The sequence below is a fragment of the Rhopilema esculentum genome, chromosome 4, assembly GCF_057945365.1.
Source record: "Rhopilema esculentum isolate cy_ngs chromosome 4, ASM5794536v1, whole genome shotgun sequence".
Classification (NCBI taxonomy): Eukaryota; Metazoa; Cnidaria; class Scyphozoa; order Rhizostomeae; family Rhizostomatidae; genus Rhopilema; species Rhopilema esculentum.
Window position 1 is genome coordinate 14,014,080 of NC_142818.1, and position 60,081 is coordinate 14,074,160.

The window sequence follows — 60,081 nt, forward strand, 5'->3', positions numbered from 1 at the left end:
AGCATGGTAAAGCAGAAACATATCATACTAGTATTTGAAAAAAGCGCGGTAAAGCAGAAAGAAATCATAGTAGTATTTGAAAATAGCACGGAAAAGCTGAAACATATGATACTAATATTTGAAAATATCTTGGTAAAGCGGAAAAATATCATACTAGTATTTGAAAATAACAGAAAAAAGCGGAAACATATAAAACTAGCATTTAAAAATAGGTCGGTAAAGCGGAAACATATCATACTAGAATTTGAAAATAGCATGATAAAGCATAAAGAAATCATAGTAGTATTTGAAAACAGCACGGGAAAGCTGAAATATTTTATACAAGTCTATGAAAAAAGCGCGGTGAAGCGGAACCATATCATAGTAATATTTGAAAATAGCACGGAAAAGCTGAAACATATCATACTGCTATTTGAAAATAGCAGGGTAAAGCTTAAACATATCATACTAGTATTTAAAAATAGCATGGTAAAGCAGAAACATATCATACTAGTATTAGAAAAAAGCGCGGTAAAGCAGAAAGAAATCATAGTAGTATTTGAAAATAGCACGGAAAAGCTGAAACATATGATACTAATATTTGAAAATATCTTGGTAAAGCGGAAAAATATCATACTAGTATTTGAAAATAACAGAAAAAAGCGGAAACATAAAAAACTAGCATTAAAAATAGGTCGGTAAAGCGGAAACATATCATACTAGAATTTGAAAATAGCATGATAAAGCATAAAGAAATCATAGTAGTATTTGAAAACAGCACGGGAAAGCTGAAACATATCATACTGCTATTTGAAAATAGCACGGTAAAGCGGAAACATATCATACTAGTATTTAAAAATAGCATGGTAAAGCAGAAACATATCATACTAGTATTTGAAAAAAGCGCGGTAAAGAAGAAAGAATTCATAGTAGTATTTGAAAATAGCACGGAAAAGCTGAAACATATGATACTAATATTTGAAAATATCTTGGTAAAGCGAAAAAATATCATACTAGTATTTGAAAATAACAGAAAAAAGCGGAAACATATAAAACTAGCATTTAAAAATAGGTCGGTAAAGCGGAAACATATCATACTAGAATTTGAAAATAGCATGATAAAGCATAAAGAAATCATAGTAGTATTTGAAAACAGCACGGTAAAGCAGAAACATTTTATACAAGTCTATGAAAATAGCATGGTAAAGTGGAAACATATCATACTAGAGTTTGAAAATAGCACGGTAAAGTGGAAACATATCAAACTAGTATTTGAAAATAGCACGGTAAAGCGGAACCATATCAAAGAAATATTTGAAAATAGCACAGTTAAGCGGAAACATATCATACTAGTATTTAAAAATAGCACGGTAAAGCGGAAACATATCATACTAGTATTTGAAAATAGCGTGGTAAAGCAGAAAGAAATCATAGTAGTATTTGAAAAAAGCACGGAAAAGCTGAAACATATTATACTAATATTTGAAAATAGCTTGGTAAAGAGGAAAAATATGATACTTGTATTTGAAAATAGCAGAAAAAAGCGGAAACATATAAAACTAGCATTTAAAAATAGGTCGGTAAAGCGGAAACATATCATACTAGTATTTGAAAAAAGCACGGTGAAGCGGAACCATATCATAGTAATATTTGAAAATAGCACGGAAAAGCTGAAACATATCATACTGCTATTTGAAAATAGCACGGTAAAGTGGAAACATATCATACTAGTATTTGAAAATAGCACGGTAAAGTGGAAACATATTAAACTAGTATTTGAAAATAACATGGTAAAGCAGAAAGAAATCATAGTAGTATTTGAAAATAAGACGGAAAAGTGGAAACATATCATACTGCTATTTGAAAATAGCAGGGTAAAGCGGAAACATATCATACTAGTATTTAAAAATAGCATGGTAAAGCAGAAACATATCATACTAGTATTTGAAAAAAGCGCGGTAAAGCAGAAAGAAATCATAGTAGTATTTGAAAATAGCACGGAAAAGCTGAAACATATGATACTAATATTTGAAAATATCTTGGTAAAGCGGAAAAATATCATACTAGTATTTGAAAATAACAGAAAAAAGCGGAAACATATAAAACTAGCATTTAAAAATAGGTCGGTAAAGCGGAAACATATCATACTAGAATTTGAAAATAGCATGATAAAGCATAAAGAAATCATAGTAGTATTTGAAAACAGCACGGGAAAGCTGAAATATTTTATACAAGTCTATGAAAAAAGCGCGGTGAAGCGGAACCATATCATAGTAATATTTGAAAATAGCACGGAAAAGCTGAAACATATCATACTGCTATTTGAAAATAGCAGGGTAAAGCTTAAACATATCATACCAGTATTTAAAAATAGCATGGTAAAGCAGAAACATATCATACTAGTATTAGAAAAAAGCGCGGTAAAGCAGAAAGAAATCATAGTAGTATTTGAAAATAGCACGGAAAAGCTGAAACATATGATACTAATATTTGAAAATATCTTGGTAAAGCGGAAAAATATCATACTAGTATTTGAAAATAACAGAAAAAAGCGGAAACATAAAAAACTAGCATTAAAAATAGGTCGGTAAAGCGGAAACATATCATACTAGAATTTGAAAATAGCATGATAAAGCATAAAGAAATCATAGTAGTATTTGAAAACAGCACGGGAAAGCTGAAACATATCATACTGCTATTTGAAAATAGCACGGTAAAGCGGAAACATATCATACTAGTATTTAAAAATAGCATGGTAAAGCAGAAACATATCATACTAGTATTTGAAAAAAGCGCGGTAAAGAAGAAAGAATTCATAGTAGTATTTGAAAATAGCACGGAAAAGCTGAAACATATGATACTAATATTTGAAAATATCTTGGTAAAGCGAAAAAATATCATACTAGTATTTGAAAATAACAGAAAAAAGCGGAAACATATAAAACTAGCATTTAAAAATAGGTCGGTAAAGCGGAAACATATCATACTAGAATTTGAAAATAGCATGATAAAGCATAAAGAAATCATAGTAGTATTTGAAAACAGCACGGTAAAGCAGAAACATTTTATACAAGTCTATGAAAATAGCATGGTAAAGTGGAAACATATCATACTAGAGTTTGAAAATAGCACGGTAAAGTGGAAACATATCAAACTAGTATTTGAAAATAGCACGGTAAAGCGGAACCATATCAAAGAAATATTTGAAAATAACACAGTTAAGCGGAAACATATCATACTAGTATTTAAAAATAGCACGGTAAAGCGGAAACATATCATACTAGTATTTAAAAATAGCATGGTAAAGCAGAAACATATCATACTAGTATTTGAAAAAAGCGCGGTAAAGCAGAAAGAAATCATAGTAGTATTTGAAAATAGCACGGAAAAGCTGAAACATATGATACTAATATTTGAAAATATCTTGGTAAAGCGGAAAAATATCATACTAGTATTTGAAAATAACAGAAAAAAGCGGAAACATATAAAACTAGCATTTAAAAATAGGTCGGTAAAGCGGAAACATATCATACTAGAATTTGAAAATAGCATGATAAAGCATAAAGAAATCATAGTAGTATTTGAAAACAGCACGGGAAAGCTGAAATATTTTATACAAGTCTATGAAAAAAGCGCGGTGAAGCGGAACCATATCATAGTAATATTTGAAAATAGCACGGAAAAGCTGAAACATATCATACTGCTATTTGAAAATAGCAGGGTAAAGCTTAAACATATCATACCAGTATTTAAAAATAGCATGGTAAAGCAGAAACATATCATACTAGTATTAGAAAAAAGCGCGGTAAAGCAGAAAGAAATCATAGTAGTATTTGAAAATAGCACGGAAAAGCTGAAACATATGATACTAATATTTGAAAATATCTTGGTAAAGCGGAAAAATATCATACTAGTATTTGAAAATAACAGAAAAAAGCGGAAACATAAAAAACTAGCATTAAAAATAGGTCGGTAAAGCGGAAACATATCATACTAGAATTTGAAAATAGCATGATAAAGCATAAAGAAATCATAGTAGTATTTGAAAACAGCACGGGAAAGCTGAAACATATCATACTGCTATTTGAAAATAGCACGGTAAAGCGGAAACATATCATACTAGTATTTAAAAATAGCATGGTAAAGCAGAAACATATCATACTAGTATTTGAAAAAAGCGCGGTAAAGAAGAAAGAATTCATAGTAGTATTTGAAAATAGCACGGAAAAGCTGAAACATATGATACTAATATTTGAAAATATCTTGGTAAAGCGAAAAAATATCATACTAGTATTTGAAAATAACAGAAAAAAGCGGAAACATATAAAACTAGCATTTAAAAATAGGTCGGTAAAGCGGAAACATATCATACTAGAATTTGAAAATAGCATGATAAAGCATAAAGAAATCATAGTAGTATTTGAAAACAGCACGGTAAAGCAGAAACATTTTATACAAGTCTATGAAAATAGCATGGTAAAGTGGAAACATATCATACTAGAGTTTGAAAATAGCACGGTAAAGTGGAAACATATCAAACTAGTATTTGAAAATAGCACGGTAAAGCGGAACCATATCAAAGAAATATTTGAAAATAACACAGTTAAGCGGAAACATATCATACTAGTATTTAAAAATAGCACGGTAAAGCGGAAACATATCATACTAGTATTTGAAAATAGCGTGGTAAAGCAGAAAGAAATCATAGTAGTATTTGAAAAAAGCACGGAAAAGCTGAAACATATTATACTAATATTTGAAAATAGCTTGGTAAAGAGGAAAAATATGATACTTGTATTTGAAAATAGCAGAAAAAAGCGGAAACATATAAAACTAGCATTTAAAAATAGGTCGGTAAAGCGGAAACATATCATACTAGTATTTGAAAAAAGCGCGGTGAAGCGGAACCATATCAAAGTAATATTTGAAAAAAGCACGGGAAAGCTGAAACATATCATACTGCTATTTGAAAATAGCACGGTAAAGCGGTAACATATCATACTAGTATTTAAAAATAGCATGGTAAAGCAGAAACAAATCATACTAGTATTTGAAAAAAGCGCGGTAAAGCAGAAAGAAATCATAGTAGTATTTGAAAATAACACGGAAAAGCTGAAACATATGATACTAATATTTGAAAATATCTTGGTAAAGCGGAAAAATATGATGCTAGTATTTAAAAATAGCATGGTAAAGCAGAAAATTATCATACTAGCATTTGAAAAAAGAGCGGTAAAGAAGAAAGAAATCATATTAGTATTTGAAAATAGCACGGAAAAGCTGAAACATATCATACTGCTATTTTGAAAATAGCACGGTAAAGCGGAAACATATCATACTAGTATTTAAAAATAGCATGGTAAGCAGAAACATATCATACTTTTATTTGAAAAAAGCGCGGTAAAGCAGAAAGAAATCATAGTAGTATTTGAAAATAGCACGGAAAAGCTGAAACATATGATACTAATATTTGAAAATATCTTGGTAAAGCGGAAAAATATCATACTAGTATTTGAAAATAGCAGAAAAAAGCGGAAACATATAAAACTAGCATTTAAAAATAGGTCGGTAAAGCGGAAACATATCATACTAGAATTTGAAAATAGCATGATAAAGCATAAAGAAATCATAGTAGTATTTGAAAACAGCACGGGAAAGCTGAAATATTTTATACAAGTCTATGAAAAAAGCGCGGTGAAGCGGAACCATATCATAGTAATATTTGAAAATAGCACGGAAAAGCTGAAACATATCATACTAGTATTTGAAAATAGCAGGGTAAAGCTTAAACATATCATACTAGTATTTAAAAATAGCATGGTAAAGCAGAAACATATCATACTAGTATTAGAAAAAAGCGCGGTAAAGCAGAAAGAAATCATAGTAGTATTTGAAAATAGCACGGAAAAGCTGAAACATATGATACTAATATTTGAAAATATCTTGGTAAAGCGGAAAAATATCATACTAGTATTTGAAAATAACAGAAAAAAGCGGAAACATAAAAAACTAGCATTAAAAATAGGTCGGTAAAGCGGAAACATATCATACTAGAATTTGAAAATAGCATGATAAAGCATAAAGAAATCATAGTAGTATTTGAAAACAGCACGGGAAAGCTGAAACATATCATACTGCTATTTGAAAATAGCACGGTAAAGCGGAAACATATCATACTAGTATTTAAAAATAGCATGGTAAAGCAGAAACATATCATACTAGTATTTGAAAAAAGAGCGGTAAAGAAGAAAGAAATCATATTAGTATTTGAAAATAGCACGGAAAAGCTGAAACATATCATACTGCTATTTTGAAAATAGCACGGTAAAGCGGAAACATATCATACTAGTATTTAAAAATAGCATGGTAAGCAGAAACATATCATACTTTTATTTGAAAAAAGCGCGGTAAAGCAGAAAGAAATCATAGTAGTATTTGAAAATAGCACGGAAAAGCTGAAACATATGATACTAATATTTGAAAATATCTTGGTAAAGCGGAAAAATATCATACTAGTATTTGAAAATAGCAGAAAAAAGCGGAAACATATAAAACTAGCATTTAAAAATAGGTCGGTAAAGCGGAAACATATCATACTAGAATTTGAAAATAGCATGATAAAGCATAAAGAAATCATAGTAGTATTTGAAAACAGCACGGGAAAGCTGAAATATTTTATACAAGTCTATGAAAAAAGCGCGGTGAAGCGGAACCATATCATAGTAATATTTGAAAATAGCACGGAAAAGCTGAAACATATCATACTAGTATTTGAAAATAGCAGGGTAAAGCTTAAACATATCATACTAGTATTTAAAAATAGCATGGTAAAGCAGAAACATATCATACTAGTATTAGAAAAAAGCGCGGTAAAGCAGAAAGAAATCATAGTAGTATTTGAAAATAGCACGGAAAAGCTGAAACATATGATACTAATATTTGAAAATATCTTGGTAAAGCGGAAAAATATCATACTAGTATTTGAAAATAACAGAAAAAAGCGGAAACATAAAAAACTAGCATTAAAAATAGGTCGGTAAAGCGGAAACATATCATACTAGAATTTGAAAATAGCATGATAAAGCATAAAGAAATCATAGTAGTATTTGAAAACAGCACGGGAAAGCTGAAACATATCATACTGCTATTTGAAAATAGCACGGTAAAGCGGAAACATATCATACTAGTATTTAAAAATAGCATGGTAAAGCAGAAACATATCATACTAGTATTTGAAAAAAGAGCGGTAAAGAAGAAAGAAATCATATTAGTATTTGAAAATAGCACGGAAAAGCTGAAACATATCATACTGCTATTTTGAAAATAGCACGGTAAAGCGGAAACATATCATACTAGTATTTAAAAATAGCATGGTAAGCAGAAACATATCATACTTTTATTTGAAAAAAGCGCGGTAAAGCAGAAAGAAATCATAGTAGTATTTGAAAATAGCACGGAAAAGCTGAAACATATGATACTAATATTTGAAAATATCTTGGTAAAGCGGAAAAATATCATACTAGTATTTGAAAATAGCAGAAAAAAGCGGAAACATATAAAACTAGCATTTAAAAATAGGTCGGTAAAGCGGAAACATATCATACTAGAATTTGAAAATAGCATGATAAAGCATAAAGAAATCATAGTAGTATTTGAAAACAGCACGGGAAAGCTGAAATATTTTATACAAGTCTATGAAAAAAGCGCGGTGAAGCGGAACCATATCATAGTAATATTTGAAAATAGCACGGAAAAGCTGAAACATATCATACTAGTATTTGAAAATAGCAGGGTAAAGCTTAAACATATCATACTAGTATTTAAAAATAGCATGGTAAAGCAGAAACAGATCATACTAGTATTAGAAAAAAGCGCGGTAAAGCAGAAAGAAATCATAGTAGTATTTGAAAATAGCACGGAAAAGCTGAAACATATGATACTAATATTTGAAAATATCTTGGTAAAGCGGAAAAATATCATACTAGTATTTGAAAATAACAGAAAAAAGCGGAAACATAAAAAACTAGCATTAAAAATAGGTCGGTAAAGCGGAAACATATCATACTAGAATTTGAAAATAGCATGATAAAGCATAAAGAAATCATAGTAGTATTTGAAAACAGCACGGGAAAGCTGAAACATATCATACTGCTATTTGAAAATAGCACGGTAAAGCGGAAACATATCATACTAGTATTTAAAAATAGCATGGTAAAGCAGAAACATATCATACTAGTATTTGAAAAAAGCGCGGTAAAGAAGAAAGAAATCATAGTAGTATTTGAAAATAGCACGGAAAAGCTGAAACATATGATACTAATATTTGAAAATATCTTGGTAAAGCGAAAAAATATCATACTAGTATTTGAAAATAACAGAAAAAAGCGGAAACATATAAAACTAGCATTTAAAAATAGGTCGGTAAAGCGGAAACATATCATACTAGAATTTGAAAATAGCATGATAAAGCATAAAGAAATCATAGTAGTATTTGAAAACAGCACGGTAAAGCAGAAACATTTTATACAAGTCTATGAAAATAGCATGGTAAAGTGGAAACATCTACTATAACTAATATCATACTAGAGTTTGAAAATAGCACGGTAAAGTGGAAACATATCAAACTAGTATTTGAAAATAGCACGGTAAAGCGGAAACATATCATAGAAATATTTGAAAATAGCACAGTTAAGCGGAGACATATCATACTAGTATTTAAAAATAGCACGGTAAAGCGGAAACATATCATACTAGTATTTGAAAATAGCGCGGTAAAGCAGAAAGAAATCATAGTAGTATTTGAAAAAAGCACGGAAAAGCTGAAACATATTATACTAATATTTGAAAATAGCTTGGTAAAGAGGAAAAATATGATACTAGTATTTGAAAATAGCAGAAAAAAGCGGAAACATATAAAACTAGCATTTAAAAATAGGTCGGTAAAGCGGAAACATATCATACTAGTATTTGAAAAAAGCGCGGTGAAGCGGAACCATATCATAGTAATATTTGAAAAAAGCAAGGGAAAGCTGAAATATTACATACTGCTATTTGAAAATAGCACGGTAAAGCGGAAACATATCATACTAGTATTTAAAAATAGCATGGTAAAGCAGAAACATATCATACTAGTATTTGAAAAAAGCGCGGTAAAGCAGAAAGAAATCATAGTAGTATTTTAAAATAGCACGGAAAAGCTGAAACATATGATACTAATATTTGAAAATATCTTGGTAAAGCGGACAAATATCATACTAGTATTTGAAAATAACAGAAAAAAGCGGAAACATATAAATCTAGCATTTAAAAATAGGTCGGTAAAGCGGAAACATATCATACTAGAATTTGAAAATAGCATGATAAAGCATAAAGAAATCATAGTAGTATTTGAAAATAGCACGGAAAAGCTGAAACATATGATACTAATATTTGAAAATATCTTGGTAAAGCGGAAAAATATCATACTAGTATTTGAAAATAACAGAAAAAAGCGGAAACATATAATACTACGATTTAAAAATAGCTCGGTAAAACGGAAACATATGATAGTAGTATTTGAAAATAGCGCGGTAAAGCAGAAAAAAATCATAGTAGTATTTGAAAATAGCACGGAAAAGCTGAAACATATGATACTAATATTTGAAAATATCTTGGTAAAGCGGAAAAATATCATACTAGTATTTGAAAATAACAGAAAAAAGCGGAAACATATAATACTACGATTTAAAAATAGCTCGGTAAAACGGAAACATATGATAGTAGTATTTGAAAATAGCACGGTAAAGCAGAAACAGATGATAGTAGTATTTGAAAATAGCACGGTAAAGTGGAAACATATTGAACTAGTATTTGAAAATAGCACGGTAAAGCGGAAACATATCATACTAGTATTTGAAAATACCAAAATAGATTTTGATCTGTTCAGGATATGGATCAATTCAGGATTTGGAACAGTTAAAATCTAGGGTAACAAAAAGTAACTGGCTATCAGCAGGCATTCGAAATGTTGATGTTAAAGGTGCAGCTTTCTAGATCAGACATCACAAGGGGAACATTTCTTGATGACATAATCTCAAAAGTGTCCTTTTTGGGACTATTTCTGAACACAAACTATTCAGAAGGTGACAGAGAGTAAAAAGAGACAATGCGATTAAAAACAAAAAATTTATATCCATTTATTACGTGATAAACTAAAATGCACTTCTTTCCTAGACATTCTTGTCACAGCTCCACCATATATACCAGCCTAGTTCTGTGTTACAAAAGATATCACAAAGCAGCCATTTTCGTTCACAAGATCTTTTTATCTTCGCTTAAACCTAATAATAGAAAAGAACCAGGCAATCAGTTTCTGATCTTGACCGTGATAGACTAACAAAGGAATGATCTGCAACAACTGGCGATTCACTAAAGTGACGTTTAATCACAGTTGCAGTGACAAGATTTCAAATCTGCAGAGAAAAGGACTCACTTCTTTTTTGATTTGAACTGTCCACTCTTCTTCTTCGCTTTAACAGCAGACCTGTGAACAATAGAAGACCGGCATGTTATTTCTGCATTTAAATAAAAGACTTGTCGATTGCCACACCAACAATAACGGCGTGCTGAAGCACAGGCCTTAAAAACAGAAACTTGAAAATGGGTTCCTTGAAAAATTCATAATGTACAAAAGTTCTTCACAAATTAAAAAAGGCTCAAGCACTGACTTTGCAAGATTTTGCATATCTTTCAAAAAAAGGCAAATTAATAAATTTTAATTTCTATCAAAGTGAAAGGTGATGACCAAGACCTTGCGAAGATATAAAAAAGAGAAGAAGAAATAAGAAAAAAAATCTAAGCTCAAGGTTAATTTAAAATTTTTCTATTTCAAGCTATAAAGGTATCCACTTTAACAAGTAAGTATATTGCACTGAAATTGTCTGCAAAATGTATATCGCAAAAAATTCTCATAATTTGAAAAAGCTCGATAATAGAAAACAGTGCCAATGAAAACGTTTTCATGGAAATGCTCTACGATGACACTGTTCTAAAAAAGTGGTCAATCTTTTTTTTAAATATATATTGCTATAAAAAATGGTTTGACTTGCTCAGTACAAAAGATGTGATGTGTAAGCTCAGGAATGGACTGCATCAACACACTGAGAAGGGTTGATTACCAAAAAAGATCATCAAAGTTCAATTTCACAATAAAAGGTTAACAAAAATGCTTTATTTGGGATTTACAGGTGAAAAGCAAATTCTTTTTGAAAATTATTTAAGTTGAAGTGCCAAAATCAAGTTGAGATCTGCGAACGATGTGTGTTTGTGGAACTTTTGAATGCAATACCTTAATCTGGTAAAGAAATTTTCTTTGAAAGAAAAAAAATTTATGACTTGGAAAAAAGCAAACACTTCACATAACACTGAAAGCTAAAAACTGACATTTTCAAATTTTGTACAGCCAAAATTTTATTTGAAAAAAGTCTATTGCAGCACACGTAACGCCCACTTGTTAACAGGAATATCAGAAGAGTAACTATTCTTTCTATAAAACCTCTCACTAATAGTCCAGCTGTTATCGACCACAATTGTGCACTTAAATGATTAAAGCATGAAACTTTCCAGAATAGCTAATGAGTTACTCAGTAATCATATCTGATATAGTGCCAGTCGGTATTGTGCTCGAGATCCGAGAACTGCGCATGTCTGTATGGAAACGAGGCTAAGAATAAAGTACTCCCTAATCACTTTATCAAATCACCCTAATCCCTAATCATTTTTGTTTGAAAAACTTTCTGCGATATGTGCAATATGCAAGGAAGCAATCTAATACATATCCGAGAACTGCGCATGTCAGCGCGAAAACGAGGCTTACAGTGAAGTACGCCTTTATCACTGATATTTTTGTTGGAAAAACTTTCTGTGATATATCCAGTATGCAATTGTGCTATGGATCCAATAGCAACGCATTTCTCTATGAAAACGAGGCTAAGATTTAAGTACCCCTAGTCACCTTATATTTAGATATCTTTATTTGATAATCTTTCTGCGAAATGTGTATGTAAGCAAGCTACTTTTTATATGGGTATTGCTTATCTTGTTTACAATTCTAACTATAAAGTAACGAACTTTGAAGGTAACTAGCATACATAATAGACAAACTACTGTTGGCAGTTGCCCCCACAATTGCAGAGTCCCGTACATGCCAGATTAGCTCTTGTACATTTGCAGCGACCCCTGCATGGCCCCTTACATTTGCAGTGGATTAGTTCATAGCATGTATCCTTTGCCTGAGGGAGTTCTGTCCAATATGGTGTCCACATAACGCCCTGTCGCTGCCATCCCCATTCTGATGGACTTGGAATTATAGGCTGTTTCAGAAGCGTTTGACCCCAAACAAAACTTCCTTGATGTACCGCTCTTTTAACGTGCTCGTGGAGGGCTGCTTGCGTAGGAGGGATGCAATCAATACTCCTTGATTTTTTTGAGAAGTGCTCCTGACGCGCCTCATCGACTCTGTTAAGGCTACTGGTACGATCATATAACAGAACCACAAATCTCTCAAGCAGTGGCATGAGTCTGCTGAGGGCTTCTGTTGTTGGCGCAGCTTTTAGGGTCATCAGGACAGGCGTTAACTGAGGAAAGATCTTCCATATTTCCCAAGCTGTTTTTTCCCACGTCCTCCAAAAAATGATACAGTATCGCACCCTGTTAAAGCATGGAAAACTGGTAAAGCTGATGCCTTATCAGTGCCTAAAGATTTTGCAACTATATGTGCAGGGATATACCGCATATTCTTGCCAGAGCCAAAAGTAACCCAGACCTCATCAGCTTGAATAAAACCAGCAACTGAAACGGCTAACACAACAACATCTGTGTCATTACTTTTGATGAGTATCCGGCGGTGTCCGCTTAAAGTTGCATCACGCGCATGAACAATTAACCGTGTATCTGCCTCTTCATGGCTGCAGGGCACAAGGTAATCTACATCTCTTTGAGTACTAGAGAGCCATAAATCATCGTCGCCGTAAAGCCTGGTTTCCACTGGGCGATTATCGCGATAAAGGCGACAACTTCAACAGACTTTTCGCTTTTATCGCGACAATCGTCATAATCGGCCAGTGGAAACATGAAATCTTTAAAAACAATCGTGCTTATCGCGCCACGATTAACGCGACAGAATATCAAAATTTTTTGATATTCTGTCGCGTTAATCGTGCTTATCGCCAAAATTGACGTCATTGGAATCAATTTCGAAAGGCATACCTCGATCACCATGACAACGTTAACGTCAAGGAAAGAGTCTTGGCATGCCTGGGAAGTTTCTAGGGGTGAATCATTTTTTGGCAATAAATTATTTGAAACACCCTTCTTATAAAAACTTATAAACCAAGTAGCGTAGCTTGACAAAATGGATCCCGATTGTGTTCAACGAGACGAACAGCTAGCAGAAGCTGTACCCATGTCTTTACAACAAAATAAAAATCGACTGCAAATGCAAGAATGTCTTTCCAAAGCCTGGAGAAAGGTGGCAGAATATAAGAAGACCTTTTTCTCGCAAAGAGATGCTTTCTTGTAAGGGGCGCCATGTTGATTGTACAAACAAATTTTTTCGCGCTAATCGTTCTATTCGTGCAATGGAAACTGTCATTACATTGATAAATTCAATCGCGATTTTCGCGTTTGTCGTCCTTATCGTGATAATCGTGGCGCGATAATCACGATTAAATCATGTTTCCACTGGACGATTGTCGCGATAAAAGCGAAAAGTCATTTGAATTTGTCGCTTTTATCGCGATAATCGCCCAGTGGAAACCAGGCTTAAGTGGTGTAGATCTCCTTACCGTCGGGAATCGTCAATGAAACCAACTGAAACATATAAAATAAATTATTGTCAGAAACTAAAAGCATATGTCAGCATCATCAACATTATTAAGAAAAGTATTGTTCAGAATTGCAAAGAATTGCTAACCTTGTTTGCAAGAAACTTAAACAGCTCGTCTTTGTTTTCATCTACTTTAAGAAAGCCTTTCCAATCTGTCGGGATTCTTGTTGAGGCCATCACTTTCCGACGTTGCCCAGAACCTCCCTTGTCTCGCAGTGATTTCTTCAACGAGTCCACTTTGTAAACATCCCATACTAGATCAATTCGCGAGGAATTTTGCAGTATTCTCAGAATGTAAGAGGCGAATATGGCTGTGAAATATTCATCGAATGAGCGCACAGTTTTAGGCTGTAGCATCTGGACAATGACAGCACCATCAATAATGACTGCATCAACAGATGGTTTGGTCGTAGTCGGAACTTGTGCTGATAGGCTTGTTAAGCAGTTAATGAGGTCTGCTTTTTGGCCTTCTCTGAGCTGGCCAAATTGGGAAAGTGAAGGGGGCCATGCAGTGGCGTAGCGTGACTTTTTCAACTGGGTATTCTCTACTTAACAAAAGGGTGGGGCAGGGTGTGGCTCAATGGGGCTTGATGAAAATAAGGGGATAATAGGAAGATTAAAAGGACTAGCTATTGAAATTTTATCTAATTTTCTTTTTGGTTCATTTGCAAGTACTGCCCTGTCAGGGCATTACTATGATGAAAACGATACTTTGCTAAAGAACCCAACGCAAATATACTCTTCAAACTCATACATTGCATCAAATTACCACTAACCATTTCATCAAAAGTAATTCAAATCAAAACATATCATTGAATGTCAGTAACATTTTACTGGTCGAAACAAGTCCCAATAGTTGTTGTTGAATCGTCAAAAATTTGCACTGATGTAAAGAGGAAGTAACTGTAAACACCTACTCTTGATACCTTAATACAAAAGGGCTTTCGAAAGTTTCGAAATTATTCACATAGAGCATAACACGAGTTATAAATGGTTTGTGGTATGCAGTAAAGACTTTTTTCTTCATGACCTAATAGTGATATTTTCGATACAAATTAATGGTTGAAAGAATCCAAGGTAATGAGATGAGACTGCACAATAATGCAACTGAATGCGCTCGAATAATGCAAACAAAAAAGGCCAACAATATAACTGAATGCACCAGGCAACTATAAGGATATTATCCAAGATAATCTGCATTTACTTTAATTCTATCACATAATGCAAACAGGAGCATCCCTGATTGACAAGCAATAACAAAATTGGTATTTCTAAAGGGCACAGATCTGAGTCAGTGTAGTATTATGCAGAAGCCTACCTTTCCTTTCCACTTTGCTGTTGGTAGATTAAGATTAGGGGTCAAATGAGAGAATGATTATGAAACAGTAATACGGACATTGCAATAGTTTTTGAAATAAGTCATATTTACTGTTTTTCATGAAGCTCCATCACTCCAACGGCTCCGACGTCCATTAACTGTTTATATCGATCTCAAAACGAGACTATTTTGAACTAACTTTGAGGCTGTACGCTGCATATTTCTCAGCGTACAGGAACATTGTTTTAGCTGATTAACGGTAAATATTATTCATGGAAAGGAGCATTTTGATTGGTTAAAGTACCGTCTAGGGTATTCACTGCGTATTCATGACCGATCTCTATTCAACATGAAGTAGCTCAATCTTCAAAATTAGCTTCAAAGATCTCCCAGCTTCTCTATGCTTCGCAGCGTTATCGTTTCCATCAATTTCGTGATATTTTGTACTTATACAAAATGTAGAATATCGAAGGTAACGAATTCAACCAGAATCAATAGCCCAAAAACATTTTTTACTTATTACAATTATACGTCGTATTAATATTTTTTCTGAGAAATCTCAGGGTATTCACTGAATACCTTGAATACCCGGACGCTACGCCACTGGGGCCATGGCTGATTCTCATATTTGAAGAAATCTTCTAGATTTCCGTCGCGGAATTGGCATGCTATATTAAGACGTGAAAACAAAGAGCAGTCTTGTTGAAGAACATGTAGCTTAGCTTTATCTGCGGGTACTTTCTTTTTCTCTGGCGTATCAAAGATTGATAGGCACATCTTCTTTATGGGATGGCTGACAGGTTTGCTTTTTTCAACAAATCGCTCCTTCAAAAACAGATTGAAATGTTCTTCACCAATACGTTTAGCATTGCGAACTGTCTCGATCACTTCATTAGACTTGACATCTTTGGTATGAATCGCCAGCAAATATTCTCCTTCCTCTTCAAACGGATTCAGCAAATGTGTCATGTCGTGACCACTACATCAATAAGTAGGGCATCCTAGCTCGCTCGAAAGAATAACCTTTTATTTGCTGAATCGTTCCCAAGAATAAATTTTGATTTACAAGAGAAACATGCTGACATCATTTTCTTGTTTTCGTGCTGACATGCGCAGTTCTCGGATATGTATTAGATTGCTTCCTTGCATATTGCACATATCGCAGAAAGTTTTTCAAACAAAAATGATTAGGGATTAGGGTGATTTGATAAAGTGATTAGGGAGTACTTTATTCTAAGCCTCGTTTCCATACAGACATGCGCAGTTCTCGGATCTCGAGCACAATACCGACTGGCACTATATCAGATATGATTACTGAGTAACTCATTAGCTATTCTGGAAAGTTTCATGCTTTAATCATTTAAGTGCACAATTCTGGGTGTTTTTGGTTGTTAACAGCTGGACTATAAAGTCAAATCATGATATGTAAGGAGAGAAAATGGCAAAGGAATTCCGTACCGGGTTCGGAACTCCTTAAGTGATTTTAAACTTGAATCTGTCAACTCTTTTTCGAAACCCTGCTTTTTTGCTCTTTCTTCGGTCTTTTTCTTTTTGTGGTTTGCTGCAAAATGAAACAGTTTTCAACTGTTGTGACAATGGAAAATTAAAAGCTTTCCAAATTACAAAAAGAGACAAAATAAGAAAAAAGAACTAATTTGAAACTAGCGATTAGATAATGGAACTAGGAATAAACTAGGGATGGACTAGGCATATGGTTACATCGGTCAACGTCAAGGTTATAAATACAAAGGTTAAACTTTCGTGATCGATGAGTCTACACCTCGCGATTCCTACGCGTGGAATTACAGGGAAAATAGAATTGATCTTCAAAAATGAAAGCCAAAAGGTACAGACCTTCTTTCAAAACAGCCATTAATGGTCCCAACTTTCCTCATTTTAACACTATGTAAAATTACTGAAATACATCTTAACTGTGATGTTTCTCTATTTCAACGAAGCATCAGGCTTTTTTCGAGCTTTTTGAAAGAGAAAAAAAATAACATCTAATTCTGTTCTGTCAGCAGAACATTTCTTCTACTTGCCAAAACCGTCATCCAAGCCAGACTCGTTAGGTTTGTACGGTTTTTGCATCTCTTAATGAAAGTTTGTTCAAGTCTGTTAATCGAATTACAGACCAACAGGTTTATGGTCCGGGACCCCTAAAACTGAGCCAATCTCACCTTCACCTTCTTCTTTAAAAACTAAACCCCATCATTCAAATTTCGATTATTTTAGCAGCATTCTGTGTTGAAAGCTGTCACTGTGTTGAAATCTTTTTGATGAAATGTTTTTAAGACTGAATATTTCTGGATATTATAGGAAAATTAATATGTATTTTTCGAAGATTCTGATTTATCAAACTAATTAGATTTCAACTTAAGATTGTCCTAAAGTTTCAGAGTGTTTGAAATTTGACTACATAAAAATTTTATTACTTCCACGGAACAGGTAATAAAGGCCAGTAAAAAAATTCTCGCAGATATGAAAAGGTTCCTTGACTTGATTAAAGACTTAGATGACAGCAAGTTAAGACAAAAAGAAACTGCCACGACATGCTCTTGAAACAAAGTGCTAAAAAATAAAGGCAATCGCATATACTTACGTCTTTCGCTTAAGGTGACAGGGTTGTTTTCTATGCAGGCGCGAAGTCTTTTCGATTTATTGCTTCTCTTTGTTGCTCTTTTCAAATATTCTTGTTCCTTTAGAGATTGAATTTCCTTTGCCGACAGCTTCTATTTAATGTTCAAAATAACAGTGGCATTAGAAACAAAGACTAATGTGAATGACATTGTTTGTGGAACTTAAAAACGCAGGACGTTGGTAAGTAAGAAGTTATTGACAAGCGTGCAGTAAGCAATAAAATCCAAATGACATTCAAACTAGTCAATTCTAACTAATAAGCAAGTCCTGCTTGAGACATCAAAACTTGTAAACGAAGTCACACAAAAATGTCCTTTAAAATATAGTCAATTCTCCATTGGAATATTCCAGCAAGTCACAAAGAGCAAGATGAAATCAATAGAATGCCCAAAGGTAAAGATTGTGAAGAAATGGAATAGAATAATTTTTCTAACCTTTTCTTTTGGAACCTTTTCCTTAGAACCAGATGCTGGACCTGGAATGGATTTATGAGTAATTATGCATTAATTTTTGCATCACGTTCTTATTTACCTAACTGGAAATAAATCAAATTGGAAATAAATGCATTAAGTAAATCAAACTTAATCAGAAATAAGAAAGAAATCAGTAAATCAGAAATAAACTACAACAATAGTGAAAGATCTCGTAGTTTTGCAGTAAGAGGATGCGATACAGTAAAACCCCGCAAACAAGAACCTGCTTTTCTGAAAAACAGACTGACTAGGTTCTTATAAATGTGGTACTTATGATATTTTCAGGGTGTGGTTCTTATCGCAAGGACATTAACAACTATAATGCACAAGATAAAAGTAGCTAGATTTCAGGATGACCTGGCTGAATTTCAAATGTTAGAGGATATGGTATTTTGTTGGTGACAAACCAATTTCAATCAAACATGAAAAAAATGAAAATAAAATAATTTCTTTATCCCTGACATTCTTTGAGGTGTCCAGTTATCAAAAATGGTAAGTTTATTACATTGATATGGTAAAATGTTTTAGAAATACTTGGCTCCCATTTTCAGAAACTTGTATGCTTTTCAAAAACAAATTAAACATTTGCTTTGCTATGTTCTCTATGATCTCAATCACAAAAATGTCTATATACTTAAAAAGAGTGCCAAGGAATGGGTTTATTTGAATGCCTTATGTCACAAATTTCAATTTTCAGTCTTTCTTCAGTGCCTTTTGAAAATAGACTTTTCTCTATTTTCTGCGAGTCATTTTGCAATGCTTCAAAAATGTCAAAAATGTTTCCAATGAATCTGTAATCCATGGGGAGTTCCACCCCCTTTCCGCCACTCTTGTTGAATCTGCAGCCAATACATTCTGCCTCAATTTCACCATGCTTTTCAAGAAATTTGTAAAAAGAGATGAAAGTTCTTCAGGAACATGCCCCACAATTGCGTCGTCCTTGGTCTTGATTGCAACTGCATTATCATCATACTCATTTTCATCTTGAATTTCACAGAACATAATGTCTCCAATGCCTACTTTTATTTCATTCATGTAGGCATCATAACCTCGCATTATAGATTCACAAAACAACTCAATCTGTTTTGCCATTCTAGTTCTCGATATTTCCTGTGGCTGTGATTCTAGCATGGATTATTCTAGGCTCTACCATTCAAAACCTCTTTTCCACGAAATGGCCTCGAGTTGAAAATATAATGGCGGGAAAGGATGCTTCGTTCCCAGGATTGTGGAAGGAAAACCACGAGGGAAACGGAGTACTCGGACAGGATTTGTTTTCAAAACTGTTAATGGTGCAACGGATACTTTTTAAATTTGGCATTACAAAGAAAATACGCGTTGTTCCTGGTCGCCTAGATGTATGTCAGGTCCAGTGTGTAGTATGCAAATGCAAATTCACATCTCAGCAATATCTTGACATACATGTTCATTGGAAACATCAGGAATCTTTCTGTTTCCAAAGAGGCTGTTAACAGACCGCACATGTCAAACACTCAACCAGTGTATCTGGTAGGCACTGAGCACAATGATTGTCAGCCTTTTCAAGCTAGTCAAATCCAAACACCAAAGGGGGACATTTGGATAGACTCCTCGGAGAGGAAATCCTACACTCTCGATTTCAAATGGAAAACTATTGAACTTCTAGACCAAATGACGCAAAATCAAATGAAGAATAAGTGGCAGAAAGTTTTAATCTTTATGGGAATTCCAAATAAGTGCTTGGTTGTAAAATGGAACAAGAAGCGTTTGAAGATCAAGGATGAGATAAATACAAACAAGCTCAAGAATGGGAAGGGAAATATAGTACCAGCAAGGCAAAGGAGAAAAAAAACATCTGATAACATTGACCAAAGAGAAGAATTTCCACTTGCAGCAAAGTTAGTTGAATCAGAGTTTAAAAGAAGAAGACAACATGGTATTAGAGTTTCAAAATTATGGTTATGCAAGAGAATGAAGTGCAAGGTTGAACAGTTCTATGGTGTAACAGAGCTTCTTCTTTAAAAGCAAATAAGAATTGGTTCCAAAGATTTAAGAAAAGGCACGAATTTCCTTGCGTAACAGAATCAACAAGAAAAATATTTCATCAGAGGATTGCAGAGAAACCATTTAGATGCTTCATAGAAGTCTAAGGAAATCTCTTAAGACAAGCAGACAGCGCAATACAAATGCACGCAATGATAAAAAATGGGGCCACTGGTTCCCTGAGAACAGGAGTAATGTGGATCAAGTTTCACTCCCTTTTATTATAAATCAAGGAAAGACCTATGATGGTAAAAGCACCAAGCAGGTATGGGTTAGTCAACCAACAAGTGACCTAGACAAAAGACAAGCTACTTTGCAGTTGTACCTTATACATTAAAGGATAAGGCAAGCAATCAGTAAAACCAGCCATCGTGTTTAGAGGTAAAGGCAATGTAGCTATGGATTAGAAATCACTGTATAACAATAGAATTGATGTCTACTTTCAACAAAATGCTTGAATGGATAGTAAAACAAAAAGAAAATTGACAGAAAGAACACTAAAACCAGGAATCGCTGATAAAGAAAATGAGAATGTATTATTTGCAGGTAATGTCTCATTTCAAACTGAGAAAGTTTTCCATGAAACTTGCAGAGAAACATGTAATACAATTGTTTATTTGCTTCCAGATTCGCAGACAAGACAAGGTCCAACCAATTGATGCAGGCATAGGAAGGATGTTCAAAAAGAAAATAGAGAATGAAATGGATAAATGGCTTGATGATGAAGAAAATATAGAGAAATGGTATGAAAAGATAAGTGCCAGGCAGAGACACGTACAGGCAGAGACAAAATGGGCAGGAGAGGCCTGGGAAGAGCTTCTAGAGTATGAAGATATATTTCAGAAATCATTTGAGAGAACTTGATGCTTATTGACAGTTGATGGCTCTGAAGATCAATTCTTCAGAGGTCAATTCAGATCCACCAGGACTTGAAAACTATACTTTCTGAGTTTGAGAATTTCATGTTTTATTCAATATGTACAATATCATAAGAACATGGAAAGAAATCAGTCTGTTTTTGGTTCTTATCTTTAGTTCTCTTTTTCCACAAAAGCAGTCCGTAAGTTCTTATTTTCCAATGTTCTTGTTTGCGGGGTATCACTGTACTACAAATGACGAAATGAACTTAGAAAAAACAGTACCCAGCACTTTGCAACCCTACATCCTGCTTGTTTAGGAGAGATGACTGTCAAAGCTTTTAAGAAAATTCTAACGCACTAAAAAGATTCTTATATGCAAATCAAAGCTAACCTTCTGTTTTAATAAACGAAATAATAGAGCATGATATAAACTCACCTCTTTTGATCCAAGATTTTGGGGGACGGCTCATAATTTCTTCATGGTGAATAATCATGTTCTTTGCTTTGTTTGCTTCCATCTCTGACATACGTAGCTGTGAAGTACAGGTGTATTTAGAATGATGTGCATGAGGTAAATGGCACTCAAGAAACTCACAAGCTTCTACGTATTAAGGTCTCAAGCGACACAAAAGAGTAATGAGATTGTACGAAATGCTAATACATAAGTTTGATGTACATGTTCCATGTTCACTTGGAACAGCATCAAAACATGAGACATATGAAATCAACAAAACTTTGGTAAAGATAGAAATCACAATCTTTTAAAAATGGATCATTTTTCTTGAAAATTGTTGTTTGTGGAAAAGCAAAGAAGCAGCGTGAAGAATAAATGAAAAGGTAATTCGATAAAAAACCTCTTTTTCTTCTGCCTCATCCTTTAAGATATCAGCTACATCTTTTTGAACATCCTGTATCTTTTTCTTGAATGACTCAATGATATCTAAAAGAATTGAAATTTAACCGAATCGTTAATGAACAATGAAAACTGGGAAATGCATAATCCTGAAAACAACTAACTGCTAGAAAACACGCGGATTTACTAACTTTAACTTCTTGATACTGTTTAGTATGACAAGGATTTAAGGCAGGATGAAATGCAAATTCAAAATTTTGTTTTGCAAATTCTTAAACGTCTCTATTAATTGCAGCAACACAACAAGTAATTTATGGACTATAAACGAAGTAGAATTTAGAATGAACGAGCCTGGTGGAATGATTCGGTGCTTGACAGCCACCGCGGAATTCTTTATTGCAAACTTGAGATTCTTCCTTTCTTTCTCCCCAACTAATGTTATTGACCTGATGGAAAATCAAAATCTAAAAAGTAATCTTAATTCTAAAAGGCAGGAAAGTAAGAAGCGTGACACTGCCTTACAAAAACGTAAATACTTACTAAAAGTGCTTTTAAGGTCCAGATATCACAAGTTTTTTTTTGAAACCACCGTGAAACTTTTCGCTGATTTCGATGAATTAAAGTATTTCCAAAGATAGAATGTGAATATACTGTTAAAAGGCTCGGAAAGTCTCAAAACACAGAATAGAGGCTAAACAAAGCATGCCTCCAGTGACGTCAGGATGTATCGCAGATGTTGCTCGAGGTGTATGAAAATAAAATAGGCCTACTGAACCAACACGTTAACAGTCCATCCAGCTTGCGTTGGGATGGAGAAAAAGCGAGTGTTGTATATTAGGCAAAAACAAAGATTATGACGAGGAATGTTTAGACCTAACACAAACAGGAAATAATAGCGTTTATTTCAACATGTTTTGAACCAGAGTTAGAAAGCTGCCGCCATATTAAGCTGTCTGCTGCGGTGACTTGATTTGGCCTAGCCACACAGAAACGATAATGATCATGCTTAGAGCTCACAGATGGCGGAAAGTGAACTGGATTTCATGAGTGAACTCTCTCTATATATATAATTAAGCTAGCTTCGTTGTTCACTTGATATTGTTACCAAACGAGAACTCAATTCGTTGAAATTGTTGTCAACTCCACCTCTACAGCCGTTTGTGTGGATCAAACCATTTGACTCAAATTACGTTACAGATTCTTTGCTTCGTTCACAGCTTAGGCCAAACTTTGAACAGCAATGGCAATAAAATGAGAGACGATATAGCAATTCCGAAAAATCTTAAAAAATTAAGCGTTTTCTGACCTTCCAAATTTTCCAGCTCGCGCCGTTCTGCCAACGCGATGAATGTAGCTTTTAAACGATGTGGGCATATTAAAACTTATTACCTGGAAAATATAAGGTAAACAGATTCACGTTAAAAAGGGAATGGCCCTTAATTTATGTAAAATACTATGGGTGAGATCTTTTAAAGAAAGATTTGCTGTACGGGCGGTCACAGAAAAATAGCATTAAAATAAGGAACGAATTTGTGATGATAGTGGCAGCAAGTAACTATCAACTTACAGTCTTCACACCAGGGATATCCAGTCCTCTTGCAGCAAGATCTGTTGCAACTAATACATCAACCTTAGAATCTTTGAAATTCTCCAATGCCTCTAGGCGCTAAAAAAGGGCATCTTTTGAAATGTGATTCATGATAACGAATACATGAGTATAGAAATGATTTACTTGCAAATGCTAAAAAGAAGAGGCAAATATCCCAATATGATGCCTTCTTTCAAATTTAACTCGAGCGGACAATCTTACTATTTATTAGTTTAATAAGCTCAAAGCACAAACCTGAAGTTGATTAAGATCTCCATGTAACTCTCCGACTTTCAATCCGAACATACCAAGAATAATTCTTAAATTATGGGCCAATTTCTTTGTCTGACAAAACACGAGGCAGTGTTCATTGAACGTACGACAGCAAAGTGCTACAACAGAAGCAAACTCAACGGATGAACACATTCAGAAAAGCAGCCGTCTTTAGCTAAATGACGGCTCGTAAATGGCAATTTCAGCAAAAGCATTATTGATAGACTGTGAATTGATAATGCTTCACGAAAAATGTGAACTGTATGATAATGTCCTAATGTATTCCTATTAATTAATTTTCTAGAATTAAAAATTGAACAACGAAATACCAGTTGCGATAGCCAAACGATCCCCTTCTCTTGTTGGACGTATCCGGACAAACTCTTGCTGTAAACAGGAAGCAACATCCGTGTTTTGGTCGACAAAGACGCGAACTGGGCGGTTAAGCGATAAAGACACCAGTTCTTCAACCTGGAGAATCAAGGGAGAGCAATCACGAATGTGAGGTTTCTTTCAGGCTCATGATGTTCAGAGCAAAAGCCAGTAGAATTACAACAACTTTTAAGAATTCAGACTTCAGCATACCTGGTCAGTCATTGTTGCAGAAAACAACATAGTTTGTCTTCCTTTCTGACACTGTTTGATTATCTCTTTCATTTGATCCTCAAAGTGTTCTTCCAGCATTCTATTCAAAAATAAATTTGTAAATTTTTCAAATACATTTTTGACACGCAAAACAAACACAACACACAAGGGAAATTTCTTGCATTACATATTACATATGTTATATTTTTAAGTATATTCACACCTGTCTGTTTCAATTTTGAAGCCCAATTATATTGATTAAACGTGGCAATACAATTATTTTTTGTTTCATCACATCATGACGCAATTTTAGGCACGTGAGACAAAAAAAGAGAAACTGGCAAATACCTGTCTGCTTCATCAACAACAAGAATCTCAATATTTTGCAAACCAAACGAAGGTGTGTTTTGCAAATGATCTACAAGTCGTCCTGGCGTGGCAACAATAATATCTGGATTTCTTCTAAGCTCCGCTTCCTGGTCCTTCATCTTCATACCGCCTTGACAGAAGAAGTCGAATAATCAAATTGCAGTGTTACAGCAAGATAGGATTAAATGATCTAATAAAGCTGTGTGCCTCACGAATCTTCCGTTCATTGGTCTTAGTTATGGTCGTAAGGTAACAGGAACAGTAAAAATCTAAAAGCAATTGAGATGTGAATCACAACGAACAAAATAAGGCACAAAGATAATTCGCTGCGATAGTTGACAAATGGTTCACTAGATGAAGGCAGTGAAATAGAAGACAGCAGGTTGTTTATATGGGCCTTCTTTATGAAATAAATTCGTTATGTTCTGTATTTTAACAGATGGCACACCCAAGATTCATGGTTTGTACCACTGACAGTCGAAAAGCCCGGTCACCTCTTGGCTATAATTTACGCCCCATACTCTTAGAAGAGGTGGATAAAAATATGCTAGCTCGGTGGTATTGAGGTAGGCAAGGGTTGATCATTCGTGGTTAATCATTTGCCACATTGCAACGCACACATACAGCGAATCACCACGAATTGTTTCAGCAACAGCGAATAAGTAACTATACAAACCTGATGCTAAGCAAATTTGCACATCTAAATACTTCGCTATTGACTTGCAAACTGTATATACCTAGAATTGATACTTTCTTTTAATCAAGGAAAAAAAGTCATATTTACATTTCTGCCTCTAAACTTCATAGAATACCAAATTCACAGTGAGGCTCACAAAGGTTTTACTTTTGACTTTAAAACTGGTTTCTTAGACGTGTTTTGATTTCAATTTGATCAAATGAAATAGAAAATTTCTTGGCAATAATATCCATACCTGCACTGCCAGTTCTCTGGTTGGTAGAAGAATTAAAACTCTGGAAGTTGGAACCTGTTTTGGTCTGAAAAGAAGTCTTTCGAGGATTGGGAGAATGTAGGAAGCTGTCTTGCCTAGGAATAGAAAAACAAATAGGCAAACAAAAGCATTTTTGATTTTGTCTGGCTTATTATACAAGGGAAACATGCATATATAGGAATCATATGCATGTTCAGAATTAAAGACATTCTTTTCTGGTAGAAGAAGTTGAATTTTTCTAAGTTATTGTATAAAATAAAGAGGAATTACCAGTTCCAGTCGCTGCACAGGCACAAATGTCTTTCCCAAGCAGAGCAACCGGAATAGTAGAGCACTGAATTGGTGTAGGGCGCTGGAAGCCAAGCTCATTAACAGCCTAAAATATAAAATAACACGTTTATCATCAAGAGGCTTTTCAAAATAAATATTTATATAAAATACAAATCTGCATAAAAAAGACGAATTGCTCCTGAGATTGCTTGATTTAAGCTTGTCAGTAAAAGGCCAAGTAAGTTGGAAAGTAGAGCATAAATGATGCTTAAAACGGCTCATCTTTAATAAAAGCCACATCAAGTTATTCGCGGTAATTAGATAGATAAGATAGATAAACTTTATTTACAGAGGATAAACCTGGTTAGCCTAACAACTAATCTTCTCCAGGGACCTCAAGGCTAAAAAGGAGTCACTCCAGAGTGAAAGTGGTTACAAAGAATTACGTACCCGTAGCAAAGGTCTTGACAGATTAAGCTTGGAAAAATTGGCTTGTAACACCTGTGGTTCTGGGTGTTCAAAAAAATTGCTCTCATCCATTATCTTGTCTGGCTGCAATTTAATTTTGATATTGGTTTTCAAGTAAGATAAACATAGCCCATTCTCCTTCAGCAATGAAAAAGTATCACAAAATTTAAAACTGGTAAAATAAGTTCAGACCTAAATCTGCAAATCTTATATCTTTGTCGCAATTAGTTAAATCGCATTTTTTCGTAAAACTGGCACTAGCAAAGTCAAATTGTATTCAATTTTTTTGCGGTACAGAATTTGAAAATGGCTTTGAAAAAAGCAAACATTTTACGACATACTAAAAGCTTTTTCGTCTGACACTCCTCAGAGCATAAAACGTCAGAATAAGGTTCCGAAAGAACACGACATGTTTCGGATAATTGGCAGAGCCCGGTCGTCCTTTCATCTAGCAGTTTTGGAGTCGATCTGCATAAAAACGAAAAAGCAGTCATTGTGTACACAGAAGGAGTTCGTTTTCTCTCTTGGACACCATTGGTAAATTTTCTTTAGGCTCGCGGCACTGATTGGCCAACTATACCTTATTCTGACGTGTTATGCTCTGAGGAGTGTCAGACGAAAAAGCTTTTAGTATGTCGTAAAATGTTTGCTTTTTCAAAGCCATTTTCAAATTGTATTATAAAAATTATGAGAGTGGATTAAGTCTAAAGACATCAACGCAAGTCAAGAAATTAAATACACTTCAACGTTGAAAGATACACATACATTGTTAAATACCGAAATTAGATATACATACAAATCAAATACACATACATCGTCAGACGAGCACTCATCTTCGCTGCTCGTTTGCTCATTCTCTCTTGCAGCCAATAAATATTCCAAATCTATAATATGATTTACGTGTTCAATAAGATAATATACCAAACAATGCTGCAAGTTATGGTAGAAGACTGTCCTGGATAAATTACTTAAGCAGAGTTCTATAGTAGGTAAATCATTGATGAAAATTATTCTGAAAAGAGCGCTACAAGAACAAATTGAAAATTCAGGGAAGTGCAAAGATTCTATGAAAAAAGTCAACGATTGACAAAGATAGCAATACAAGACTTACCATTCGATTGAGACTGGATTGATTCATCCTTGCCATGTACTGTTTCAGATTCTGCCTCTACAACCTTAAAAAAGATAAAAAGGAGAAAAAGTTTTAACTGGAGAGGAATATGCTGTCAATCGCACGCTACTGAATATATCAATAATCATTAACATAAAATTATGTTTCAAAGCAAGCATAAAAATCATGACACTTGTTAATTATGTAATGACCTTACATGCATGGATATTTCAAGTTTGAGACGATGGCTTTCTCTTCAATCGCAATGTAGAAAGAAATCAAAAGTAGCAGATACTAGTTGATATTACTCACATTCACAATACTGAAATCGTTTTCTATATATAAAAATTGTAGAAAATTGGGAAGTATGTTTCACATTAACATATATTCAAAATGGCTAAAATTATCATATTTAAATGGCGAGAAGAGAAAGGAAGAACAAACCTGTTTATTATTCCGTTTCATTTCTATTCTATCTTCAAGACTGAATGTCGATTTCTAAAAAAGGAAAGAATCCGAAATGAAATGATATGACTAAAAATTTTGGAGTTTTCGTTGAAGTTACCTTTAAGCAGAGAATGTTAACAATGTTTGAAAACTAGGTTTTGTTGCATGCCTTTAATGAATTCAAACCAAAATACAAATACAAGTTAACCAAATAAAAAGAAAAAATTCTTGGATTATCAACAAAATGGAACAACATTATCAATAATGCAATACCTGACCCCTCGCTGACTTCTGTACATGTTTGTCAATTTTCCAGTGGTTATCATCATGAAGAGAATCCGATTCAAAAACAAAATCATCACAGAACATTCCAGTATTTTTCAACTTCAACTTCTTTTTCTTTTTACTTGTGACCTGTGGAAGTTGTTTGAAAATGGATAGAAACTTAAAGGTAAACAGAAATTAATACAATGAAGTTGCAAATTGAAATGATAAAACATTTGTCTATCGATTTAGAAGAAAATACCGCCATGTCTCCAATAGTTGTTGGCAGTAGTTATGAAGGACTTGTTACACAAACATTTCTGCTTCACATGCAATTAATGATTTACTACTATAGACTCTAGGACACTGGGCCTTAAGCTGTCATGGTTTATGTCAGTGTCCTGTCGATCAATTTGCTACTTTACAGAGCGCAATACGTTGGAATTATGCACAATTTATTAGTCATTATTTGTTAGTTGCTAGTATTGGATAAAATTCATACATCTACATGGAACGAACTTTTGCATTGAATTGGAAATCCATAATGCTAATAAGATTTATCAATCAAAATGAAAATTAACGGGTGGATTATCTGGCAAAACATGTAACACAGTACTGCCTGATGCATGGCGAAGCTGGTACTGCATCGCTGGTTGTATGAGCTTCCGGTTGAAGGCCCCTTCAATCAAGTACCGAGACCAGGGCGAGACACTAGCTCGGTTGCCACCAGGGTTACCAAGGACCGCGCCTTCTGTTGGACATCGCGGCAGAGGTGAAAAGTAGTTAGAGGTGAAAGGTGAAAAGATCTGTGCCAGGAGTAACATCACCATTGACACTTGGAATATAAGAACATTGAACGATGCAGGAAAACGTGAAGAACTGGAACACGAGTTGACAAGTTACCGCTGGAATATCATAGGGTTCTACTAATCACGATTACTAAAAGCTAGAATAAAAAGTGCGCAGAAAGGTCCACGACTGTGTTGGAGCGGCCAAGAGGGCACTCATAAGAAAGGTGTTGGGTTCATTGTGCACAAGGACACTGTGAACTGTCCGCTGAAAAAAAATTAAAAAAATTAATAAGTGTTCGCTGATTGGGTCTTTCCACCTATTTTTAAAGAAGCTCAGCTACTTCTTGTAGCAAGAACAAGAAAAGAAAAGAAGCAAATCCAAGACAAAAAGGTTTATTCAGACCTGGTCTAAAGAATTTTGGCGGACGGCTGGTAAGTCGCTCTACTTGTTGGAATCAGGCGGGCGATTTTAAGAAAATGTAAAATGTATCAATAAAATTTTTGATGGATCCATTTATAAAAGACCACACACGTTAGTAAGAAGGTAGTCTCAAAAACAAAAAGGGAATTATCTTTGAAGTTTTTTCTGCAACTGAACAAAATGAACAACAAGTTTTACTACTGTGCTTCGTTATAATAAATTCATCCTCACTTGAATCTGATTCTCATTCACTATTTCTGATATTGCAGAAATCTAACTTGTTGCAGGGTGTTTTTAGCAACTTACCAAAATCTCTGCCATATCGTCTCAGTGTTAAATTTCCTGTTTTTGATTTAACATAACTTGTTTGAGCAACATGTGAATTTGGTGTTGATTCAATCCAATTGACACTTATTCACCTTTCTTAGCCAAAGTTTCCTAAACAGGATTCAATTTCCTGTTTTAGAGTCAACCGAACTTGTTTGCGAATTACATAGTTGGGAGAGAAATTTCAAGAAAGGGAGCAATTAAAATTACCCTAAAAGAGGTCTATAGTGTGGCATGTCACAAGTAATACTGGGACCTTGTTCTTATGTCAAGAAACAATTTAGTTGACGAATATGTATGCGAGGCATGAATTTTTTATAGATTTTAATTTTTCCCATATTTTACTAGCCTGATATGAAACCAATGTTACTTCATCAAGTATAAAGTCCTTTAATGTTTAAGACATGATAATTGCCTGTTTACCTTTCTTCTTTTCTATGAATTCTTTTTACTGTACAAATGGTATCTGATAGAGCTAATATTAGAGGGCTGGAAAAATAACTTGTCTTTGTTTCTTCACTATGAGAGCATAAAAAGAGAACCTAACTCGATATTTGGAAAAAATGAAGTTTAGTGTATGTATAATCATCTCCAAAAGAAAAAATCCAAACATCTACACTGCCATATGATTTTTTTCAAGTTATTTGCGATATGGTGAAAAACTTATGGATTTGTGAATAGCTCAAGAAAAGTTGACCATTTGGTATTTTTGAACTTGTATTTGTCTCTGGGTAGTTTTGTAGATTTGTAGTGAATTTGTAGAGCTACAGCATTTCTTAAACTGAAAATATTTAAATAAAGTAAATTCAAAATGGCCGATTTTTGTCGAGAAACACGATTTACATTAAATTTAAAAAACGCACAACTCATAAACCATTTGGCGTTAGATGCTTCAAATTTCAGGACTTTCTACTGATATCTATTTCTGGTAAAAACTTCAAAAAAATCTGTTAGGTAAGGGTGTCAACATTCCAAAAGTATAGATGATTTGATATGGATGCCCGAATTTAGCCTAGCATTGCACAAACAAATGCCAGAAACACCCAGAAGCATCTATGCTAGTGGCATTTTGCCTTCCCCCAGTTGTAATTTATTTGGTTGTGACATCACCAGAAATTAGAAGAATCCAGCATATGACTGGGCATAAATAATGACAAGAAATTACAAAAGCTCCTTCTCTAATCTAATCCCCACATATCTGTTGACTAAGGATTGCAAGGCCAAGAAATTTGCTGAATGGCTGTACTCATTTTGTATACAAACTCCATTAACAAGCTAAATTATTGTAATTGTCCATTTCATGTCGGGAAAATAGGCATTTGTTTCTGGATTTTGTCATTTATCAAGATTATCGAAGCACAGGAACACCCTCTACCATTAGCTCAGTGTGCAAATTTGGCTGAAATTGTACAATATCCAGTGTTTTTGGTTGGTTTACAAAATCATGAAACAGCCATATTAAGAATTTCACGCAGCCTGAGTGCTAAATCATGGAAACACTGAAAAACCATAACTGACCATTATAATTAGATAGCACCATTTATTAGTGATATTTAATTGCCTGATTGAAAATTCTAGTTTAATTTTTTAAAAATTGCATACCAACAATAATTTACCATAGTTTTATTTATGAAAAGTTTGTCTTATTGTGTTAACCTGCTGCCATCAAGTTAATGATGCTGGTATAATTAAAACATTCATTTTTTATCATTTAATGGATTCCATATGCTGTATATAATAAGAATTGTTTGAATTTATCAGATATCTGCATGTTTGTTGTGTTGTTAAAAGTTGAATTGTATTGAATCACTGAAATTTTAGACTTACAGCTTCTTTTAGAACATCTTCCACTGCCAATTGTGAACAGTGATTGGTTCATTAGTGTCTTCATAAATGAACAGTGAACATAGGTGATTCAAATAAACAATGATTCAGATGATACTGTCACATGCACTTTTTTAACAAATAGAATAGAGTTTTGTGTGCATTACTACTCCTAAAATGACAATCAGGTTTTTTTGCAAAATGGCAACGTTTTGTGTAGGAACACAGATTTATTGAGTATTATCCAATGAAACTCGTCTTTATTCAAAAAGCTAAAGAGCAGTACAATGTTATTTAAAAAATAATGGAAGATTGAGTTGATTCGCATTAAAAATTCAAGAAAGAATAACTAAAAAAAAAATTTTTTTTTAGTTGAAATGAAGGTTGACTTGGAGTACTCCAGTTTCTTAATGGCTATAGGAAATTCCAATATACTCATTCTTTCTTAAGAGTTTCTTAATCTGAAAAAGCACGGAAGAGCGAAAAAATAACATGATAAAAGTTGGCGAATAACATATACATAAACCTCAAAGCATAATGGGAAGCAGAAATGCGGATCAAAAGTAACGAGAGAGTTCAGACAGGGTGAATGATTGGTTCTATGTTTTTGACAAATCCCAACCGTCTATCTCACCTTGTTGAAGAGACAAAGAGCAAAAATGAATTATTCCTGTTTACGAACTTTTTTAATTTTTCCCCAATGCCCAGTTGTCGTTTCTTATAGTGTGCTTCTTATAAAAAATGAGTGTATTCATAACACAAATTTTGTACTTGACAATGTTGTGTAACAATTCTCATTCTTGCTATTTTAGGCTTTATGTTGTTCCTTTCCTGCACAACCATTATCTATTCCATTGCTAGTTGTAACAGGTAATACTATAGTTTGTTAACATTTGATGTCCAAAGAAACAGAAATTTACTTCTATTTATAAAAACCAGATATCTCTTTGACGCGACATTATTTATGAATACCCTGATAAATAGCGTTAGGTAGTTAAAACATTAGAGAGTGAGAAGAAGCAGATTCAATGAGAGCGTTGTTATAAACAACTAGGTGGGCAGAAAAAAGCTCCTGCAAAACTTTTTTGCATGGGGTTTTCCACGGTGCAGACTATAGCCCGCGTCTGCGGGAAAGGCCTGTTCCTCCCTATTGTGTTACTACCCATTATTTCATGGACCTTAACTCATGCAATATTGTTTACATGGAAGTGGATTTTTCCAAATTTCCTGACATAACAGACCAGAAAACTTCATTTAAAATAATACAACGTTTGTGCAAATAATTTTAGGGAAAATTTTACTTGCTTATTTTGAGGTAATATTATATCCAAGTAGAGCAATCTTAAAGCTACTTATCTGTCTAAAATTTACCCCAATATTTGTTTCAATGAATCCAGGAGTAATTTCTGTTTTATTTGAAACAAACATGACCAATTTCATTTTTTTTCTCTGATGAAAAAGAGACAAGAGCGAGAGAGACAAGAGAGAGACAAGAGCAGGCAAGGGGACATAATGCTGCACTTTGAAGAAATACCAGCAGTTCTAGAAAGTTTTTTACAAAGCTCAATTGTGTGGTACTTCCAAGTCAGATATTTGTCTATGAGAACTCCTAAAAATTTTAGATGCTTAGTCCATTGAATATACTGTTTACCAATTTTGACCTTGGTGAATTCTGACAATTTCTTCCTGGGGAAGTGAAATAGTAAAAAGTTTGTCTTTTCAAAAGCTTATTTGAATCAAGCCAAAGCTTAACTTTCTTTAGTTTTCTGTTGATTTTTTTGGTTAGAAGTATCAGAGTCACAGTAAATGTTGGTATTGTCAGCAAAATGAAAAAAAGATAGAGACTGTGATCAATTTGATAGGTCATTGATGTATATTAAAAATAGCAGAGGCCCAAGAACTGATCCTTGGGGAGCACCACAAGATATGTTTGTGAGAGAAAAAGAATGGCCATTTATTGAAACAAACTGTTTTATTGGTTAATAAGGTAAGATTGAACCCAACTTAGAGCAGTGCCCCTGATACCATAATGTTCCAACTTTTTTAGAAGTATATCATGGTTGACTGTATGAAAAGCCTTTTGAAGATCAATAAAAATTCCACATCCAAATCTGTTTTTATCCAAAGAAGATTTTATAGTTTCAGTTGAACTAATAAGAGCATGATCAGTCGAGTGACCTGTGCGGAAACCAAATTGCATGCAGGATAATACCTCACAGACTTTAAGAAATTGGGACAGGCGCTAGTGCATTAATATTTCAAATAGTTTGCTGAAAACCTGCAAACATGATAATGAGTTTGCTGAAAACCTTATAATGAATAAACATGATAATTAATAAATAGTTTGCTGAAAACCTGCCACATAACAGCAAACATGTAAAGGATATTTTTATCTTTCCTGGGAGTAAAATAAACATGGGACAGGATGACCAAAAATTTTCATTACAATGCATGTAGATTTCAAAGTTTGAGCAGATTTTGGTTTACGGAAACTATTCTCATCTGGTTGGGTCCCCCTCGTTCTTAGTTTCAGGAATTATGAAAGATGTTTATCTTTGCTATATTGTTTTTATCACCGCTACTGATGTTATTAATGTTCTTCTCTGAAATGTAGACCCAAAAGCTACATACTGTGTTTTAATGGTAATTAGTCTCAACCGCACAAAATCTTTATTCGTCCTATTTGCAAATGCGCAATTTTCATGGACATGAAACAGATCCCCCACGAATTTTTTAAGATTCCAATCCGGAAAATAAGTATAGGAGGGATAGGCAAGATTGTGTTTAGTAGAAGTAAAAATCGAAGCAGACGCAGCGATTTATTGATGCCATCTAATGTGTACCGCTACATATTGAAAAATTTACCTCTTCTTTCATTCCATCATCGCTGTCTTCACAGATTTCAACATCTTCGTCGGATTCGATAGTCCCTATCCTATTCATGACTGACGCCATTTTTACTGAGAAGCGTGCTGTTGTTGTGGTCGTTCAACACAAACGCGAGTTTTCTAGAAAAGCCTGGATCGAGGAACTTTCATTACAGATTTGTTGGTTCAGAGGACCGCCAAATTTAAATAGTCTGGTGGATTTGTGGTCATGATTAAAAAGCCTGACAAAAGGTCATGAAAGTTATAGAAACTTTGCAGTCTTACGGTTTGAAGAATTCTTTTGAAAATCAAACCAAAACTACAAGGGATCTGAATTCATTGATGAAATTAGCAAAATAAGTTTCGATTCTATAGCACTCTCGCACAATAATATTGATGATAAACTGCTTCCAGGAAACTATTCTAAATGTTATCGAAAAATACTGAAGGCTGTATCTAAAAAAAAGCAAGACAGTAGATAAATCCTTGGGTTACAAACGGTATATCAGGCCCGCTGGAACCGGGGGCTGGGGGACTGCACTGAATGAGAATTTAATGGGCAGCCCCCCCCCCCCAATATCAATTTAGTTCCGGCGGTACTGTATACTGAAATCGATTTTTAAAAAAATTATCCCAAATCAAAAGTAAAAAAGATCAAAAGTCCCCCCCCCCCTGCAACAGAGTTTGTTTTGACCCCTGCAACAGAGTTTGAGATACTTGATCAGATAAACAGTTTGGACACCTCAAAAGCTAACAATCATTATGACATACCAGCTTTGCTTGTTAAGGTAATGAAATATCATACACTCCCCTCACGAAAGTACCCGGACAGTTCGAAGATCGATTGCGCTTTCAGACAAAAACAAATTTAGGCAGTCTTTCCACTAACCTGGGTTAAAACATATTCGGGTTAAAAGTTAACCGTTTTGAAAGTGAACGTCAAATGAAAGTCATTTGAAAGTGAAAGTCAATGGAAACGGCATTTTTCTTCGACCCGTTTTTAATCCGTGTTTGATCATTCCCACTAAGCCGGGTTAAAATGTATCCAGGGTGAAAAGTTGTAAGAGAAATCAGTATTTGCATCAATAATCCTTCAATTTCTATCGTTGTATGCCAATGGAAGCAACATTGACATTCAGGATTTTGTTTTTTGAATTTTGGCGCTATCTCAAATTTTAAACGTTGCTATTGTTGCAAGTGGGTCAGAAGTTATCCGGGTTTCAGTGTTTCCAATAACTCGCAGGTGGGTCAAAAGATACCCGGGTAAAAACTGACCCACTTTGAGAGCCGTTTTCAAACTTATCCGTTTTTCAAGTGGGTTAGTGGGAACACGACGCAGAAACGGATAACTTTTAACCCAGATATGTTTTAACCCAGGCTAGTAGGAAGGCTGGCGAAAACGACTTGTTAACTTTGTGATAATAATTTTTTGAGAACCCTTTTAAAATAAACCAAAACATTAAAATGATGCAAAATATCTGTGCTTTTTATCCGTTATATTTTTTTGAGAAACCTTTGCGCTACAAGCTTTACGCAAATCAACTGATATCAAATAAGCGGAAAACAGCAAAGTCAGGTTACTTGGACTCAGTTAAAATCGGCAAATAAAACATGGTAATTTTTTACAAACTGGTTATTGAGACAAAAATATTTTCGATTAAAGAGAAATACAACGTATTTACTCTCAGTTGGAAAAAATGTTTGCATGGAGTACCACCGATCGATTATAAAACATGGATGACATTTGGTAACATTTTACCAAATCAAAAACTTTCGTTCAAAGCAGACACAAAGCCATATTATTTCTTTACCGCTGCAAGTCTTCCTGAAATCAGTCGGTACGAGGGTACATTTACAATTTTTACCAATTTTCTTGCAATTTTCTTGTAAGTTCAATTGTTTATGGACATTTAATACAATTTTGCGTGATGATGCAAACCAGTTTTGACGCAAAATTGGTTAGGGCGGAACGCTCAGACGTTGGTGTCGCGAGAACTCTTGCTCTTTTTGACCGTGAACATTTTTTTAGACTTCTTATTTTTCAATTTTTTTTGCATAGCTTGAAAGTTGGAGTCTTTGTGCATCCAATATTATTAGCCATTTATTGATGGCTTTTTTCCATCATTGTGAAAAAACATTATCTCTAGACACTGCTCAGAAGTCAGTTCATGTGTTTCGGTCGCTACCATCTTGAGGAAAAACCCTCGCAGAGTTTGATTAAATATCGACAAAATTATATTTTTTCGACGAATACATAGATTAAAGGCAAAAAAAACACTTCAAGAAAAAGTTCGAAGAAAATGATTTAAACTTTTTCATGAAAACTGACACTGACAGTTGTAAACAAACTTCTCTAACAACAGATTCGCAACTGAATTCGAAACTGTCCGGATACTTTCGTGAGGGGAGTGTATAAGCAAGCCCTCAACATTCTAATCAATTTCTTCTTTAGCAGCAGGTACAATGTCAAGTCAATGAAATACGCAAGTACTGCCAATTCTCAAATCGGCATCTAAATTTGACGTTTCAAATTTCCGACCAATCTCTTTATTATCCTTCTTTAACAAAATCTTTGAAAAGGTGACGAATGAGAGACTATGTTAATTTATTGTTTACAGAAAAAATCTTTTAGCCTCGTCAAGTTGGGTTCAAAAAGAATAAATCAACTTTCCTTGATCTATGCACAAATCTTAAAGTCATTTTAAAGAAAAAATCATCTTTCTGGCCATTGCAAGATTATTTGATTAAAGGACAAGTGACACGCTTTTGGCGCCAATTTTTTTTCTTCTTTTAACTCAAAGTAAAATGCTGTATGAGAGTGTTGTTGAAATATTTTTCCTTTCTGATTTCATTTTCCTACTTAAAAACCCTTTTCAAATTATGGCGGGAATTGAATCACGTGACATCGTGACGTAAATTGTGATAATTTATTATTGATGCTGCTGGTATACAGTGCAATATTAATGTTTACAACACGCTTCTGAACGAATTCAGTTTCTCTGGACCTGTCGCGTCGTGTTTCGTAAACTCTCTATTAATGACAGGGAAATTCCGAGTTATCACAATGTACGTCATAGGGTCACGTGATAAAAAGCAAAATCGCGCCCCCTGCGCCCCCTGATTAGAATTTTTTGTTCTAAACCAGGAAAAACTTACTTCTAAATGATGATCTATAAGTTAATGGAAAGAAAAGATAGGGTGAAAAGTGTGTCACTTGTCCTTTAAGTTAATCATAAGATTCTACTTAGAAAACTGGAATATTAGGGAATTGGAGGATCTCACTTGAATTGGTTTCAATACACATACATACATACATACATACATACATACATACATACAGACATACATACATACATACATACATACATACATACATACATACATACATACATACATACATACATACACACATACATACACACATACATACATATACATACATACATACATACAATTTTACGTGGGCTGATGTAGACCTGCAACGTAAAATTGGTATAATAAAAGAAAAAGTTGAAAAATTTACAATACAAGCTTAAACTTTAAAAACATATATAATCTACAAATCTGTTTCTTATGCAAACTGCCCCTTTAGAAAAATTTATACTTTTCAACTTTTTCGTATCTTCTTTTAGTTTTGTCCTAAAAATCTGTTTAGTTTTTGCTTGTTTAACATTTTTCGATATTTTATTCCAAATAAGGATACCCCTGTAGTTAAAAGCGTATCTTTGAAATTCAGAGTTTAATCTTGTTATTTCTAATTTATATTCTCTTCTCTTTTATTTCATGAAAAAGTTTCCCATTCTCTGTTCATATTTCTCTCCAACTATTTTGTAAATTTCAATTGCTACTTTTCTCTTGTATATGTGAATTATTGGGTCCCAGCTTACTTTCTCTAGAACTTTATTACTCCTGACCGTTCCAGGGATGTTTTTATTAACATTGCTGCCCTTGCTTGCTGCTTTTCAATTCTTTCAAATTTATTTTGTGTACATGTGCCCCCTACAAGCATTCCGTATGTTACTTTTGGGATAACCGTTTTGTAATAAATTTCTTTAAGTGTTTTAGCTGGAAAGAACTTGACCTTTCTTAGCATGGCTATCATTCCTGCATACTTTTTATAAACTTTTTCAATGTGTGAATGTCAATCCAGCTTATTGTCCAAATATAGCCCTAGAACTTCAGATACCTCTTTATATTCCACAGTCTTTCCTCCTATTTCAACTGGCGCGAGAGGGCCGGTATACTGCTTCCTTTCCATTATCATCGCTTCTGTTTTGTCTACATTTATTGTCATCTTGTTTGCGACACACCAATTATTTATTTCTTTTGCCAAAACATTCAGCTGGCAAACACATTCATCTACACTTTTTCCATATGCAAAAGCTGTTACATCATCTGCATAGTATCTTAGAATTACCTAGAGTGTTACCTAGAAGTGCATCTCCCCTTCTGATGTAATATCAGGCAGATCATTCATATATACTGAGAACAGTCTTGGTCCTAACACTGACCCTTGAGGCACTCCGTAGGCAACTGATTTTAACTCAGATTTTACCTCATTCAGATCTACGTATTGTTTTCTGTTTTCTAGGTAACTCTCGATTATCTGATACAATTTGCCACTGTCTCCTGCTGCTATCGATTTCTGTTTAAGTATGATATGGTCTGCACAATCAGAAGCCTTCCCGAAGTCAAAAAAGAGTATTGCGATTACTTCTCCTTTACTCATATGCCTTTTCCACGTTTCAGTTAGATACAACAGGATTGACTCTGTTGATTTACCCTTAGAATAGGCCCATTGGTTTTGTCTTGTTTTGTCTATTTGTTTCTCCATACCATCGCATATCAATGATTCATTTACCTTGCTTGGAAGGGATAGCATTGTCAGAGGCCGATAGTTTCCTCTCTCTGCTCTTTCTCCTTGTTTGTGCGCGGGTTTTATTTTTCCAATTTTCCACTGACTTGGATATTTTCCTTCAATATATCTCAAGCGACATATATTTGCTATGGAAAAACTCATCTCATCAGATTCCGTTTTTAGTTCTTTCGATGTTATTTCATCTGGTCCACATGCCTTCCGTAGGTTGATCTTTTCAGCGTCTCTGAAACAGCTTTCTCAGTTATGTCGATATGCCCTGTTGTCGGAGTTACTGTATATATATTATATACTCAAGATATTTTGCCAGTTTCTGACCAATATTTGTGAAAAATTCATTCATAAGGCCTGCTTTTTCATTGTCATCAAACACTAGCTCTCCCTCTCCATTTTTTAGGGGCCCAATAACTTTCTCTTTTTTCCCTTTGGTTTTTGTAAGTGTTTTGATTTTATTCCAGAAGTTCGCACTTTGGTATCGTTTTGTTTGCTTTTATCAGTTGTTTGTATCGCTGATTCATAAGCTTCCTGATTTTGCGGTTCATCCATGGAAGAGAATTTGAACGTACCTTGGCTTTCCTTTTTGGTATAATTTCTTTAACAATATCTGAATAAAGCATTTCGTTCATCCAAAGGTTGTCATCTACTTCCTCAAATACATTGCAGGAATGCCATGGTGCCATTTTTATATCCTGTTTGAATTTATCCTCCTTGAATTTTTTCCAATCAATGACTAATATAATCTTTGGAGCGATTTTTTGTCTTGTAACTCTTACCAATGCATAAACCATTCTGTGATCAGCTATTCCGGTGTCTATCACTCCACTTTTCATAATGTTCTCCTCATTATTTACTAGTATAACATCAGTAAGAGTTTCCGTTGTTTCTGTTATCCTTGTGGCGTTTTTATCACATTTTTTAGATTGTATCCCCTCATGACTGATTTTAACTTTTTTCCATCTCCATCGTTTTTTCAATTAAATCGCTATTTAGGTCACCCATAATAAACAAGTGGTTTCTTTGCTCTTTGACAAATGCAATTTGTCGCTCAAAAACATGATAAAATGACTGTCGTCTGTTGGCCTATACACTACCGCAATTGCAATATTCTGAGAATGTATCTTCAAGTCCGCCCATATTACCTCAGCTTTACTGTTGTCTTCTATACGGAGATCCATTTCTGTTATATCTAGATTTTCTTTGTAAAATAACACACAACCACCACCAGCATTTCTGGATCTGTCTTTACGAGAGGTCTTGTATCCCTCAATTTGGTGCACAGTTTGGTTTCTGTTAATCCAAGGATATCAATTTGTGTTGCTTCTATCAGGACTTTAATGTCCTGTATTCTTTATAAACACATAAGACCGTTTACATTTATATGGGCCATCTTTAAACTACCCTTTGTATTTGCAAAACAATCCTTCAGATCATCTATATATCTATCTGATATATTTGCTCGTGGTATCTCTGTCCTGCTTGTTTCTCTGCCCGTGGTAAATGTGATTTGGCCAAGGCACGCGGGACATGTCCAGTTTGGATTTAAGTCTTTTACAAGCCTTTCGTACAAAAAAAGCTCTACTTTTCCACACTTTTTACCAATATGGCATTTCTTTTGACACTGCTCACATTTGATGGCATTTCTATGACAGGTTCTTTATCGGACCAGGATTCATTTGGATATCCCCGGCCAGTAAGATATGTTCTGACTGGTTATATTCAACCTGGAAATTTGCGATGCAGCTCATATTACCATAATAACGTATTCTAGATTCAATCTTATCTTAAAAGGCACGTGTTGTGAAAATGATTTGCTAATTAAATAAAATTATCTTTTTTGTTTAGTACAGAACATGGAATCGAGGAAGAAGAAATGAAAAGTCACGAAACGATGGAATTTTACCCCAAACGCTTTTGTTTTATTAGCCAATAGTTAATGCGACAAATGCCTTTTAACGATAGAACTTAATGCGTCTCTGTAGGTGGTGAACATTCTGACCAGATGCCTGTTCAACATAGCGAGCCACGGGGGAGTGTTCTTGAACCCCTTTCTGTCTCTTATGCCTAAAAGATCTGCAAAATTCATTAAAAATCATTAATTTTGTCTGTTTGCAGATTATACCAGTCTTTTTTATTCAAAAGGAAAGATCGAAGTGCTAGAGAAAGTTTTCAACTCATATTCGCCCAAAATTTCTCACTGGTTAATTGCAAATCATTTGACACTAAACACAGGCTCAATCGTTTGTAAAACCTTATGATAGTTGAACCAAGACAAAAAAACTACCTAAACTATCAACAACTATTAAAAAACTTTAACTTAGAGATAAACAATGACAAGCTAAGCAAAACCAATACTATCAAATACCTAGGCGGGCTTATTGACAAAAACCTAACCTGGGAGGAGCATATTAGTAATGTCAATAGTAAAATAGTTAAGAACTAGGCGTTCTAGCTAAACTGAGACGTAACGCGCTTAAGGGTGTACTCTTCAATACATACAATGCAATACATGCAATGCATGTAGAGCAGTAGGCGGTGCCTACTGCTCTACACTTAATCCTTTTTCTAAGACCCTTGAAAAAGCTGCAAAAATATTTACTTTAAACGACAAAATGTCTAAACCAGCATTCCATGAATTAAATTCACTAAATCTGGAGACACATATACACTTCAATGCTTTTTTTCTTTAACATTTTTGTAATTATACCCAATTAACCTGCCTGCATCTTTTGTTGCTATGTACTTAAGTTACTGCAGAGAATATATATGAATCACAAATTTATCAATTTTTCTCCGTTGCTGACGAGTGATGACGGCACGGGTTGCCTAATGGCAGCCTCCACGTCATCAACAAGAAGTGAGAGAAAGAGATTGAGAGTTACGAAATTACTGAAACAAAGATGGCGGAGAGGGAATGTGTGATTGAAGAGAACAAGCAATTCACGATGTTCATCATGCCCCCACCTCAATCCACCCTGGGGCGGGGTTTTGCGTGAACAAAGAAATCACAAAAGAAGGATGTACATGGAAAGGCCTCTCGAATAGAGTGGGAGCAGACAGGATCAATCTCCCATCACTCGGAATGACAAATCTCATAGTTGGTTTTGCTCCAACAGCTCCAGCATGTGAGAAACACGCCGAAGGGAGGGGAAGATGTATGATAATATTCAAAGGGCACGGTGTAGTCAAACCAAGAATATTGTTTTTGGAGATTTCAATGCTAAGATCGGAAGAGGATGCTATGAAGTATACCCAAAAAATTCTGGGGCCTATTCATTGGGTACACAGAATGAAAGCATATCACACCTACTAAGCTTTGCAAGGGAAAAAGATCTGATAGTGACCAACACCTTCTTCAAGAGAAATTTTGGGATGAGTACCACCTGGTGTGGGCAGGTGAGATCCAAAAGAATATACAACCAATTGACAACAACACGATGCCATCTAAATGCAAGAGCATCATCACAAACAGCCAAAGTCATAGCAACTCGAATGTTGAAAAAGAGTTGATTCAATTGGATGCAGAGTTCTTAAAATCTGCCCGGTCTCCAGACCTAAACCCGATCGAAAACATTTTTCACTTGGTCAGTAAGAAACTTCAAAAGGATGCACTGGAATAAAAAATCGTAAAAGAGACTTTTGGAGAATTTTGTAACCGTATAAAGCAAACTATGATGGATTTTCCCAGCGATGTGATTGACCGAACAATAGAATCGATGCCAAAAATAATAGACATGGAAATCAAAAATAAAGGTAACAGAATAAAGTATCAACATTTATTGCAAAATTCTTGTCCAAGATTGTAGCTGTTTACGAAATTAGCTATTTGGGGCCTTAAATTTTACATTTATCCACGCAGATAAATTTTACATTTATCTTCCTTGCGTGCTTCTACGAACATATGAAAAACATGAATATCATCATCTTCAGGGACGCCGGAACGATCAAGGGGAAAGGGGGAGGGGGGCAGAATTTCATTTTGAGCTTGAATACTCCCAGAAAATTCTAAGTTTTTCAAATCTGATTTGATTTCAGGGAACATATTTAATGTTATTTCAAGAGTTCTCAAAGAAAAAAGCCGCCCTCGAATGAAACAGGGGCACCGGAAGCATTCTGACGCCTCGGCAGCTATTCAAAAAGGGCACATTTTCAATGACTAATAATAAAATAATAACAAAAATATATAACATAATACTTTGGTATCGATAAAACGTTTAATCTAAAAGGCCTGACAACATCAAGATTTTTGAGACCAACACAGAGATGAAGCGGGAACTGAAGAATAGGAAGAGCCTCGCCCAAGCCGCCTCTTCCCAGCACCACCACACGCTGACAAACGGGAAGCTAGGAACATCTACCCGAATGAAAGAGCTTTCAAGTTCAACGTGTATGTCAAGCCTATTTTACTCTTCAACTGCCAAACATAGAACTTGAGCGAGGCTGAGCAGGAGTCCCTGGATACCTTTCATCGCCGACTACTACGCAGAATCCTGGTCGATGTTGAGTTCTCCAGTTTCGTAACGTTCTGGAAATTTCAAGACTCATTGTTTCTTAAGAGTTTCTTAATTATGATGTCATGAATGATGTTATGAAATGTTCATGACCTTTTTTATCACGTCAAGAGATTCGCTTCCGTTCCGATGCTGTATCTAGATGTGGGGAGTTCATTTTTATTCCTTGTGTCTTAAGTTCTAGGCCAACAGGGCAATCTTGTTCTTGGATTTTTCAAAATTTCTTTGTTCTCAGTTTTATCACGATTTAATAGTTTCTTGATTTTTTTGCTTCCAGTACTGAAGTTTCTTAATTTTTTGTGACTGTCTTGTACTCGTTTCTAATAGCCAGTTTCTTATAAAAAATGAGTGTATTTATTATTTCATTTATCATATTTAAACACAGAAACCGTATCAGCTACTATGTCTAAAAAAGGTAAAGATTAATTTGCTGGTCTTGCTTCGGATCGTGCTTTGGGAAAGGATGCTAATTTTGCAGGAATTCCTTTAATTTCTTTTTGACCGTGGTAATCGTGGAGCTCATTCTTATTTGTAATGAGATTTCGTTACACGTCTGTTCACCACAATAGAAAAAAATTCCTTTTGGAAAATTCTAGGTTTTGCCTTGGGATGTCTATGTGAAGGCAATTTCTTGTTGTGTGGTTAGATATTTGGGACCTAGTGACAAGTCTTCCTTCAAATTGTCGGGGCAGAGACCATTAATTATTTTATAGATCATAACTGCCCTGTCAAAATTTATCAAATTTGAAACCGAAAGCCAATTGCAGCTCCACCCGTCCTTTAATCTTGAGCCTTCCATTTGCATGCGTGCTCTGTTTTGTAAACGCTGCAGATGATCGAGCTTTGTGTTTGACAATTTGCCCCATAGTTCATCACTGTATCTCAAATGTCTCTCAAACAGTGCCCTATAGACCTGATCCAGTTTCAATTGCGAGAGTATGTTTTTTAGCTTCCACTGGGAAGAGAGAACATTTTTTAATTGACCTTTAAGGTTATTATATTGCTCATACCATGTCAGGTTTTCGTCGGCCGTTATTCCAAGGTATTTCCCAGTTTGAGCTCGTTTGATTGGCTCTCAATTTACATGACCAATAAGAATATATTCTGTTTTATCAGAATTCAAACTAAGCTTATTCTGACGTAACAATTCTGCAATAATGTCGATCTCAGCTTGTAGATCATTACAGAGATCGTAGATATCTTCAGGAGAACAGGCGACACTGGTATCGTCCGCATACATGTATGAGGTGCATTTTTTGAGGCACTGCTCAAAGTCATTGACATACCGGATGGAGAGGAGCGGCCCCAAGCACGACCCCTGGGGGATACCGCAGTTAACAGTTTTCAAGCTAGATCTATGGCCATTCATTTGACAGTACTGTCTTCTGCCTGTTAAATACGATGTGAACCACCGAAAAGATGTCCCTTCCACTCGTGTTTCCAAATCGTATTTGGTTAGTTTCGATAGAAGAATCCCGTGACTCATCGCATCAAACGCTTTTTTAAGGTAGAAAAATACGCTTATATAAATTCTATGCTTGTCAATATTAAAGAACTATGAATCTGTTATGGTTAATAATGAGGTCAGGGTGCTATGCATCTTTGAAAATGCATGTTGACCTTAAGCACTGAACAGTGTTAAAAAACCTTAATTTACAGAAAGTAAAGCTAGAAATGTCATTCACATTTTAAAATGATTATGAAATAAATACGTTTTCAATCCTGTTTTGAAAGTTTGGACGCTCTGAGATCTTCTAATTTCAACGGCCAGTTTGTCCAAGAGCCTAGGGGCTGCAGTACAAAATGCTCTGTCCCCACGAGATGCAAATTTTGTCTTTGGAACTAGCAATGCCATAGATTTGTCTGACCTCAGTCTGTATCTATCACTGGTTTGTAGCCTCAACATATCTTTCAGGTAGGCTGGAGCCATGTTGTTAAGTGCCTTGAATGTTAATAACAAAATCTTGAAGTCAATCCTTTCTTTTACCGGTGCCAATGCAGTTCTTTTAGTACTGGAGTGATATGACAACATCAAACTTTTGCAACTGATACTTCGGCAGACCAAATAGAAGACTGTTACAGTAGTCAAGTTTACTTGTGATAAGAGCATGCACGATCTTTTCAGTTAGGTTCCGATTCAGATATTTCCTTATGTGCTTAATATTATAGATGTGATAAAATGCAGCACTGCATGTCTTTGTAATATGATTTTCCATAGACAGATTGCTATCAATAATTACTCCCAGATTTCTGACACTGGTTACTATATCTGAATCACCGATTTTGATAGAATCTATCATGATTCTATTCAATTGATGTCTAGAACCCATAATAAGAAACTCTGTTTTTGAATCATTGATCTTTAGCTTGTTCACTAGCATCCATTTTCTAACATCGTTCACACAATTCTGTATTGCATGCAGTGCTTCTTCTTGTGATGTTTGATTGACTGGTTTGAAAGACAAATATATCTGGTGGTCATCAGCATAAACCGTGAGCGTTTGGAAGGTGCTGCTCAATTACATTAAATAAAGTACTGGCGTAAATAAGAAACAAGATGGGACCCAAGCAGCAACCTTGGGGCACCCCATATTTGAGCTCGTGTCTCAAGACTTTTGAGAATAGTGAAACATTTTGAACTTACTGCTAGCCTTCTGGAATTGTTTAATGCACTTAGCTGCCCTGACGTATATCGAATTCTCTCCATAGAGGTCACTTGCTAAGGGCATTGTTAGGCAACTTTGGACTTTGACCTTTTCCAACATGCGACTTTGGTCTTTGCCTAGGCCATACTGTCATCTGGTGCTTTTTAGTGAAGAGTACCACTTTAATTGTGCTTTTCTTTCTTATTCAGGGATGAACTTACTTCTCCAGATTGTCCTTAATTCATTTGAGGGCCAAAAACAAACCAATGTATGCTATTTACGTTAGAATTTCAACGAAATGTAAGAGCTTGATAAAATGCAGCCATCAATCGGCGCAACAACAACAACGGATAGCACGGATATAGGTCTATAATTGCCTATGTCACTTTTAGAGCCAGACTTGAAAATAAAGGTTACTCTCGCTCTTTTCCATGTATCTGGAAAAATACCCATTTTGACTGACGAGTTGAATATAGAAGCTAGTGGCTTGCATAAAACTGTACTGAAATCTTATCATGACCGGCAGATTTATTGCATTTCAATTTTTTTATTTCAATTTCTTCAAGGTCTGAAGTAATTGGTTAAAATTCAAAATGAGGGGCTATGGGTGCATTTTCATCAGCAAAATATTTTCGTGGGTTATCCGATTCTTTAGTTTTGATTTTTTTCACAAGTTTATGGCCTATCGTTGTGAAATGGTCATTAAATGCTTCCGCAGTTGCGTAGGCGTGGATCTAGGCCGGTTGGTTTTAAAAAGGTTTAAAAAGCCGGTTGCACAGGTTTAAAAACCGGTCAAATTCTAAGAGCTATGTTTCTCTGTAAATCTTGAATTTTTGATCTAAATTTCAATTGCAACAATTGCTGCATTTTCCCTGACTGACTACATTTCTTCTCTTTATATACTGAATTGAACCTTAACAAGAGTTTTGACAGAGTTCCCAGCTTCCTACTTCATCTTTTATCTCAAAGTATCCAAAAAATTCAAAATCGAGGAAATCAGCAGCCATTCGATGCGACAGCTTGGAGTATGCTATCTATGCGCTAATATTGAAACCGGTGGTTATTGTTTTCTGAAAACCTGTGAAAACCGGTGCCCATATGTTTCCCTTATGCGAAAAAAACCGGTGACGAAAAAGCATACTCGATATCGATATCCATAGCTCGAAAGATGGACGCTTTAAAACAAAATGATACAAAATGGAATACGGATGCAAACAGGAATCTGGGGTTTTTGTATTAAGGGGACTAGACGTTTTTCCTCGGAAAAATTCATGAAAATTAGAATCGAAGTTGCAAGAAAAGGATCAAGAGCCATGCTGAATGGAGTAAAATTCTGATATCTTAGATGAAAGTGTGGGCAAAAACACACAGGGCTGTAATGGGATAAAGTACACCAAAAACCGGTCAAAATTCTGGCTAGATACGCGCCTGAGTTCCCCTCTGCTTTCCAAATAGTTGACCCTCATACATGACGGATCTGGGAGTCGTGGAGCACTGACTTTTCTTTAAAACTTTGTTAATCGTTTTACATGTCTTCTGAAGGCTATTTGAATTTTCATCAATCAAATTGCAGAAGTAGCTGTTGACAGTTCTTCGAAGTTCACTGGTCACCCTGTACAGTTTGTACAGAAGCCATAGAGATCGATCTTTATCAGCTCGTTTCATAGTCCGGTCTCTCTCATGTATCATATTTTTGATACGGGGAGTTATCCAGGGCGAGAGAACATGTCTCACTGCATTTTTTCGTATTTTTAGCGGTGCATGCATATCTAAGATCGAGTGGAAAAGGCTGCGAAAAAGAAGATGCTGAAGATCGTAAGAAATGGAAAGAGGCGAAGGCCAAGACGCCAAGAAGAACAGGAAGATAACCCAAAAAGAGGACTTTGTGTACTAGCTATATCAATCTATCTCTCTCACTTTCCTCACGTTAGACGTTCATTTTTTCTATGATAAGTCACTGTGCTTGTTAACTGCGCGAAATGAATGTAAACAGAATAACAAGCAGACAAACGGAGGAGCACTGGTACCGACGGTAGGTTACCGATGCCATTAGGCCCAACGAAAACCCGCAACATAATATTTAGTGAATAACAAAAGTTGGGCTCCAAAATGTAAGATTTTTGACCTGTGTTGCATCTAACTTTACTACTTAAAACACACAAATCATTTTCAAGCCAAAATCTACATCAAAAAAAACATCCACAAAGTAATTGAGGTGTCATTCCAGCATTACTTTGAGCAAAAATGGCAGCAAATTATATTTTGAGAATAAATTTTCTTTTCATTCATTTCTACAGTTTTTATAAACAAGCATTTGAAAATCGGCAAGCAAGAAACAATTTTGATGGATTTGTGTTGGGAAAGGACTGACCTGAGTTTGAATTTAACTTAAAGACTTAAAGATATTTGGTCCAGATGCAGATCCAGAAAATATTGTAACAAGAGCAAAAGAGGGGTCCGGGATTGGAGCCCTCCGGGAAAATTTTATGGCAACTCCTTTGAGATTGGCAGAGATCGCACCTTTTTAAAATGGTAATGCTCTGTACTTATCTTTTTCATTTACCGTAAAAGCCCTATTAGGTCCCCCCTCTCTATTAGACCCCCCACTGCTTTAGCCCTTGATGTCAAACAAACAAAACATAGCACATGGAGTGAGTCTCTTGACGAAAGTGATGATGCTAAGATCTTGTGCGTTAAACCATAGGGAAGCACTTATAAATACAACAGTTACCAGCCTTATGAAGGACAGGAAAGAATTCATTACGAAGACAGCCGCACAGCTCTTGCGAAGTGACATTGTCGATATGATAAAGCAAGTTCCGAACTTACCTTGGCTTCCAACGGCTAGAACACTTGCCTGGAAAGAAAGGCAGCCTCCTGACAGTGTAAAGAAATTTTTGACAAATGTACTTCATGCTACCCATCATACACCCGGCGAAAATGTTCAGAGTTATGTCGACTCGTTTGCTCACGATCTTTTCCATGCTGTGTCGCGAGGAAATTTTCTGACGGAGAAGCACGCACTGTTAGGGACTGGTTTGCATAGTTTGACAGGATCGAAAAAACCTATCGAAATTCTTGGGCGATTTGGTCATTCATGTAACTATGACCAAGTTCGTTTGATTGAGACAGCGCAAGCAGAAGTAGCACAGCACTTGAGAGCTAATCAAAATCCATTGCCACTGTTTCCCCGAACTCGCACCGACAGCGTTCTTACATTCTTTTGGTGGGACAATTTCGATGTCAAAAAAGAAATTTCCCAAGGCAGTCTTCATACCACGCATGGTATTGCATACCAAGAAGAATCGAATGTGAGTATTGAGCTGGAAGTCGTAGCTGCTATTCCCAAGCCAAGTAGACGTGCGGTTTCCTTTCAACCAATCAATTTGCCTCAGAGGAAATTCGTGCCTCACAAGAACCCTGTCCCCTTTGGTGATATTTCCGAAGAGCAACAAAATGCAGATCAGTCTCTTGCAAATACTCTCTTCTTGCTGTGGAGATTGACGAGGAAAGTTTTAAGTATGCCAACACAAACAGTGTCTCGTTTTGTTGGTTGGGTGATAAAGGCACTAGGCACACCAAACTCAAAGTGCACAAGGCTTTCTTGCTACCAATTAGAAATCTGATAACCGGATACAGCACCATCATTGAGTGCATCAAGCAGTCACAAAGATTAGCTTTATGTTCCAACATGACTTACGCCCACATAACCGTTGATGCAGGAGCTGCCAAAAAGTTTTACCATGCTGTATGGAACAATCCTGAAGAGTTTAACAATGTTGTCATTCATTAAGAGATTTCCATGGAATCGTGGAATTTTTTGGCACAATCGGAAAATTTATCTCGGGTAGTGGCTTCGAAGATGCGGTGTATCAGGCAGGGCTTTGCACATCAGGAAGTATTAAAGGCATCTTAACGGAAAAGCATTACAACAGATGTTGGATGGTTCATGAGAGTTTTGCTGAAGCTACAGACCGACTCTTTTGCGAATCATTTGTCAATGATGTACCAAGCGCTGTCGAAGTTCAAGTGAAAGGAGAAGTGTCGAAAAACGACGTAGAAGCCATCGTCAATGATGGTTTTTGTTGGGGATACGAGCTAAAACGGCTATTGTCTTTCCTTTTGTTTGTCGCTCAAAGTTTAAATCCAATCAAAGAAAAGTGTATTAATAGAGCGTGCGCAGTCGCTTCCATTTTGCCGCGAAATACTGGTTTCATATCTCGCTCTCGCAGCTTCACTCACTTGGATGAAACTGGAGTTGCACGATATTTACATTCTGTTGTTGTTTATAAAGTACCTTTCTTGTAGAGGCCTAGATGGAGTGGCCCTCTAAGCAAAATTAGGCTACAGCTCACAGGAAATTAGTCTTGTGTTTGTAGCTGGATTTATTATGAACCGAAGGAATTATCATGGCGGGGTTCCGGTTGCAGAATTGTTCCGTTATGTTTATCTATCAAGAAGTCTTGTTATAGTGAGGACTGTGAATCGAATAAAAAGGACATCGGGTATTATCACTGTAAATTTGGGAACTATGTTGGCTATACACAATCTTGAACGGAAAAATATTTTTCGTCTGGGCCTAACAACATAAATGAAATTGCATCAATGAGCAGAGCTTCAATGTCAACCAAAGCTTTAATATTAATATTGTCGGTTATCTAAGCCTCTAAGCTCAATTACGACCAACAAATCCGTAGGAAACTAGATAACGCATGGGCTCCGACGCTGGTTGGAAAGTTCGGGGGGGGGGCAAGGGAGATTTTAACAATCATAACAAAATTTTTTAAAAATGTTATTGTCTCGCTAATTAGTGGGGTTATGGCACCCCCCTCCCCCCCATGGCCCCCTTCGTCAGAGGCCCTGTAATACCCCCTGCTTGCAGCAGAGTTATCCAGATTTACCCCCACTCCCGTAAGTCTTTGATTGTAAAGAAAGACAAAGTATTCACACTCTTCATTTCTAGATTTATCTCCCCCCCCCTTATTTCTGTCGCTGACGCACAAATTAGCAAGTTTAGTTTATTATCTAAACTCTGAAATAATTTCAAGTTTGCATAGTGTTCTTGGTTGTTTGAAATATGCTAATTTAAAACAACTGGCAAGGAAAAAGGCAGGAGCAGAACTGATGCTGTTTACTGAAAAACCCTTACTCATTTGAACATATCATGGACTGGTCTAATTTGAGTCATATTTTTGATGTTATTTGTCACTTCCAAAAATGAAAGTGGTACTGTAACATTGAGATTACCAGAATTTTGAAACTATGTCTTGTTCATCATAAGAAATCCCTTTGCCTGTCTTAAATAATGACCCCTTAGAATAAGAAAGTTTTTGGTGGGGCTGGATCAACCAAATGTTATTTTTTTTATTCAAAAATGTCTGAATTACGAATTAAAAACTTTTCTTTAACTTGCATGTCACTGAACAGAACAGTGAAAGATAACTTTAGTTATCAAAATGGGAAACTTGAAGGCACTTTAAGGTATTCACAGCTAAGCAAACATCACCTTTAAACCATGCACATACATCTGCAAAAATGAGAAATGGTCAATCAGATAACTTCAGTGAATGCCATATGTTCTTGATTTATTAGGGAAAGTGAAGGAAAATTCAAGTAATAGAAACATAATTTATTGGTTCTTATGAGGTAACCTATAGCATTTTAAGCACTATCTTTTGACTGCTGAACTTATAAAAATTGCTTACTTAAAGCATGCAGCCTTTCTAAATAACAGAGAGAGTGACAGACTTCCTCTTCTATCTTTCTGCATTAGAATGAAGCCTTCTGTCTTTCATACTTTGAACTGGAGTTACAGTGTTGGTGAACAAATTTATATTAGGGGGAGGGGTGCTGCCCGCAGTGTTACTCCCCATTCAGCAAATAGTTCTAAAGGAAATGTAGTAGAGTATTATTGAAAATACACTACTTGCACAAACTGTAGTTATGGTGCAGTCCATGCTGTAGTCATAAAAGGATGTTATGCAGTGATGAATGATCAATGTTTTATCAAATAATTTATAGGTCGGAAAAGAATGCATTGAATCAAAAAAATCAAAATATACACTGCTGTTGGAAATCAAATTAATAATAAATACTTTGATCTATATATCCTGACAGTTGTGGACATGCACCTCATGGTAACTTTCTAAGTTCATTTGTTTTTTTCATTGATACAGCAAAATATGTTTCTGAAATTGTGCCAAATACCTACTTTGTACTTGGTGCAATTGGCAATCAACTGGGGTTTCCCTTTTATTACAAATAACAAACATTGGGTTCCTTTAGACTACCTAATGGACATACTTTGCAAAAAACTAGTAACCAAATTGATGTTTCCTTTAAACAAATTGTAAAAACTGACATAAGACCTTTGCTTATTGACATGAGGAGTTTATTTAGAAAAAGACATAAGCAACAATTTTGTGCAACAACTCCAAATAGTCCTGCCCAGTATAAAAAATTTATCAGGTTATTAGCTGTATGTTGGACTCGGGGTCCTTCAAAGCACAAAATTTAAGTTATTACAATTTGGATACCGTGTTCACAAAGATTCTTGCTCCTATGCAATTTGCAGCAAAGCAGTTGTTTCAAACAAATAAAAATAGATAAAGGAGAAGGGGCACTATCATCAGAATTTGAAGTGCGAGATTTCCAAAAAAACAAACGGATTTCCAGGGGCTTTCAAAAACAAAACAATGGGATTTTCAACCAAAGGTGCATCCGATTTCCACGGAGTGATTTTTCCTCGTGGTAATTTGCGATTCTGGTTGTTACGCGTAGCTGCGATACAGGCCTAATGCAGACTGACAGCATCCTGGCATAGAGAACAATTTTAAGAGTGTATGGTCAATTGAAACTTTTTCCCTTGCTCGTCTGTTGAATATTGATGCCTAACTCGCTTAGAATCGCTCCTTGGTTCACTTTGCGTTGAGATAGAAGTTTCACAAACTTTCCCTCCAAAACGCTGGCATTCCCGAACCTTACTGCGCATGTTCCATCAATACATTTTTCAAAAGTCTCGTTTACATTTTAAACTTTGGCCGTTCGTATCCCCAACAAGTTTCGCCATTCAAGGATTACGTCGAGCATTACAATGCGCAAAAGCAAAGATGTCTTCGTGGGGAATTCGGAAAAACACCGCAATTCTGGATGACTTACCAGAAATTCGTGGAGAGACAGCATCTATTTCAGTTAGCAATCAACACTAATGATTTTGACCTCAGATTGAAATGCTGGAAAGAGTCACTGCCCCTATGCTTTTCGACAAACAAGCAAAACTATGCGAGGTATGGAACATACTACTGCCGCCAATTGCAAAGTATCGAAATCAAGTACCCCGGAGCAAAAGATGAATTGTTGAAGAAAGGGTTGTCAGTATGCAGAAATTCTATGAATATCGGCCAGTCTATTGATGGTGCAGGTGAACAGACGTTTATGAGAAGCTCTAAGACGGCAGGTAAGTTACACGGTTTAGCTTCAAAAGTTTTACAAGTATTGCAAATTTAACAAGGTATTAACGAAAAATGTAGAGTCAAAAAGGAATCCCAATGTTTCTAAACACAAAATATTACCTCCAAAAGTTTCTAAATTTAGAACTTTCCACTATTACACAAACATCCAAAACTTGGTTTGCTATAGTGATGAAAAGAACACAATTATATTGCTAATTTATGTTGTAGGTGGAATCAAAGACTTCACGCATCGAAAAGAGACTTACGAAAAGTGGGTTCTCAATAGGCCATTTCAGGCAAAGATGGTTGAATCTCTTCTGTCTCTGGCTGACCTGGATAATTTCTCATCCGATCCTCGAAAGTGCTTGCGAGAGCGAGAAATAAGAAAATCAGAGGAGAGAGTCACCAAATTGATGCAGGTTATGAAGGAGGACTTCATCAATCCTTTCGACGCAAACATAGATCAACAGAAGCTTTTCAACCTGGCATCTGGCCGGCCGTTATCAGAAGAAGCATCGAGTTCCCTTTTTTCCGCAGAAGAAAGGTGTAAAGTTGGCCCTAGCTGGGTTTCGGTGCCATGTCAGTATGTGTTAATTCATAACTTTGATTTGCTGTCCTGTAACTATATTGTCTAGCTGTGTCTGTACAGTTTGTGTTTGCTATGTTGATTGATGTAAACCAGAATTACATGTGATATCCAACTTTTATGTAAATTGTATTCAGTTGGAAATTGAGCTTGACACACATCTGAGTTACATGAAAACTTGCGGTATTTCTTGGCCTAAGTCTTCGGAACCCGAACACGCCACAAAGGGGGCAAGTTCGTTACGAAGAATTCAACCAGCGACTTGATGTAGATGATGAGTCAAGGATTGCTTTTTTGACCCGATCAAAAGAGTCCTATGGCGAGACTTTGGCAACAATGAAAGAAAGACAAAGGTCACCGCCAAAGCAGTATGGGGTAAGATTTGCTTAAAAAGAAGCCGTTCAATAATTGTAAAGAGAATATATAGGCCACCAAAAAATAGAATGGACATTGAAGCAGGAGATACTGTCCTCAGACATTTGGATGAACTGCAGAAAGAATTTAGACCAATAAAAGAAATCCATAACTTCGAGGGAGTGAACTGTAATATGCACAAGAAAAATGCATAGTCCTGCCTAACAAATGATATTTGTAGCACACTGGAGGCATCCAAGATTATAAAGTCTTCCACAAGAGAAACTTCCCACTCATCAACACTGATCGATCTGATTATTAATACAGCAGAAAATAGTATTAAGGACAGTGGGGTCATAAAACATCAATAAGTGATCATTACATGACATATCCTATAAGAAAAAGAAAGAATTTTAGAAGTCCCCCGAGGATAATTCATACAAGGTCATATACAAAATTTGATGAGAATCTTTTAAGCCATGATCTGACACAAAAGGACTGGAATGACTTTTACCAAACAAGGGATGTCGACATTGCAGCTAAATGTTTCACTGATACTTTTCTGAAAGTAGCAGACAAGCAAGCAAAGAGAATAGAAATAAAAGTCAAGGGAAGTACAAGCAATGTTTTTCCAGATGAGCTTTGGCATTAATTACGGAAATGGATGTAGCCAAATTAAAAGCATCCAGATCTTGAGGGGGAAAGGAATGGAATAAGTATAAACAATTGAGAAATATCTGAATGAGGAACTATCTGAATGAAACAGTTGAGAATAGAAAGGAGAATCCCAGAGGAATGTGAAAGAGATTAAAGGAATTTTTCCCTTGTAAAACAAAAAGTTTTGTCAGTCAAAAAGAATTGATATTGATGGAAAAGAGAAGACATGCAACAGAAAAATTGCACACGTATTTAAGGAGTACTTTGCAAATATAGCATGTAAAGTGGCTGATAAAAATTCACTGGAGTGAGGAAAGCTATCCAATAAACTCTTGCAAATACAACTTTAAAGTTTGACTTTTGCAATGATGCACAGATACAGAACAAAAGAACTGAAAAATGAAAAGTCAACTGGTCTTGATGGTATGTCAAACTACTCAAGACTAGTGCATCCTCAATTTCTACACACCTAGCTCATTTGCTGAACTTCTCTCTCATATCAGGAAAAGTACCAGATTTATGAGAAAGAAAAAGGGTAACGCTAATTCACAAATCAGAGAGCAAATTACTGTGCAATAACTACAGGCCAATATCAATTCAACCAATTCCCCTAAAAATTCTTACGCGAGTAATATATGAACAGCTAGCTGCATACCTGAAATAAACTGGCATCTTGGACCCCCACCAGTCTGGCCTCGGGAGAAATTACTCTACAGCTACAGCTATTATCGATGTTGCAGGGAGATGAGCTCGGTAAAGGGAATTATGTCGGTGCCATCTTTTTAGACCTTACTAAGGCATTTTACTCTGTAGATCATACCATTCTAATTAGTAAGCTTAAGGCACATGGAATTAAAGAAAAGGAGATTTCATGGTTCACATCCTACTTAGAAAATAGAAAACAAGTGACACTAATTAATAGATGTATGTCTGAAGAAATACTAGAAAAGCCCTTCAGAGTAACACAGGGCTCAGTGCTTGGGCCTTTGCTGTCTCTAATCCATATCAATGATGTCACATCAATTATAAACTGTAAAACACACCTTTATGCAGACGACACTGTGCTTTTAGTAGCTGAAAAGTGTGCACAGAATATTGAGATAAAGCTAAACACTGAATTAGAAAAAGCACATAGGTGGTTTACGGAAAACAAGCTCATACTCAACGCTATAAAGACTAAGTAGATGATTTTTGGAAAGGCAAGAATGACAAAAGAACTTGGAGACATCAGCATTAACTTGGGTGCCAACAAAATTGATGAAGTGGAAAGTTTCAAATACTTGGGGTGCATTTTGACCAGCAATTGAACTGGCAGAAACACTTAAAGGAAATAGCTCAAAAGAGTAGTTTACAACTAAAAAAGATACACTGCAGGACCTTGCTTGTAAATAGTTTGGTTATGCCCTTCTTTGAATATTGATCTGAGGCCTGGTCATCATCAAGCGATACATTACTCTAAGGTTAAAGACTTTGTACAACAGAGCTCTTAAAGGAGAACTGACACGCAAAAATAAGTTTGGCTAAAACGGTAGTTTGTGACAAGCAAATTCCGGGATCAAAAAAATTTTTTAAATCACAGTTACCGTTTTTGAAATACAGGCGTTTTAAGTTGAGAAACAACAATTGTTCCGACAACTTGAGACTCGAGTTGTGACATGTTCTCAGCACGTATTGTGTTTCTCTATAGAAACCTTTAAGAAAATGCTGCGGACAAATGTTTATTTTGTACATGTGAAAGGAGCTAATTTTGCATTTGGACACATAATTGATTTTTTCAATGGTTTGGGACTCTGAATCAGAGTTTTATTACACTGATTTCGAGACAAATGGAGAGTTTCAGCCGTCCGAGATTTTGCTACCAGCCAGCGGTAGCGCTGCCGCTTGGGCTCATGTCGTCCCATGGCTCAACAGTGACGATGTTATGAACAAAGAACAGACTGGAAGTACAAACTGATATAGAATTTCTATTAAAAACAATGCTATTGCTATAATCTAAATGAGATCAGGTATCGTAAAACTAGAATTTCATTTCAGATTGAGGCGTGTTTGTCCAGACTGCTTTGTCTGTATGGCCTAATTCGCTGAAATGCCTATGATGCCCTAAACGGAACTGCAAGTTATTCATTATTAATGTAGCATTCTATGATTGTTTTTCAATGTTTCAAACGAGTTAACTGTATAGTGATATTAAATAGTAGAAGCGGGTTAAAAGTCGACTTGTGCGGATTATATGCCATTTTCACCGGGCGTGAAGCTTTTCGGGAACTGATAAGTTACCTGGCAGTCGAAAAATCTGGATTTACGAAATAGGCCTATACTTCTTGGTCAAAGAACTTGATTTCTTAGTCGAAGAAAATGCTGTTTAGCTGTCATAGGAATATCAACTGGCGCATTATCTTCTTTTGCAAACAATTTTGACTTAAGTGGGGGATGGTCTTTTTCAAGACTAGGTTATTCCCTAGTATCTCAACCTCTGTTAAAATACAATAATCAAGTTCAGTGAAATTTTCTTCAGTCACACTCGCAGCTCCCATCAACCAAGGTTTTTTCTTGAATTCATATTTCTGCACCCAAAGCAGGTTGCAGGATCGCTTTAACCGCTGTCTCCACTAGATTTCGTTTGTCTTTTGGCTATTGCTTCAACCCCCCCCCCCTTCCCCACCCCCATGTTGCGGTTTTATTTGTAATTGTAAAAATAAAACTTTTAAGAAACGTTACCAGTTTTCAAACAAAGTCGACTCCTTTTTTTACAAATTTTGAGGTTCTTTCAATGTTTCGAAGCATGCTGCTTCGAATATATCATGGCATGAAAATAAAACAAATTTTGTGATGACGTCATCAACTTGGAGAAGATTCACTTTGAACCTTTTTAATTGTTTTCTCGCAACTATCATTGTCAAGTATGTTCCATATTCGAATTGCACACATTCAGTGCTTTTAAAAGATGTATTGAATTTCTATTATACTTACTTTTAAACGTTCTTTCATGACGTCATCATCATTTTATGACGTCATCGCCTTTTAAAGGTAATTGAATAACGCGTGAAAGGATGCCTAAAAATCTTTAGCTAGTTAAAAAAGTCATTCAAAATTAAAATTTCGTTGTATAGAATATGATATGGATCTATTCATCCTTCATCACTGTCTCCTTTGCTGGAACTCCAGAAGAAAATGTAGTTCCACTCATCATCGTCTGCTTTAAGCTGATCACCTCACCATAATTTTTCCCACGGCCTAGTCCTCATTGGTTACGGAATTTTCTTCAATTTCATCACTAGAGCGCTGCAGATCTTGCAGTTTTTTAGCGGAGGGTGTGCGGGGCCCTGCACAAGATGAACATAATTTGTGTGAAAAAATTTTAAAATTATTTTGCTGACTCCAGTATTTTCTGCAGATATTCACATCTTTTTTAACGTTGAAGATCGGATATTTTTGTCATCAAGCCGTTAAGAAACGTTTTTCTCTGTATATCCTCTTCGTGCCATTTCTTATTTATTTATCAAATGTATGTTCAAAATTAGAATATGTAAAGAAATTTTTTTCCTATAAACCACACTAATACCACCTGTAGGCCAGATCATTCTTTCCATCGTATGTCTAACCAAAGCTTAAAGGCAATTTCTCTTACAATCTTCTTTTGATAATGTAACCAATAGTAAATGCTTGTGTCAACTAGTATGGATCTGGTTGTAAAGCTTCTGATTATCTGTTTTTCATTGCCTTGCGAATTCCTACTCTTATCTGCACAAGTGTTTCATCACATTTCCCTTTGTATGATTATTTTTGCACAAATTTTATCGCTTTCGTGAGAATGTCTTTGCAGATTTCCTGTCTCATCGTAACTCTCTCGAGCAATTTTCCCTTTCCAGAACACTCCTAAAGCTTTTTAAAATGTTAGCTTTCCTCACAACAACATTACTGGTGTTGTTTCGCAGCCAATAACTGCATGAACAGCCGGTAGATTTTTGGAAATATCTAAACCCAGGTAAGATACGACGTTCCATAGTCTTGTTCTTGATACGGCGATAATCTTGTTTCCGCTTCGGGAAAGTCCCGAGTCCTGGCTGTGACGTAATTGACGGATAAAAGTGCAAATATCAGAAAAACGGTGAATCTAAGAAGAAAACTTTTTCCAGATTTGAAATCAGCGACAAATTTTGCATCGAATAGGCTAAAGTTATTTTTGCGTGTCAATTCTCCTTTAAAATAAAAGAGAAGTCACTCAAAGATCCAGCATCATTACATAAACGTTTTAGGAGAAACACAGCCATAATGATGTTTTGATATTTTATAAAAGAACTGGCCTCCAACTATTTGATTGATAGATTTACGTGTCCGGCCCAAGTGCATCATTGGAACACAAGATCAGCAGCAGCAAAAAGCTCATGTGAAGAATGCAAGAGGAAAGGCCACATCAAGTTTCAGAACAAGAGGGTCCAA

General features: G+C 35.4%; 4 protein-coding genes across 4 annotated transcripts; 2 read left to right on the forward strand and 2 right to left on the reverse strand.

The window, feature by feature from the left end:
- Nucleotides 1–10,129: 10,129 nt before the first annotated feature.
- LOC135690847 (putative ATP-dependent RNA helicase DDX27) lies at nucleotides 10,130–34,709 on the reverse strand. The gene is made up of 23 exons (XM_065208526.2): nucleotides 34,563–34,709; nucleotides 28,344–28,484; nucleotides 28,068–28,121; nucleotides 27,624–27,687; nucleotides 27,326–27,396; nucleotides 26,495–26,596; nucleotides 26,045–26,150; nucleotides 25,757–25,869; nucleotides 25,501–25,561; nucleotides 24,804–24,954; nucleotides 24,456–24,555; nucleotides 24,200–24,341; nucleotides 23,853–23,989; nucleotides 23,577–23,675; nucleotides 23,316–23,398; nucleotides 22,361–22,455; nucleotides 22,011–22,096; nucleotides 21,593–21,689; nucleotides 18,236–18,276; nucleotides 17,764–17,893; nucleotides 16,620–16,722; nucleotides 10,451–10,501; nucleotides 10,130–10,298 (listed from the first exon to the last, which is right to left on the reverse strand). Exons 1-23 carry the CDS (start codon nucleotides 34,650–34,652, stop codon nucleotides 10,283–10,285), a joined length of 2,133 nt encoding a protein of 710 aa, XP_065064598.2. The 5' UTR covers nucleotides 34,653–34,709; the 3' UTR covers nucleotides 10,130–10,282.
- On the reverse strand, nucleotides 13,780–16,596 carry LOC148960465 (uncharacterized). Its single transcript, XM_089115282.1, has 2 exons — nucleotides 13,931–16,596; nucleotides 13,780–13,827 (listed from the first exon to the last, which is right to left on the reverse strand). Exons 1-2 carry the CDS (start codon nucleotides 14,198–14,200, stop codon nucleotides 13,780–13,782), a joined length of 318 nt encoding a protein of 105 aa, XP_088971408.1. The 5' UTR covers nucleotides 14,201–16,596.
- Nucleotides 34,710–48,328: 13,619 nt separating the features above from the next.
- Nucleotides 48,329–50,219, forward strand: LOC148960466 (uncharacterized). Its single transcript, XM_089115943.1, has one exon. It carries the CDS (start codon nucleotides 49,215–49,217, stop codon nucleotides 50,217–50,219), a length of 1,005 nt encoding a protein of 334 aa, XP_088972069.1. The 5' UTR covers nucleotides 48,329–49,214.
- Nucleotides 50,220–50,904: 685 nt separating this feature from the next.
- LOC135691081 (uncharacterized) lies at nucleotides 50,905–58,455 on the forward strand. The gene is made up of 2 exons (XM_065208833.2): nucleotides 50,905–54,049; nucleotides 54,273–58,455. Exons 1-2 carry the CDS (start codon nucleotides 53,743–53,745, stop codon nucleotides 54,677–54,679), a joined length of 714 nt encoding a protein of 237 aa, XP_065064905.2. The 5' UTR covers nucleotides 50,905–53,742; the 3' UTR covers nucleotides 54,680–58,455.
- The last annotated feature ends 1,626 nt before the right edge of the window (nucleotides 58,456–60,081 follow it).

What these genes read in the sequence shown, in the direction of transcription:
- LOC148960465 (XM_089115282.1), bottom strand. Translation starts at nt 14,200, where the DNA reads ATGCTACAGCCTAAAACTGTGCGCTCATTCGATGAATATTTCACAGCC. An exon ending in TTAAGTTTCTTGCAAACAAG is followed by an intron (nt 13,828 to 13,930) that starts GTTAGCAATTCT and finishes TATATGTTTCAG; the next exon opens with TTGGTTTCATTGACGATTCC.
- LOC135690847 (XM_065208526.2), bottom strand. Translation starts at nt 34,652, where the DNA reads ATGGCGTCAGTCATGAATAGGATAGGGACTATCGAATCCGACGAAGAT. An exon ending in ATGATGGAATGAAAGAAGAG is followed by an intron (nt 28,485 to 34,562) that starts GTAAATTTTTCA and finishes CAACTTCCACAG; the next exon opens with GTCACAAGTAAAAAGAAAAA. An exon ending in TCGTTTGGCTATCGCAACTG is followed by an intron (nt 23,990 to 24,199) that starts GTATTTCGTTGT and finishes CTTCTGTTGTAG; the next exon opens with CACTTTGCTGTCGTACGTTC.
- LOC148960466 (XM_089115943.1), top strand. Translation starts at nt 49,215, where the DNA reads ATGTCAAACAAACAAAACATAGCACATGGAGTGAGTCTCTTGACGAAA.
- LOC135691081 (XM_065208833.2), top strand. Translation starts at nt 53,743, where the DNA reads ATGACTTACCAGAAATTCGTGGAGAGACAGCATCTATTTCAGTTAGCA. An exon ending in GAGAAGCTCTAAGACGGCAG is followed by an intron (nt 54,050 to 54,272) that starts GTAAGTTACACG and finishes TTTATGTTGTAG; the next exon opens with GTGGAATCAAAGACTTCACG.